This window comes from Pelophylax lessonae, assembly GCF_965119305.1.
Source record: "Pelophylax lessonae genome assembly, contig: HAP1_SCAFFOLD_735, whole genome shotgun sequence".
NCBI lineage: Eukaryota > Metazoa > Chordata > Amphibia > Anura > Ranidae > Pelophylax > Pelophylax lessonae.
Window position 1 is genome coordinate 1 of NW_028119613.1, and position 56,000 is coordinate 56,000.

At 44.3% G+C, this 56,000-nt stretch overlaps 2 protein-coding genes across 2 annotated transcripts; both read left to right on the forward strand.

The window, feature by feature from the left end:
* Positions 1 to 2,510: 2,510 nt before the first annotated feature.
* LOC309543866 (uncharacterized protein) lies at positions 2,511 to 29,747 on the forward strand (the record flags this gene model as incomplete). Its single annotated transcript, XM_082276286.1, has 4 exons — positions 2,511 to 2,520; positions 5,989 to 6,028; positions 8,435 to 9,442; positions 29,278 to 29,747. Coding segments are annotated over 4 exons (1,528 nt in total), but the record flags the coding sequence as incomplete, so codon positions are not given.
* Positions 29,748 to 30,013: 266 nt separating this feature from the next.
* Positions 30,014 to 42,164, forward strand: LOC309543865 (uncharacterized protein; the record flags this gene model as incomplete). The annotated part of the gene is made up of 7 exons (XM_082276285.1): positions 30,014 to 30,205; positions 35,985 to 36,131; positions 36,239 to 36,362; positions 36,479 to 36,576; positions 36,666 to 36,893; positions 37,024 to 37,165; positions 41,254 to 42,164. 7 exons carry the CDS (start codon positions 30,014 to 30,016, stop codon positions 42,162 to 42,164), a joined length of 1,842 nt encoding a protein of 613 aa, XP_082132411.1.
* Positions 42,165 to 56,000: the final 13,836 nt, after the last annotated feature.

Consider the following 56,000-nt stretch of genomic DNA (forward strand, 5'->3'; position numbering starts at 1 on the left):
TGTCTGGGGTATTATACCATCTAGAGATGAATTTATAATTCATTTCTGCCGTACTCGTGTCTATCACGGAGTTATGTACTAATTTTATACTTTTTCCCCATTGTAATTCCTCCGTTCGGGCACCCAGTTCACTTTCCCATTTTTCTAAGAATGGGGGCGCTGTCGACTTCTCCCCTGCAATTAATATTTTATAAATAGTTGAAATATTATTTTTTATTTTCTCAGATACACACATCTGCTCATAGGGAGACAAATCGTTCGCTTCTCTTATTGGGTGGGGCAACGAAGCAACAAAATGTCTCAGTTGACAGTACCTTCACTCAGTTATGTCCCAGTTTACCCTCTTTTCTTTTAAATCGGGTAACGTAATAATTTTCCCCTTCTCTATTATGTTTTTTTAATCTAATATCTTCTTCTCCCATCCATTTACCATATTCCCTCCCTTCCCCTGGTGCAAACATTTTTTTATCCTGTAGTGGTATAAGAGGTGAGTTGTATTCCCATTTCTCTCTGGTATATATCATATCCCAAGTTTTTAGTGTTTGTCGTGTAATTGTATGTGTATTGATATTTAACTTTCTGTACTTTGGTGGAATCCAAATAATTGTACCTAAGTTTGTGTCACTCATTGCATTTTCTATTTTAACCCAATTTTTTCCACTCACTTTTTCCCCCCATTCCATCACCCGTGTAAGGATTGAGGCTTGATAATATGTCCTAAAATCTGGTAGTGCTAACCCCCCATTGTTTTTACTTTTACTTAGTGTTGTGTATTTTATTCGTAATTTTTTATTTTTCCATACAAACTTAGTTACTAATGTTCTTAAAGTTTTTAAAAAAGCGTAAGGGATCTGTATTGGATCCATTTGAAATGTATACGATATCTTTGGAAGGGCTGTCATCTTTATAATGTTAATTCTTCCTATCCATGATATAGGCCTTGCTATTAATCTATTAATCTCCATTTTTATTTAATTTAATAGTGGGAGGAAGTTAGCCCTATATAATCTTTCTGGAGTAGGCGTTAGTTGGATACCTAGGTATTTTAACTCCTCTCTCCTCCATACAAAGGGAAATTCACTTTTTAAACCAGGCATGTCCAACCTGCGGCCCGGAACCACAGGCAATGCGACCCACTGCCCCCTGACAATTTATTTTGTTGCTAGGGAGGAAGGAAATTGGGTTGGGGGCATGGCCACAGCAGCTCCCAACTAACGGTAGGCAGAGGCTGCCTCGGGGGGGGGGGGGGGGGGCAGGGAGGTGACCATGTGCAGTGTTTCTGACTCCTACCACCATTATCACTTCAAATCACTGAAGTGGTCATGGTGGTTTGAGTGTTTATTGTCTCTCAGAAGAATTAAACCTCTGTATACTGATTCCATTTCATTTGATCATCCTCTAGTTGTGTTAAATTAGTGCGGGGGGGGGGGGGCACGCCGGCATTTTATTACTTATATACCTTAACTATAGTATATATTTTATATGCGGCCCGAGAAAATTTCTCTACACTCAATGTGGCCCAGAGAAGCCAAAAGGTTGGACACCCATGTTTTAAACTATTACTCTCTTGTATACTCATTTTAATGCTTAGTATTTCAGATTTCGTTTGGTTAATTTTTAAATTTGAAAATTCTCCATATTGCTTTAGGACTTTAATTATATTAGGTAGGGAAATCCTTGGGTTGGAGACATAGAGCAACAAGTCGTCAGCAAATGCTGCGACTCTATGCTCTACCCCCCCCCCCCCCCCCAACTTCCACTCCCTTAATATCTGTGCATTCTCTTATTGTAGCTAACAAGGGTTCCAAAGAGATAACAAAAAGCATTGGAGATAGGGGACATCCCTGTCTTGTTCCATTATACATATCGAATGGTTCAGACAGTGTCCCGTTAATTTTTATTCTCGCTGATGGTCGACTATACAATGTACTTATCCAAGCCATCATTCTGGGTCCTATACCTAATTCCTCCAGAGTTCTCATAAACTCCCAGTTGACTCTGTCAAATGCTTTCTCCGCATCAATTGACAGTATCACACTGGGTGTTTTGTTTTTAAGCATTTGTTTCATCAGGAGTATTGTTCTAATCCCATTATCTCTCCCTTGCCTTCCTGGTATGAACCCTACTTGATCGTTATGGATCCACTCCACCATCAACCCTTTCATTCTTGTCGCTAAGATTTTTATAAAACAACTTAGTATCTGCATTTAAGAGAGAAATAGGTCTATAGCTAGAGCATAGCGTTGGGTCCTTCTCTTCCTTTAAGATGACTGTGATCGAGGCTAAGAGGGCTTCTTTACTCATATTGAACTGGGTACCTAGTCCATTCATATATCCTTTCAACCTTGGGACAAGTAAATCTTTATACTGTTTGTAATAAGTAATAGTAAACCCATCTGGGCCAGGGCTTTTTCCTACTGTGGTGTCTTTTATTGCTCTTATTATCTCCTGTTCTGTAATTGGCGTCTCTAAATGTATTCGTTTTTCCTTTTCTATTTTTTTCATTTTAGCCTTTTCCAGGTAAGTTTTAATCCTCTCGCCTCTGTCAAACTTGTTTTCTTGTTTACCATCACCTCTTACAGCATAAAGGTCCTCGTAATAATTTTGAAATTCTCTTGCTATTTCAGTAGTTGAGTGCACTATTTCCCCATTTTATCAATAAAGTTCATTGCTTTTTTTTTTTTAAGGATCCTTGCTAAATTTTTCCCGATTTTGTTCCCCTCCACATATTTCTCTCTAGCCACCCTATTAAATTCCTGTCTGGTTTCCTGTTCCAATAAGTCCTTTAATTCCTCTTTTTTTTGCAGTAGGAGAGTCAAATCTTCCTTTATTATTTTTTTATGCTTTTGCTCCATGTCATATATTTCTTTCATTAATCCAGTTTTTTTATTAGATCTTTCTTTTTTCCTCTGTACTCCTTTTGAGATTAATATACCTTGCATATAGGCCTTTTGTGCTTCCCATATTATATTTTTAGGTGTCTCCTCAATGTCATTTTTTTGAAAATAGAATTCCAACTCATTCTCTATTTCCCTTCCCCATTTTTTATCCCTAATCAAATCTTCATTCATTTTCCATGTGGTCATTTTAGGTTGGTCTCTGCCCATCTTCATTTTCACTGTAATGGGGGAGTGATCTGACAGGGTCCTAATCCCAACTCTCGCCTCAAGTACTTTCTCAATCCAACGATGTTCTACAAGAAGATAATCAATTCTTGAATATGTCGCATGTACATTTGAGTAGTAGGTATAATCCTTTTCTTTTGGATGGAGTATTCTCCATATATCTGCTAATTGGTTCTGATATAACTTTCTTCTCACCTCCTTAATCAGGTGGTTCGAAAACCTATGGTTCTGCGATGTACTATCCATCTTTGGGTTGAGGCTCAAGTTGAGGTCCCCCGCCAAGATCACTCCTCCTTTTTTTAAAATGTGTTAATTTCCCCAGGATCTTCCCCAGCAAAGCTACCTGTCCTTCATTTGGGCTATAAATATTTGCTAATGTGACCTCTTCCTCGTTTAACTTCCCTTTCAAAAAGAGGAATCTACCCTCTGGGTCTACCAGCCTGTCTTCCAGAACAAATCTCATGCCTCTGGCAAATCCTATTGCTAGAAAAAAATATTTTTGGCGCAAACCAAAAAAGGGAACTGCGCAAAGGAGTGATATTTGACAAATTAATCGTTAATAAGTGCCAAACCAACAAAATTTGTGAATAATACAATTGTGGGAATTTCTTCCACACTACAAGCTGCAATAAAAACGTAAATACGTGATAACTGTAAACAAAAAGTGGTGGATATTGTGCTCAGCAATCAAAACTCACAATAAAGTGCTTATGCTGAGACATCACTCTGCATTTAGCACTTTAAGGACTGTTTATCTATTTATTCACTCACGATAATCACCTTAAGAAGGACTTTATTTATTTATTATATGTATTTATCTATTTACTCAAATACTAGCTGATTTGTGTTTTCTACCTAATATTGCAGTTGTTGCTAAATATGGTTACAATATCGGCTTGATTATGCACATAAGCACTTTATTGTGAGTTTTAATTGCTGAGCGCAATATCCACCCCTTTTTGTTTACCAAAATCCTATTGCTACCCCACTTGATTTTATCTTAAGAGTATCTGCATAGTACCATAAAGGATGGTTTCGGGAATATAGTCTGATGTTTGAGACATGCGTAATGTGGGTCTCTTGAAGAAAAACCACATCGGCATCCAGAAACTTAATTTCCTCCATGATTTTTTGTCTCTTCACTGGCAAGCTAAAACCTTGCACATTATAAGACATATAATTAACCGCTCCCATCACTTTATTTTACTATTTTCCCTAGCTTTACTCCTAATTTTTTCCCCCTTGGTACTTATAGGATTAATAGGCTGGCATCTCCTGAGGGCTGATTCCAAAAATAGAAATTTATATTCAATATGGAAACTACTTATTCTTAGGTGTCCCCAAAGGACTGATCCCTGATTGGAAAATAAGAATCTATTTTTACTATAGCGACTGAGTACACTTATACTATTAATTTCCCCTAACCCACCCCACTCCACACCATCCCTCCTCCCCCTCCCTCCCCATCTCCCTCTCCCCTCCCCATGGGTACCTAGCTTTACCCCCACCCTTGGCTAGGATAGTCGATTTACTTCCTCTCCACTTTAATCGACATATCTCCGGGGTTGAACTCTGTCTTTGCTCGCCAACTCCTCCCTTCTTCCCTATATTGGGTTGTAGGTTTGTGCGTACATCTTCCCTCGTGGAGCCGTCCAGACTGTAATATTTCTATTTTAGCTTCCTTCCTCCTCCCCTCCCGACCTCCACCCCCCCCCACCTGTTTTTTTCCCATTTCCTGTCCTTAATTCCTCTTTTACTGCTTTCATATTGGACTCTTCTGGGATTATCCTTGCCGCTGATCTTTTTCCTCCATTTCCCCGTCTAGGGCTACCTGATCTGTCTACCCCGGTATTTTTATTACTGGGATTTTTAAAGTATTACAAAAAACTTGAATGTCCTCAGGAAATCTTAAGAAAGTAGTCTTCCCCCTCTCTCCAAACTCCTAGTCCAGCTGGGTAGCTCCAAAAATACTGTATATTATGCTTCTTTAAGGTTTCCACTATTGGTCTTTAAAATGCGTTTTCTATTAATTGTTTCCTTTGAAAGGTCCGGGAACACCTGTACCTCTACTCCTTCATATCTTAGTACAGGTCTATCTCTCATTTTTTCCCAGATCTGGGCTCGGGTTTCATATTTGTGGAACCTTACTATGACATTTCTCGTTTTCTCTCTTGGTATATTTGGTGGTTTTCGTATTCTATGGAGTCTTTCGATTTCCATTTTATCTGTAATTGCTTTTCCCAGAAGGGGATTAAACACACTTTCCAGCATTTCCTCTAGTTTTTCCTCTTTTTCTTTCTCCGGCAACCCTCTGATCCTCAAGTTCTTCCTTCTGTTTCTATTCTCCTGATCCTCCATTTTATATATCATATTCCTTTGTTCTAACTGTATTTTTTTCATCTGCTCCTTTAATTCTTTCATCTCTCTTCCCTGTTCGTCTGTTCTTTTTTCTGTTTCCTCCACTCTGGTCAGGATATGTTCCATTTCTCTATGGAAAGTGGCCATTTCAGTTTTGATTGATTTCTCTAGATTAGCAAACATTTCCATTATCTCTCTTTTTGTGGGTGGTTGGTCCTTAATCCTCATTTCCTCCTCTCTTCCCGATTCACTATTCCCCATTAGCTGTGAGCTTTCACACTATATTCCTCATTTACTCCTGTAAGTTTTTGCTTTTTTGTTTTTTTATTTCCTTCAGTAGTTTGTTTTGGTTTTACCACCAATTGCTTTTCAGGTGTTGGATTTTGCCCTTTTCCATCTGGGGTTATATACATTTTAATTGTCCCTGGACTAGCCGTTAACTTTGTTGTTTTCCCCGCCCCTTCTTTTGTCTGTTTGTTCTTCATAGTTGTTTTTGTCCTTGTAGTTCTTTGGGAAACTCTTTATCCAACCCAAAACAGGGGAGGGTGAGCAGTGGAAAGTAAATGGGGGAAGGGGGGAGTCATACACATGTCCCCTTATGGGGCAAGGATAGGAGGATCAAAGGGACTTCCTTCAAACACTGTCCAGTATCTGTTCGGGGTTTGCTTAGAACTTATCTTGTTAATTCCTCAATGATATACAGTAATCCCCCGCTCCATCGCGGTTCAGTTTTTGCGGTCCCGGTAATTCGCGTTTTTTTTTGTAATGTTATTTTACTATATAAATCATTAAAAATGAAATATTTTTGTGTTTTCCATAGCTCTTGCTATGTCTCATAGTATCTTTTATGTGTTTAAATGAGTTTCTATTGTTTTAAAAGTGTGTTTAAAGACCTTAAAATGCTTCTACACGTACAGTGACAGTAAAATAAACATGCCTACAATGCATTTTAATAGGGTTTTTCTATTTCGCGGAATTTCACTTTTCGCGGCTGGGTCCGGAACGTAACCCCCGCAATGGAGGGGGGTTTACTGTAGAGGTAATTCTAATTGTTTGTCTCATTAATATCTCAAGGGGTTATTCCGGAGGGAGATCCCAGCTAATAACCCCCCTTAATGCAGGAGGATAGAGTCAGAGAGCTCCTTATCTATTTAATTCCATTAATTTTTCATACAGTTTTTCCAATTTTAATTTTAACTGGACCCCTTCTTCTCTCTGTACTATCTTCTCCGTAAATTTATCTGAGATCAGGCTATAAATATGGTATCTTCGCTGAGTATAGATCTTTACTGTGGGGCTGTGGTATAGTCTATCTTGTAGGTACAGAGTTTTTAGTGAAGCAGATTCATGAGGGTAATGCTAACAGTATGTAGCTTTTAAATGTGATGTAATAGGAGGGGGTCTTTTTTTCCCTCTCACCGCTCCGGCGGGGGCTGATCTGCTCGCCCCGTATCTTCCACTGGTATACTGGTTTAATATTAATTTACATTCCTGACTGCCGCCTGCACTGTTAGTGTATTGTAGACTGTCTGTCTGTTAATGGAGGTGTAGTGTGGACTATCCTCAGGGATGTGACTGTTATTATGTAACTTTCAAGTACAGTATGTTAGAGCGGGGGGGGGGGGGGGCTTTCGCCCTCTCACCAATCCAGTACGGTCACCGATCCCTGTGTCCTCTTCCTCTGCACCTGCACCTCCGTTCTCTGCTTGCCGACTCTCTCAGCTCCCGCCAGGTGCGGTCCCCTCCGAGTGTCACGGGACTCTGGCCGCTCGGCGGTGTCTCACATTCCGACTGGTCTAGTGCCCGCCTCTCTCCCGCGGCCAGCAGCAGTCTTCGGCTCTGGCGGATCAGCCTCGTAGTTCAGCCCCCCCACTGTCTTCCCGCAGCGAGACCGGCTGCATCAGCAGTGTCCGGTGCGTACCAGCGGACAAGGGCTCCTCAGATAAGTCTCATGGGGGGTTTTCGGATGGGTGAATGGGTGGGTTTAGCCGGTCGGTGCTGGTGGATGGCTGCGGGCTCCTCCTATCATTTTGCTGGACATAGCTTCACGGTGCCTCAGCTCGCACTCAGCGTTGGCACCATTGACAGGCTCCTCCCCCAACTCCATGAAGTCTGTTTCTGATTGTTTGGTCAGAGACATTCACACCAGTGTCCTGCTGGAGGTCATTTTGTAGGGCTCTGGCAGCGCTCATCCTGGTCCTCCTTGCACAAAGGAGCAGATACCGGTCCTGCTGATGGGTTAAGGACCTTCTACGGCTGTGTCTCCCAGCACAGTCTCAGGAGCATGGAGGAGATTCCAGGAGACAGGAGGTTACTCTAGGAGAGCTGGACAGGCAAACCTTCTGGCAATGGGACGTATTGATGAGCCATCCTGGAGGAGTTGGGCTGCCTGTGCAACCTCTATAGGGTCCAGGTATGGCCTCATGCTACCAGTAGTGACACTGACCCCAGCCAAATGCAAAACTAGTGACAAACACTCAAATAGGTGAGTAGGGAAAATGTCAGTGGCCTCCACCTGTAAAACCATTCCTGTTTTGGAGGTCGTCTCATTGTTGCCCATCTAGTGCACCTGTTGGTAACAACCCCCTCTGCTACTTGACTGACCAGATGAATATCCCAGGGGTTTCCCTGACTTGATGCTATACTCTGATTATAAAGTGTTGAGCAGTGTATATGAGTGTGGAAAACTCTTGGTAATTTTTCTTGTCTTCTGACAGACGGACTCTGTGGTGGGAATAGAAGGACATCGGAGGAAGATGTGACTACAGAAGATAATGACATGGCATCTTCTCCAGAAGTAAATCCCGTTCCTCATAATATACATGACAGACCTCACCATTGGAGGAGATCATTGGAATCTCCTGATACTTCACATAGTCCTCTAATATCTGACAGTGCCGACGGGTGCGGGAAACCATCTCATCTCAGGGAATCTTCTTTATACCATACAGGAGAGAATTCATTCTCATGTTCAGAGTGTGGGAAATGTTTTAAAAAGAAAAGATACCTTCTTCAGCACCAGACAATTCACACAGGGGAGTGTCCCTATTCATGTTCAGAGTGCGGGAAATGTTTTAGTCAAAAAAGAAGCCTTCTTCGGCACCAGAGAACTCATACAGGGGAGCGACCCTATTCATGTTCAGAGTGTGGGAAAAGTTTTAATAATAAAGGACACCTTCTTATCCATCAGAGAATACACACAGGTGAGCGTTCCTATTCATGTTCAGAGTGCGGGAAAAGTTTTAATAATAAAGGACACCTTCTTACCCATCAGAGAATACACACAGGTGAGCGTCCCTATTCATGTTCAGAGTGCGGGAAATGTTTTAATCTTAAAGGTAGCCTTCTTACCCATCAGAGAATACACACAGCTGAGTGTCCCTATTCATGTTCAGAGTGCGGGAAAAGTTTGAAACACAAAAAAAGCCTTATTAGCCATCAGAGAATACACACAGGTGAGCATCCCTATTCATGTTCAGAGTGCGGGAAATGTTTCAATAATAAAGGACACCTTCTTAGGCATCAGAGAATACACACAGGTGTGCGTCTCTATTCATGTTCAGAGTGCGGGAAAAGTTTTAATGATAAAGGACACCTTCTTAGGCATCAGAGAATACACACAGGTGAGCGTCCCTATTCATGTTCAGAGTGCGGGAAAAGTTTTAATGATAAAGGAAACCTTCTTAGTCATCAGAGAATACACACAGGTGAGCGTCCCTATTCATGTTCAGAGTGCGGGAAAAGTTTTAAAGATAAAGGACACCTTCTTAGTCATCAGAGAATACATACAGCTGAGCATCCCTATTCATGTTCAGAGTGCGGGAAATGTTTTAGTCACAAAAAAAGCCTTCTTCGCCATCAGAGAATACACACAGGTGAGCGTCCCTATTCATGTTTAGAGTGCAGGAAATGTTTTAATGAGAAAGGAAACCTTCTTCGCCATCAGAGAATTCACAGAGGTGAGCTTCCCTGTTAATGTTCAGAGTGCTGGAAATGTTTTATTAGTAAAAGAAACCTTCTTAGCCTTTAGAGAATACAAACAGTTGAGCGTCTCTATTCATGTTCAGAGTGCGGGAAATGTTTTTGCGCAAATGTTTACTTGTTAGACACCAGAAAATTCATACAGACGAGCATCTCTAATCTTGTGCCGAGTGCGGGAAATGTTTAACTAAGAAAGAACACCTACTTACACACAGCTGAGCGCCCTTTTTAATGTTACAAGTGCGGGAAATGTTTTCCAAACAAAGGTTTATTTCTTAGAAACCAGAAAGTTCATACGGGCGAGCGTCCTATTTCATGTTCAGAGTGCGGGAAATGTTTCACTCATTATGTACGTTTCAAACGGCAAAGAATTCACACTTATATTAGAGGCTCCGTTTTCATGTTCACAGTGCGGGAAATGTTTAAAAATAAAGGAAATATAATGAAACATCAGAGTGCACCCCCTGCTGGTACTACGGGAAATGGACGCTGCATTGTAACGGGTGGAACTGTTTAGTCCATAAACAAATGTGAAACCACCACAGTCCACTCTGGATTGGTTTACACCCGCATCGCCCTCTGACCCGCTGTGGGGTTGGCAGGCAGCTGGGAGCCCTTATGTTAACCCTGTAAAGCACACGCCAGTACGCTGCAATCGTATGCATCGGGGCTGTTGCGGCACAACCCCATTCAGATGAATAGCATTGCCCAATGTGACGGTGGGGGTGTGAGGTTTGCAGCAGCCGCAAATTGCAGTGGCATGTGTACCGCCCTATCCGGCTGCCATTTAAGCTTAAGGGGGGGTGGTAAAATCATGACTCAACTGTCTACCTTTACCGATCCCTCCCCACATGAGACAACAGGCAGGAAATCATTACAATACATGGGGCAACAAGTGGGCAATCATGACATTATAGGGGGCAAGAGATGGACAATTATGGCAATGCATGAGGCAACAGGTGAACATTCATGATAATACATGGGGCAATCAGTGGGCAATCATCAGAATACATGGGGCAACAGATGGACATTCATAAAAATGGAATGCGTAACAAGTGGGCAATCATCAGAGAACATGGGGCAACAGATGGATAATCATGACAATACATGGGACAATAAGCGAGCAATCAGGACAATACATGGCCTATCATGCAACTGTATGAGGACCTAACGGGAAATGCTTTATTCTTTTTGTGTTCTATTTATAAATATGTATATAGATCTAACCTACTGGATGGAAAAAGATCACTGTAACATGCATTAACCCACAGCAGCCAATCAGGACTTATCTTTCACTGGTGAACCCTTTCTTTTGGTTGCTTCGTGTTGATCCTTTTTGATTCATTGAAGTAGCCGGCTTCTTATTGGTCCAACCAATGTCTGATTATTAATACATTTGACACATTTGTTAATTCTATTATAAAAGATTTAAGCTTTATTTTATTCATATCATTACTGTGTGGTAATCGCTTATTCTGATCTTGTACAATAAAAACTCTTCGTACAATATTCTGTGCCGAGTCTTCTCATCTTTTCGTACATCACGGGACACAGAGCCATAAATCTTAACATATTGGATATATAGCCATCTACAGGTGAAGGACACTGGCAACCAATCAGAAAGGATGTCCCCCCTATATAACCCCTCCCACACAGGAAGTACCTCCTATTTTTTTCGCCAGTGTCTAAAGGTGATGGTCACAGTGGAGAGTCTCTCCACATTTGTCTTCAAAGAAGATTATTCTACAGCCCCCAATCAAAGATCTCTGAATCTAAGGGGTTAGCTATCGGATCCATCCTAAACAGTCAATGGACTAAAAAGATGGTACCCGAGCCTCGGGGAGAAGATACAAGGTTTTACCTGTAATGTTGTCCTTTTTAGGTGCTGGACCCTGGGATCCGGACCCTTGGAATACCAAACCCCAAAGGTGCTCCGTGCAGGGCGCTCTACAGGTCCAAGTCCGTGGCCCCTCTTATATAGGGTACCCAGTCCTTGAAGGTCACCAAGACCAAGCTCACCGTGATGGGTGAAGATTGGATTCCTATTTTCAAACAGAATCCTGCGGCAGGACTGGTGAGTCTAATTTATAATATTTACACAATACAGCAAAAGTAAATATTTTATGCACTGTTCCCTTTAAAAGATAACAGAGAGCGAGTGCCATGTGGGTCTCTGCATGAGACGGGGATGGTAAGCTGCAAAATCCATCTTGTTAAAGCTCTGGCCTTTCCTCGGGGATTAAATGTGTCAATTCTATCAATGTGTGATTATATGAGATTGTGCAGTTGTGGGATTGAGGAAAATCACTTCTGGACCGCACCTTTTTCTGACACTTGTTTACAAGTTAAAGTCAGTATTTTTTTTTTTGCTAGAAAATAACTTGCTGACCCCCCAAACATTGTATATATATATATATATATATATATATATATATATATATATATATATATATATATATTATTTTTTTTTTTAAACTCCAACTTTATTAAAGTACCGGGTATACAAAAGTAAAACACATCACTCTCAGAAAAGAGGGTTACAAACCCAGTCACTACACCAAAAACAGGTATAAACAATAAGGAAAAGTAAGGTGAGTGTTACAAAGATCATTGCAATACACATTAACAGGGAAATATATTTATTTTTAGCAGAGACCCAAGAGAATAAAATAGAGATCGTTGCAAATTTTTTTTATCACACAGTATTACAAACTCAATTTCTTTTGGAAAAAAATACACTTTTTCTACTTAAAAAAAATAAAAATTTCAATTGTTACCTGTTTTTATTACCTCAATAAAGCACTTTTTTTGTGAAAAAAAAACATTAAAATTAGCCCAATTTCTTTCTACAATGTGAAATATAATGTTAAGTCGACTAAATAGATACCCAACATGTCATGCTTCAAAATGGCGCACGCTCGTGGAATGGTGACAAACTTTGGTATTTTACAAATTTCTATAGGTTACCAGCTTAGAATTGCAGAGAAGTTCTAGGGCTAAAATTATTGCTCTCGCTCTAATGATCGCGGCGATACCTCACATGTGTGGTTTGAACACTTTTTACATGTGTGGGCGGGGCTTGCATATGCATTCGCTTCTGCGCACGAGGTAACAGGACGGGCACTTTAATTTTTTTTTTCTATATATTTTATCTTTTTTTTATTTTTACACGGTCCTTTTAAAAATGTTGTTTTTTTTTTATCACTTTTATTACTATTACAAGGAAGGTAAACATCCCTTGTAATAGAAATAGGCAGGACAGGTCCTCTTTAATGTGAGATCTGGGGTCAAAAAGACCTCACACCTCACATGTATTCTAAAAAAGAAAAAACAAAAAACAAAAAAAAAAACATTTTTTTTTTTCATGATTAAAAAAATGGACTCTTTAAATCCAGAAAACGTCACTGGTCTTTGGTTATGGGGGTACAATAAAGGAATGCATGGGACCAACTGCGACTGCTGTCCTCAGAGTTGTGACTGGCTCTGTATAGACCAAGAAGAAAGGCCTGTAGAAGGAGCCAAATACTCTAAGCACGTAGCCTTGCTTTCCTTCTCGTCTGGTACCTCCTATCCTTCCGGGGATGTCACTGGTTAGCGTGGCTTCTTGGGGCTCCTCCAGGCTCCAGAGCCAGCATCTCTCTGCCCAGCAGCCGGAACAGAGGACAGCGGTCCTGAAGGATGGTTCTAGGAGGATCCACAGACTTTGACACCAGTTGAGCACTTGTATATTTTACCTCAAGTGAGTGATTTTAATCCTTCACTATTAAAACCCTTTAAACAGGATACTATACCTAGCTGGTGCTTCCTGTAGGGTTGCCCCCTATCTAGGATTCACCTGGACAGTTCGGATTTTGAATCATATGTCTGGGTTTCAGGCCACCTGAAACCCAGACACAATATTCGGAATGGACTGTGGCTCCCCAAGTACCACAACCCCTGAGTGCATATATGTGCACACCCCGGCTCCACCCCCATACACAGACAGGAGAGAAGAAAGGGCTTGATTTACTCCTCTTTCTCCCACCCCTACCCCTCTGTCTGCCCACCCACACTCCAATCCCTGGCGTTCCGTGCCTCAGGAAAGGGATGTGTGGGCTGGAAGTTTGAAGCTCAGCAACTGGCAGATACATCGTGGATGAAAGGCTTCGATGCCTGAGCCTCCATCCTCAGTAAAGTGAGCTCACTATCCAATGTCTGTGTTTCTGAATTCCCTCCCTTCTCTCTCGTGCCTCCAAGTGAGTGAGTACACTAAGGTAAGATTTAAGGGGTGCTCTGTGGACTCTGATGTAAGGGGGGCTTTGGGAACCCTAATTGAAGGGGGAGCACTGGCAACTCTGATGCAAGTGGGAGGTTTGGTGAGCAGAAACCCCCTTACTTTAGCGTCCCCCTTTACATCAGAGTCTACAGCGTAGACTTAAAAATAAAATGTTGCCTAACAGCTTTACCCGGCCCTCGGGGGAATTCTCTCCCTATCCTGTTCTTTGCCCCGCTGCATTAATCATTTACTATTATCGTTACGATACAAAGGTTTACATTGTTGTATAAATTTTAATCTATGTCTCATCTTTATTCTTCCTGTATTACCTGAACATTAATAGCTCCTGTGTGGGCGATATTTGTGTTGTATTGAATTCTCTACTCTCCTCGAAAAACAAACATATTGAAACAGAAAAATAAAATGTTGCCGTGCGTGGCTATAGTGTTTGGGTTTGGCTTAAAGAAAAGGTGGCAACCCGAGCTTCCTGTGTGTTTCTGAGCAGGAACACAGATCTCTGCCTTCCCACAGTTAAAGTGCCTCCTCCACAGTGAGTAAGCACTCCCTAGGAACGCATTTAACCCTTTGATCGCCCCCTGATATTAACCCCCTCCCTGCCAATGTCATTAGTACAGTGACAGTGCATACTTTTTTAGCACTTATCACTGTATTGGTGCCACTGGTCCCCAAAAAAGTTGCAGTTAGCTGTGAAATTTGTCCACCGCAATGTCACAGTCTCGCTATAAGTCGCTGATCGCCGCCATTACTAGAAAAAATTAAAATTCTATAAAAATATCCCACCGTTTGTAGACGCGATAACTTTTGCGCAAACTGATCAATATACACGTATTGGGATTTTTTTATCAAAAATATGTAGCAGAATACATATTGGCCTAAACTGATGAAGAAATTAGATTTTTTAATTGGATGTTTTAAAGCAAAAAATAAAAGAATATATATATATATTTTTTTGTCAAAATCATCTGTCTTTTTTATTTGTTTATAGCACAAAACCGTAGAGGTGACCAAATACCACCAAAAGAACGTTCTATTTGTGGGAAAAAAGGAAATATATATTTTTTGGGGTACAGCGTTGCACGACCGTGCAATTCTCAGTTAATGTAACACAGTGCTGTATCGTTGGTGTCAGTGGGAGGGATTGTGCCCCATTGTTAGTGTCAGTGGGTCTCATTGTTGATGTCATTGGGAGGAGTTGTTCCCCATCGTTGGTGCCAATGGGAGGAATTCTGCCCCATCACTGGTGTCATTGGGAGGAATTCTGCCCCACCATTGATGTCATTGGGAGAAACTCTGCACCATCATTGATGTCAGTGGGAGAAATTGTGCCCCAAGGGCCAGATAAAAGCAAGCAAAGGGAATCTGGTCCCTGGGCCACAGTTTGGAGACCACTGTTCTAGACAGCTCCATTTGCCCAGTTCCATTCCAGTCCCCAACAACACAACATCGTGTCATTGTGGGACAATGCGGTCCATTCTGTGGACAGTCCAAGTCACCTGGCACGGAAAACCAGGTTGTCCCTGACCTGTCCCTCTCCACCAATAAGAGAGGACATACCCAACCTTTTACTATACATGCATCCTTCCATTTTTTCAACTCTTTTTCAAAATTCCGGGAGGCATTATGTTGAGCATGAGTATATGCCTCAAACATTCGTTTATCCATTTCCCGGATCCAGTCTCCGAGGGCAGGAGGACTGGGTGAAACCCAACATGAGGCTTACTGTATAAAAAGTGATCTTGTAATAGCCACTACCTGGTCATGATCCATTGTGGAGAATCTATGCACCCCAGAAGAAATAGAACGGGATCCAGAGACCGCACAATATCATATAAAGAATTTTGCTTATCTAACAATTCCTGCCAATACCTGTATAATCAATGAGACTTTCTAAACTCTGAGGACATCAAGGATGGATACTTTAATATTCATGTTTTTTTGGCACACCAGCAATTCCTCCCCTTTGCTGTGGGTCTTCCATCTTCTCTTCTGCACTTTGAATGTTGACCGAGGCGCTGGCCCCCAGGACTAGCCTTGCTGTGCTCCAAGGGCATTACCATTGTGGGATATCTGGAACACCTCCATTAGCTTAGGTTCTGGCTGACAGCATAGCTAGAACTGTCCTGATATTGCAAAGGTTCAACTGGGTCCTGAACCTTCAAGCTCAGTACTGGAACCAACTCATCACTTAGAATATCTGAGTCTCATCCTAAACACAGCTCAAGCAAGAGTTTTTCTTCCCCAAGAGAAACTTCAAACTCTGTTCCCAGGCTCAGGCTCTTCAGTCCAAGGTTCACCCAACTTTTTGCTTCTGCATTAGAGTTCTGAAGCTCATAGTAGTATTCTTCTAGATCAGACGGTCTCAAAATGGTCTAAACAATGAGCCAGCTTACTGTCCTTCAGACTTTAGGGCAGGGACGTACTGTGGCCATTGGAAGGAGAAACCGTCCCGTCAGTGGGAAAAAAATGAGGCCATCTATGATTCAAGTTCAAGCGCAGTTTGCTATCTCATCCGTCGCAGCAGCGCTGAGCTCAGAGCTTCTACAAAAAGGAAGTTGGATCACACAGTTGCAGGGTTTGCATCGTAGAGACCTCACTCCTTTAATAGTGAGGGTAAACAGTAATTGAAGGGATTATCTTAGCAGCAACCTAGCAACAAGGCAGGATGGGGAGGACGCCACCTCGGAGGGTTTTTTGGGCTAGGCTCTTGGAGGTACAGAAATGGCCTACTCCTATAGGATGGGCATTATTCAACTTTATTCAAATCTGCAGTGTTTTCATCTACAGGCGCCCCCTAACCTGAATACGCATTTTGTGGGAACGACGAACTGACACTTGCTGACTGCAATACGTATGTGTACATTGTGGTTTACCGGGGTTATGGCCGAAGCTATATGCTATAACCCCGGAATATTTTTTTCCAGCCAGCGGCTGGCTTTCTCATGAAACCATTTTGAGTGGCTCATGAACTTTCCGAAGCAGCGGGAAGGGACATTTTCCTGCCGCTCATCTGTGATTTTTGGGCTTACCATTTTCGCCAGTTCACCTAAGGAACAATCCGATGGTGTGGCTGGCTGTTCCCATATATGATCAAAGTGCAGATACTCTTTGATTGTCCCTATGGCCTTGGAGGATCATAGCGACATCATGACATCCCTTCTGATCCAGGCTGGAAGTAAATCATTTTTATTTTTTTTATCTTTTGCTTTTAAAGTTAAAGAAGAGATTTGGGGTCTTTTGGACACCCAGATGTCTCCATAAAGAGGACTTTGTGACGGTACTCACCATCACTGGGAGTGAAAGATAGATACTTAATGGACACTGAGAATATGGTTTGGATTGCTTCAAATGGGTTCTGTGTTTACACTTATGATAATGCCTATTGTACTTCAATGTCAGAGACAGACAGTCTGTCACTGGCGGACTTTTCCTATTGTCTGTGTATTGAGGTGTGATATGTATTCTGTTAAGCCTGTCTGTCCCATTGTTAATGAACTCACATATTGTTTCTGTCCAGATGGCTAGATAATTAGTTCAGGTTAATTATATTTCTGTACAATTTCATCTGCATATGATAATATAATCAGGCAACCCCTGACCTGTGTGTGGTAATCTGATCAGGAGGGCGATGTCCATGCTTTATATAAACAGTGTGACTGTTCAATAAAGAGAAGGCTCCAAAACTTATACAAGCTAAGTTGTCAGCTAGCTTTGTATGGGGGCGCTGGAAAATCTGATATCTATGTTTACGACTGGGAGGAAGCCATATACTGATGGCAGTCCACAAGCACAGTGTGGGTCACAGTTCTGTTATATTGGTGGCAAGTAGGGATGATCGAACTTTTGAAAAGTTCGGTTCGACCAGAACACCCGAACTTCACGAAAGTTCGGTTCGGATTTCAGAACCCCATTGAAATCAATGGGACCCGAACTTCGGTAATCAAAAAACACCATTTTGAAGCCCCAAAACCCAATAAATGCCCCTAAAAAGTGCCTAGGGTTCTGGGTCATGCCCCATTAACTATTAATCACACAAAAAAAAGTTCTTAAAAATTGTCATTTTTGATAAAAAAAGCCAATTATTGAAAAATTAAAAAAAAAAAAAAAAAAAAGAGATTTTTTGATTTTTACTTTGGATTTAGTATCTGGGGGGGTCTAAAAGGTGTACATGTGAAGTTTCAGCTCTGTAGCATGTCCAGAACCATAAAAAAAAGATCGTTTGTATTAGAAAACTTTAAGCACAGGAATATGGCTTCTCTGCTGTAACACCTTGCCGGTTTAATAGAAGGCATTTTTTTGGGTTCTTTGCAGTCAGGAAAAACATCTGAACTTGTGTATAGTAGTACTGTGCACAAGTTCTGATGTTTTGCCTGCCTCCAAAACCCCCCAAAAAATGCCAGCAAAAACACACCTGGGCATTTTTTTTTTGACGCTAGCGTTTTTTTTGGCATTTTTTGGGGTTCTTTTGAGGCAGGCAAAACATCTGAACATGTGTATAGGGGGTATATATAGACATATATGTCTGAATATATACCCCTAGACATATATAGGTGTGATAGTAGCAGAAATAAATGCTTGCGCTAATGAAATCATTTACAGTAATATATTTCTGCTACTATCACACCTATATATGTCTAGGGGTATATATTCAGACATATATGTCTATATATACCCCCCTATACACATGTTCAGATGTCATGTCTGACATCAAACATGTCCTCGAAAAAACACTGGCAGTGGCAGCCCCTGCAGCATAAAAAATGCTTGCTGGTGAGAAGCCACATACCTGTCCCGAAGCAACTCAGAGAAATGATCATTTCTCTATAGCGGTCACCCTGCTATGGAAGGGTTTTGTCACCCTGCCATAGCAGTCACTGTCAGTTAACCCTACACTACACTACGGTCCCCTGACACTTAACACTTTCCCTACAGAAACTAAATTTTTGAAGCTACTTTAAGTGTAAAGGAGCACTCTAACTACACTAGATATCCCTTTCCTCACACTAAAAATAGCTAAATGACACTTTTAAAGTAAAATTAACAGAACTGCTTCCACTCTCTTCCATGTCCAGTATAACAATGCTGGGAATATGGCGGGGGCGATCTTATATACTGGGGGGCGTATTCACTAATGATTGGTCTAGGGACCCCCTAGTCACTCCAATCACATTCCTAGCATTCTCCTGCCCCCTCAATTGGCTTTTGCTAATGGTTCTGGTCCAATCACGGGCTTTTAAAGCCCATTTCCTGAAGCATTGCATTTTGGGCGGTTCTGGTTGCCGAATTCCGAACTTTTTGGGCAAAAAGTTCTAAATTCGTCCGAACCTCGAACACCCAATGTTCGGGCCGAACCGATGGTGGACCCGAACCGTTCGATCATCCCTAGTGGCAAGCGATGGGATGCTTCCTGCATCCAAACCTCCACTGAGATCCAAGGTTCGGGGAGCAGAAGAGGAGAAGTACAGATATCAGCCGCCATGAAAGAGGAATTCGGAAGGAGGTTGCGAAAGATGCAGATACATCACAGGGGACCAGTGTCAGAGAAGGTCCTGCTAGGATGGCATGATTCAATCCACTTGGAACTCTGGGAGGAAGCACTAGCCCGTGAGCAGCGACACTACAGAAAAATCCTCCCCTCCTTCCAGTTAAGGTACTGGTCGCAGTACAAAGTGAGAATGGTGTTTTGGGGAGACAACCGCACAAGGAGTGGAAAGCTGAGTTGGTCCAGGTGGAGATGTGGTTGGGCGAGAGCTACAGAGCCCTTCGCTGGTATGTAACCCAAGTGTGCCCATGGACAGCAGATGACAGCCCAACGGAAGGCTTTTGCTACGGCAGCCCGGGGCTGTTTATTAGAGAGGCTGTCCAAGGACCCCCACTTTGAAGTCGATTTGGAGTGGGGGTTAGAGGAAATTTAGGATTACACAGAAGAGATCCTGAACATCTCGGAAGTGTTCTGGGCACTGGAAGATTTGAAATTTCTAGCCAATCAGAAATGGGAGCTGGAGATCGCCTACAGATGGCTGCTAGACTCTGCTCAGCGCCGGGCCTGGGCTCCCCTGCCTGGGAATATCCAGAAGTACCAGCTGACAGTCCAGAAATCCTGACTGAAGAATCGACATTGTGGCACAGTAATAGTGTGCTTTGCTCACCTGCACCCACTGTTTGGGATGAGGAGGTCTTATGGCGGATTAGAGATCAACCGATTATCGGGGGCCGATATGCACTTTTCCCGATATATCGGAATCGGCCACCAACGTGACTGATATTACCGATATTTTGGGAAAGTGCTTGTACCAGAGTGATGCCTGCAGCTAGAGGCATCACCTCGGTACCGGCGTCCATAGCCTGAGAAGCCGCTCGGCTGTCATTACAAAGAGTCGGAGGGGACGTGCCCCCCTCCCGCCGCCTTCCAAGGCTCACCCGGGTCTCCCGTCCTACCGGGAAACCCGGGCAACCAGCCTGCACGGCCGTCGAAGACCTGATCAAAGCCGCATTCGGCTCTAATCGGGTCTCCGTGTAAAAACCCGGAAGTCATGACATCACTTCCAGGTACTCTGCGCCAAATCCAAAAAAATTACAGAATTAAAAACAGCCAAACTTGGCGTTCTGAATGCTTTTAAGTGCAGAGGAGGGGTTTGGGGTCTTTTAGATCCCCAGATCCCTCCACAAGAGTACTGTGACAGGAGTCACTTTGGGCATGGGGGTTGTGGACCCCAAATTCCTTTAAAGAGGTTGGGAGGCACTATGTCCAGCCTTGTGTGACTTTCTTATGTTTAAGTCACCCTGCATCTGTTATGGATGCAGGGTGACCAGGAGGGTGGTGAACACTGACACTATGGTTTGGACTACTACAAATGGGACAGTCCTATTCAAGAATAATGTCTCCCTTGTAATATGAAGATTTTTGTTCCCATTTGCCATGAGCTCTCTGAACAGGCAGTCAACTCCTAATATGGTCATTACAGGAAGTTCTGAGGAGACGGGCTGTCTGAGGTGGCTCTCCATTCACCTATTGTCAGGTGTGCTAATGACCTCACCTGTTGTCTGCTAAGGGATGTATTGACACTCAGAGTAATGTGTATTGAGGGCTCGTGAGGGAACCATTGTTCTGTGTCTGACTATTGTGTACATTGATTGCCCCCTGGGGCTTCTGTCTCCTTGCATTGGTCAAGCTATCTGACCAATCCCTGTTGACTCACTTTCAAGTCCTCATTTGCATGGCTAAAAGAGGACCTGAATGGGAACTGCAGGTACTTTGAAATTGACCAATGGGAAAGCGGTTGTTGGGGGAAGGATGTTCCAAATTCTGTATAAACGTGTGCTGTGTTCTTCCAATAAATGTTGTTGTTGTTCATGTTTTACCCTCAACTCGGAGCTTTGTCTCGTTCTTGGGGGGATTCACTGTATGCTGTTGGAGACTGATTGCTAGGAGTGTAAGCTGATGTATGCTTTTCCTGTTCGTCTGCTAGCAGCTATTCGTGAGGTTCCAGGTTGGAGTGCTATTTTGTATCCAGTTCGGGAGTTTGGTGTCCTGCAAGTAGCTGTGCCTGTAGCTCTGGAAGGGGAAGATCTCCTAAACGGTTTTAACCCTTTTTACGCTGAGGTTCGTAACAAGTACCTGTTAAGAAAACACACAACATTTTTTTTTTAATGTACGAAAATATATATGCAATGACCAAAATATCGGTATCGGTATCGGCAATAAAAAAATGATATCTGTCGATAAGTATGGCGGATGCAGCAAGTGTTGACTCACCTTGATGAACCTGTTTCTGCTCAGGATGAGCTTGGTGGAGGAATGCCGCTGGATAAAGGTATGGGAGAAGAGGAAGCCATCTTCATTCCCCAACCATGGATTACAAATTTAATTGACTTTTCATCAGAGGATGATATGGATGATAAATTACCCGCCCAAGTGTTGTCACTGGGCTCGAGTGCCACCAGCCTGTGCCCTGGACTTTCAGCAATTCCAGAGGCTGGGGATTTAATAGACTTTTTTGCTGAGAAGGAACATCCCAGTGAGCCAACAGCAGAAGAGCGGGCATCCAGGCAAAGCGCTGCTGACCTCTGCCTGCTGCAATTGGTGACCCAGGAAGATGTGTGCAAGGTCACTGACTTTTCAGTTTACTTTCCTGCAGAACAGCTGGGATCAGGACTTAACATCACTGAGCACTGCCCAACAGCAGCTTAAGCCTTCCTGAGAGAAGAGGCAGATGACCTTTCTCCTACGCCACTGACAGGGACATGGGATTTCCTGCCAGCATCTGTGGAGTTACAAGAAAGTGCTGACAACTGGACAGAGGGTCCAAGACCTCTGCCCCAGTTCCAAAGGCCCAGGGTGAGAAGGTGGTGATTACTCCCCAACAGCGGCTACACAGTTCGGAGAAGAAGGTGGTCATCTGATCCACAGTCTGGGAGCGGAGGAAGCCAGTCTCCCTCCCCAACAGTTAGCCGGAGCGGATTATGTGGAGTCCCCAGCAAAAGTGCTGGCAACAGGGCAGAGTGGTACCAACGTCTGCCCAACACCCTCAACAGCTACAGAGTTCCAGGAAGCTGGGGAAATCGGCCCCTCGCCCCTGCGACAAGCTAATGAAGTGAAACTTCTACACCCAGCTGAAGCGCTGGCAGCCGGGCAGAGAGTCAACAACCTCTGCCCCACACCTGTGGCAGTTCCGGAGGCCAAGGGTGAGAAGGGAGAGGAGATTGTTGTCCTCCCTCCCCAACACTCAGTCAGAGCGGAGGAAACTGTGTTCCCTCCCTAGGCAGGATCTGTGCATCTGGGAGACAGTACCAGAGAAAGGTTGTCCCAACTGCCAGATGAGGGTAAGAAAGATGTAGCAGCTGACTCCCCTTCCCAGCAGCAGACGGTGCTCCAGAATGATGACACCAACCCAGCAGAAGAGCTGGCAACAGAGCAGAGTGCGGCTTGCCTCTGCCCTCAACGTACAAAAGATGGAGTTTCTGTGCTAGTGGATGGGACTGCGATCTTCACCTCTATATCCCAGGGATGCTGGGCAGGCGGCCCAGGTCCCCAACAGCATGAGGGAGTGAGCCCAGCCACCCTGTCTTCTCTCCATCAGCTGAAAGGACTCCAGGGAGAAGGGCCAGTCCACGCTTCTTCCTCGCAGCGTGTATGTTCTACGAGAGAGGCAGAGGTTGGCTGGGTGAGTAATGCTCTGTTCGGAACAATTTGTTTGGGGTACTGGATGGGTGCAGACATTGGGGGACTGGAAAGACTACCTTCAAAATCAACCCGTTGTGGTCCCCTCCTGTGTTAGTCTCCTTCTGAAAGGGGAGAGATGTGATGGGAGTAACTTTTGTTGGGGGGCCCGTGTCACACAGCCTACATTAGAGAGGTTGGGAAATCCCTCTCTCAGCCCCTTAGGCCCCTCTTATGTGTAAGTCACCCTGTGTCTATAGGGACACAGGGTGACCAAGAAGCCCAGTCTGGCCTGCCCAAACCAGACTTCCACAGACTGATCGGCTATGAGAGCTCCATGCGCCCTACCGGGACAAACTTACAGACTATGTGGGACATTGTCAAGGAAGCTGGCATGATGGATTCACCCTTTGGGAATTGTTACCCGACTAACTCAGGCACAGACCGATTGGAGGTCTGGTACTTGGTTAGTCTACCTTTGGGGGGGAAGATATGTGACAGTACTTAACGTCACTAGGAGTGAAAGACAGATAATTATTGGTTTGGATTGCTTCAAATGGGTTCGGTGTTTACACTTATGATAATGTGTATTGTGCTTCAGTGTCAGAGACAGACAGTCTGTCACTGGCAGACTTTTCCTATTGTCTGTGTATTGCGGTGTGATGTGTATTCTGTTAAGCCTGTCTGTCCCATTGTTAATGAACTTATATACTGTATTGTTTCTGTCCAGATGGCTAGATAATTAGTTCAGGTTAATTCTATTTCTGTATACAATTTCATCTGCATATGATAATATAATCAGGCAACCCCTGACCTGTGTGTGGTAATCTGATCAGTAGGTGGATGTCCATGCTGTATAAAAACTGTGTGCGTTCTTCAATAAAGAGAAGGCTCCAAAACGTAAACAAGCTAAGTTGTTTACTAGCTTTGTATGGGGGGCGGCTGGAAAATCTGATAACTATGTTCACGACTGGGAAGTCCACAAGCACAGTGTGGGTCGCGGTTCCGTTACAGACCTGTCATCCCTATTTCTATTACAAGGGATGTTTACATTCCTTGTATTAGGAATGAAAGTGATAATAAAAAAGGGACAGTGTAAATACAAAAAGTAAAAAAAAAAATAAGAAAAAAAAATGTAAAGAGCCCCCGTCTCTCCATGTTCGCCCGTAGAAGCGAACGCATACATAAGTCGCGGACGCATATGTAAACCGTATTCGCACCACACATGTGAGGTGAACATTAGAGCGAGAGCAATAAAGCTAGCACTAGATCTTCTGTGTAACTCTAAACAGGTCACCTGTGAAGGCTTTTAAAAGGTCACCTATGGAGAATTTGAGTGTGACGGTACTAACCGTCACTATGGGTGACGGATCACCCTGTCCCTGGATTGTAAACCCCTTTGTGTCATTTTCTTATGAGTTTGGGACATTGCATTTTATTTTCACTTTATTCATCCTCTGAACAACTGACTCATGGCATTGAGTTCATCTCTCCGCAGGGGGTGTGTATTAAGACTGCCTGCTTCATTGTACAAATGTTCAGTTCTCCTTGGTTGGTCCTGGTCTCATCCCCCCCCCCCCCCGCAAGGCTAAAGGGAGTTTCCCTAACTGTGTGTAAAACTGTGTCTTGGAATGTAATAAACAGTTTAAGCTCTGCATGGTTAACCCTCAACACCTGTGTGGAGTGTCTCGTGATTGAGGGGTTACGGGCTGGGTATGGCTTCTCCGCAGGCTGTGGGTGGGTTTGGAGGACAGGAGACAGAGTTTCGGTGGATGTGCCCAGCTGGGGTACAAAGATCCGTTACATTGGTTGGCAGCGGTGGGATGTCTCCTGCAGTCCAGGACATCCAAACCACCACCAGGATTCAAGATCTGGGCAGCTGCCGAGGAGTGATACGGGGACCAGCCAGCATGAGAGCGGAGTTCGGGAGGAGGCTGCAAGGCATGCGGAAGCACCATCGGGGACCAGCGACAGAGCACACCAGGCTCGGCTGGGAGGATGTGATCCGCCGGCAACTCTGGCATGAGGCACTAAGCCACGAGCGGCACCATCAGGGGAAGATCCTTCCCTCCTCCACAGAGATGTACCGGACGCAGTACTGTGCGCGAGAGGTGTTCCTGAGGGAACAACCGCGAGATGAAGGGAAGATGGAGCTCGGAAGATTGGTCCAGGAGGAAATGAGGCTGGACGCCAGCTACAGAGCCCTCCGGTGGTTCGCGGCTCAACTGTGGCCAGGTACAGCAGATGGCAGCCCAACAGAAGGCGTTGGCTATGGCGGCGTGGGGCTGCTCCATCAAAAAATGTACGGAGACCCAGACTTTGGGAGCAATGAGGAGTGGCGGCTGGAACACATTCTGGATTTCCGAGATGAGGTGCTGGACCTCCCCGACGAGGTGTGTGACCTGGAGGAATTGGAGTTCCTGGTTGAGCAGGAATGGGAGCTCGAGATTGTCTACAAGCGGCTGTTTGACGGTGATCAGCAGCCTGGCATGGCTCCCGTTACCTGGGACTGTCCGAGAGAAATAGCAGACAGTCACGAAGATGAGAAGCAAATGGGGCCAGGGGTGACCCTGCGTTTTCCCGTACTAACTGCAATGGAAGAAGCAGCGATGATACAGAGGGCACTGCGAGCGATAGAATGCCGGAACGCACCGGAGGTCCCCCAGGCAGCGAGACAAGCTGATAGCATGAAGGTCTCAGAAGGGGGAGTTGAGACAGGCGCTGGAAGGCTGGGAAATGGTGATCAGCAGCAAGTCCAGAGTATCTCATCTGGTGCCCCAACAGAAGCGCTGGCTACAGGGCAGAGTGCCCCTGGCATCTGCCCAGCATCAGAAAAAGAGTTGGATCCGGAGAGTCTGAGAGAGGATCTGCGTGAGCTGTTTTCCCAACAGCAGATATCCCCACTGGGAGTAGAGGAAGCAATTCTCCCTCCCCAACAATTGGACACTACCCCAATGTTCATCCCCCCAGCAGAAGCGCTGGCTACGGGGCAGAGTGCCGCTGGCCTCTGCCCACCCTCAGAGTCAGATCCAGGGAGTCCAAAGGATGACCGCAGTGAGCCGTTTCCCCAGCACTTGGACACTACCCCAGTGTTTATCCCCCCAGCAGAAGTGCTGGCTACGGGGCAGAGTGCCGCTGGCCTCTGCCCACCCTTAGAGGTAGATCCAGGGAGTCCGAGGGATGACCTCAGTGAGCCGTTTCCCCAGCACTTGGACACTACCCCAGTGTTTATCCCCCCGGCAGAAGCGCTGGCTACAGGACAGAGCGCTGATGGTCTCTACCCAGCATCAGAACCAGAGATGAAGAATCCGGGAGACAGTCCCTGCAAGATACCTTCTCAACGGCTGGTAACTACACCAGGAGAAAAGCAAGTATCTTTTTCTCCCCAAATGCATAGCCCTACCAGCCTACATTCCCTACCAGCGGAAGCGCTGGCATCAGGGCAGAGGATTGTTCAGCTCCCCCCAATATCTGCAACCCAGCCCTGGATCAGAGGAGTGCAGACAGTTGTTCCCACTCTGCAGCGGCTGTTTTTATTCATGGGAGACCCTATGTGCAATTTTGCTCCCCAGCGCCAGAGTCGTACTTTTACTTTTCCTGGTTGCCTGGGGTGTAAGTTTGTGACTAACGCAGGTCCAGACCAGTTGAGGGTCAGGAACCTCGTTAGTCTGTTTTTAAAAGGGGAGAAATGTGACAGAACCCACTGTCACTGTGTGTTTTGGAGGGGACTGTGCGCAAGCCTCCTACCAACAGACTATGGGCCAGAAGCTACTGGAGTTTGGCACTGCAGCCTTTTGACTTTACCATCCACTACTGCTCTGGGAAGCAAAACGGCAACGCCGATGAATTATCCAGGCAAAAAGACATTGACTCTTTGGGACCTGTTGCCCGACTAACTCAGGCACAGACCAGTTGGAGGTCTAGTACCTGGATTAGTCTACCTTTGGGGGGAAGAGACGTGACGGTACTAACCGTCACTATGGGTGACGGATCACCCTGTCCCTGGATTGTAAACCCCTTTGTGTCATTTTCTTATGAGTTTGGGACATTGCATTTTATTTTCCCTTTATTCATCCTCTGAACAACTGACTCATGGCATTGAGTTCATGTAATGTAATGTAATGTTACATTGAGAACCGTACTTTGTCGCCATTCTATGAGCGTGTGCCATTTTAAAGCATGACATGTTAGGTACCTATTTACTCAGCATAACATCATCTTTCACATTATACAAAAAAATTGAGCTTTAGGGGTATTGTGTTTTTTTTATAAATGAAAGTGTATTTTTCCCTAAAACAGATTTGCAAAATCCCTACTCAAATACCGTGTGACATAAAAAATTACAACTATCCCTATTTTTTTCTCTTGGGTGTCTGCTAAAAAAATTTATAATGTTTGGGGGTTCTAAGTATTTTTATAGCAAAAAAACTGATACTGTTCGGAAAAAGATGAAGGGAGGACACCCTGAAGGCCAGTCCTGAAAAGTTACCTGTTAGAGCAAATTACCAAAACATCACCAAGAGTACTCAACTGTTTTGTTATGAGGAACATACGCCTGCAATCACCGTAAGTACGCTAAGTACAAAAATCCCAATTTGGTCCACAAGGTGGTGACCTTACTTCTCTCAGATGGAACGCACAGACAGGAAGTAATATGAGGTGTAGACAGGAAGTGATGTAAGATACTGACAGGAAGTGATGTAAGATACTGACAGGAAGTGATGTAGGTCCACAGAGGAAGTGATGTCAGATATAAATAGGAGTTTCAGAGGCGAGTCAGGAGGAAGAAGAGAGGAGACGTAGCTGGAAGTGGCAGCAGAGGAGGTAATAATAAGATATTATTTTCTATATGTAATCTTAAATTACATAAAGAAAATGTCCTCCTTCCGTTTTCATGCCGGGAGGACAGAAACAGAGGAACACTGAGAATCAGATTGCAGTCCCCCGGTGAAATCACATAAGTAGGATGAGCAGCAAAACTTCCTCCAGCTCTCCTGTAGCACCCTCACCAGGCAGAGCCGAGGTACTCATAATCTATCTGGGGAAGAGGCAGAGCTCGGGGTGACCCCGACACTCACCTCTGTCTTTCAGCAGCTTTCCTCCCTCGTCACTACTAACATTAATCCCGTCCTCTGACCAAACACCATCTGGGCCCCCAGATCTGTATATACTGGATGACCGGGAAACCCACTGTGTCTGTGCCTTCTATACTCTGCATGTGTCAGAAGACACCAGACATGGCTACCTGCCCCATCTAACACCACTGTCCCCTGCTCCTCACCCCCCCCCCCCATATAATACCGCTATCCCCACTCCTCACCCCCCATCTAACACCGCTGTCCCCCACTCCTTACTCTCTATCTAACAACACTGTCCCCCACTCCTCACCCTCCATCTAACACTGCTGTCCCCCATTCCTCACCCCCCCCTATCTAACACCGATGTCCCCCATCCCCCCCTCCTCCATCTAACACCGCTGTCCCCCGCTCCCCACCCCCCATCTAACACCGCTGCCCTTACTCCTCCACCATCTAACACCTCTGTCCCCGCCCCACACCCTCCATCTAACAACGCTGTCCCCCACTCCTCACCCCTCATCTAACAGCGCTATCCCCTCCTCACCCCAATCTAACACTGTTGTCCCCCACTCCTCATTCCCTTATTAAACATTGAAGATCTCAACTCCTAGATTGGCACCTACTGGGGAAGATCTCATTTGCGGTCATAAAAGATATAACTTGGTCAGATCATGCAGTAGTGGAGGTGACCATAGATGAAGGAATCCCTAGGGGAGCCAATTCTGTATGGAGGTGTAACACTAGGAATCTACAATTGGACGATTGTAGGAAACATATCTCCCAGCATCTAACTGAATATTTCGATAAAAATGCCAATTCTGTATCAGACCCCTGGTGTATTTGGGGAGCTCACAAAGCCTATATGAGAGGTATATGCATCCAACTAAATTCCAAAATTTAAAAAGCAATATAACCTCAAATTGTCCCAGATTCTAGCCCAAATCCATGACCTCGAAACTAGAAATAAAATCAAACCAGACCCCAAAACCACCGACGCCCTCACCAACCTCAGAACAGAACTATGCTCTGCCCTAATGGAACAAAATGACATCCAATTCAGAAGACTGAAACTACACTGTTATGCTCACTTTAACAAAACTGGTAAGGCACTTGCAAATAGACTAAAAACCCGACAAACCAAATCATGAATCTCCTCACTCAGACAAGCTCGGACTAATGATAAAATCACACACCCCCAAGACATAGCAAACAAGTTTGCGGAATATTACCATTCACTATATAACTTGCATACAGACCCCACGACTTTCCAACCGTTAAACACAGATATAACTAATTTCTTAGACAATCTTAATCTGCCCCGACTTACCAACTCACAACTTGAATCTCTAAATCAGCCCATATCAATTGACGAAATCAGGAAAATTATACTCTCTCTACCTCAAGGAAAATCACCAGGCCCAGATGGTTTTCCTAGTGAATACTACAAATTATTTCACCAAACTCTATCACCCTTTCTCCTTGAAACATTCAATAAAGCCATTAGAACATCCTTATTTCCTAAAGAGATGCTGGGAGCGTATGTGACCACAATCCCCAAACAAGTTAAAGATCCTCTACTACCAGAAAGCTACAGACCTATCTCCTTACTGAACACAGATCTAAAAATTTTCGCCAAGCTTCTTGCCAAACGTCTGCAAAAAATGATTCCCTTATTAGTTCAACAAGACCAGCTAGGGTTTATCCCTGGTAGACAAATGTCAGCTGCCACCAGGAGAGTTGTCAACATTGTCAACATGGCTGAAAAACGTTGAACGCCTTTCTACTGCTAACGTTGGACTCAGAGAAGGCGTTTGACAGGATTAACTGGAAATATATGACGTCAGTACTGAACAAATTTGGTTTAGAGGGTAACATCTACTCAGCCATCCTTGCACTTTATTCCCAACCCTCAGCCAGGGTCTACACCTCTGGGACCTTATCCAAACCCTTTCAAATCTCAAATGGCACTAGACAGGGATGCCCCCTTTCCCCCACGATTTTCAATCTGGCTATTGAACCTCTAGCAGAAGCGATAAGAATGTCTCCCATTATTAAAGGTTTTAATATAGGAAACACTGACCATCGTATTACATTATTCGCTGATGACATCATCTTAATGATGACTGACCCCGAAAGATCCCTGCCAGAAGCACATAATATTCTAGCTAACTTTAGTAAAATCTCCTACTATAAAGTGAATAACTCCAAATCCCAAGTCCTTAACCTACATGTAACACACGACACCAAAATACATTTACAACAAATTTGCCCCTTCTCATGGACAGAGGAAAAAATCTCCTACCTTGGCATTCTAATCACCCCCCGCATTTCCGACCTTCTACATGAAAACCTGAAATCCCTAAAACAAAAAATTTCTGATGATTTCAAATCTATGTCCAACATAATTCTGACATGGGGAGCAAAAATGGCAGTAATAAAAATGATTATCCTACCCCAAATCCTTTATATATTCAGAGCCCTACCCGTCTCAATGCCCAAATCTCAATTTAAATCTCTCACCACCCTTATCACAAAATTTATATGGTCAGGAAAAAAAGCACGAATAGCTTACGAAACACTTACAGCCCACAAATCTATGGGAGGTGCAGGACTACCTAACCTCCAAGCATATTGGTGGGCGTCAAGATTAGACCAAATCAAACATTGGTTCATAGATCATGGAAAACCTAAGTGGGCCTTATTAGAGGAACATCTAGTCCCAACTAAAAACCTGATACATTTACTTTTGAGTTATCTTTGGATCCCCTGGAAATGGACGAACTTACCGATCACTATTAAAGCCTAACTCCAAGCCTGGAGAGCTATCTCTAACATATCACCAAAAACAAAACCCTCTCCAAGCACAACATCCCTATTCAACTACTCGACCATAAGATTAAAAAATTGAACACAATAGAGTTGGGGAACTATGGATTGTCCTCAGTGGCGGCCCATGCATAGGGGGCGCCAGGGCGCCGCCCCCCCCCCCCCTAAAAAAAGGGAAAAAAAATTACAAAAAGAACAATAACGTTTTTTTTTAAAAAATTGCGTTCGCCGGCCTATGTGATGGCTATGGGGGGGGGGGGGCCCAGAAGAGGCGCCGATTGGCTGCCTTCTGGGGGCGTAACCTGGGCACAGGTCATTGCGCTAGGACACCCCCACTTTCGTGATATCCTGGCTGTGATTGGTCCAGTCTCCAGCCTTGTGACCCCGCTGACGTCGCAATGGGGGCGGTGCCGGTGCATGCGTCAGTCACGCACCGTCACCGCCCGATCTCCTTCCCGCCGGACAGATCAGAAGACAGAAGAGGCAAGAGGAGCACCGCCGGACCGGTTACGCAAATCCCACCACCGTCAGAAGAAGACTCGAGAAGAGGAGCAGCGCCGTGGAGGTCTCGCAGGCAGCCCAGGAGAGTAGGTAAGGGATTGAAGCCGACCTCTGACCTGACCTGACCATGACCTGTGCCATGCATATACCGTCACCTGTGCCATGCCTGTACCGTCACCTGTGCCATGCCTATACCGTCACCTGTGCCATGCCTACACCGTCACCTGTGCCATGACTATACCATCACATGTGCCATGCCTGTACCATCACCTGTGCCATGCCTGTACCATGACCTCAAAGTCACGCAATTTTTTTACCGCATTTTTTGCCGCGAAGCAATACCTATTACATTTTTCTTTTTGCGCCCCCCCCCAAAAAAATTTTGAGCACCAGCCGCCACTGATTGTCCTCAACCTCACAATTCTACGCTGAGGAAAAACTCAAAAAAGCAGAAGAAATTCTAGAAGAATTTTCCCTCCCCAGGATCTGTCCATTACCATCTCTAAACTAACACTGTTATTGGCAAAACACCCGATCATAGATCTACCCACCAATACCCAAGCATGGAAATTTCTCACTACGTTCCCCCTCCAAACCAAAGGAATATCCGTCTTCTACTCCATTCTAACTGCCAATACCCTCACCACAAAATCTTCACACATGGAAAAATGGGAAAATTCACTTAACCTATCTTTCACTCTTAAACAGTGGCAAAAAGCACTCATCTCCACTCATAAATTGTCACATTGCACTAACCACTGGGAGATGATGACTAAAATTACTAACAGGTGGTATTTTACACCACATTGTCTAAAATGAACCCAGCTATATCTCCACTTTGTTGGAGAGAGTGCGGAAAAATTGGCACACTTCAACATATCCTTTGGGAATGCCCCTCTTTAACAAGCTTTTGGAATGCCATATTTAAATGTATAGCGTCCACCGCGGGTATGTTATCCCCACCTAGACCAGAATTGGCCCTGTTGAACCTCAACTTAGAATACTATCCGCCCAATTTCCGACAAATAATTCTTCACCTCCTCCTAGCTGCCAGAACTTTAACAGTGCGTAAATGGAGAACCATTGAAACACCAAACATTTCTGAAACTATACGTTTAGTGAATGAGAATTATAAACTAGAAAAAGCTCTTTCTCTGAATAACTTATCCTACCACAAATTGAAAAAAGCCTGGATGGCGTGGCCCTATAGACCACAGTAATTATTTAGCAATTTATTTTAGCAATAAATGACGAAGCTTTGTACAATGCTGCCCGTGCGGGGGGACGGGGGGTGGCTTCGCCACCCGACTCGGTGACATTGTTCCCCCTTGGGGCTCTGGGCCGGGTAGGCGGGGGCTACCTCTTCCCTTTTCTTCCCATTTGGAAGTCTAAACCATAATTCCACCATTAAATATATATTTTCTCTTATGTATGTTTTCTCTTGCTTATTTCTATCTTGTTTTCTACATCCAGTTGATGTAACTTCATTGTTATTGTCTTTTTTGATGAAACCAATAAAAATCTATTGATTGAAAAAAAAAAAAAGGAACTAATTACCAAACTGTTAATCCGAGCATGTAGTTCCTCTGAGCTCCACAAGGTGGTGATCTCACTTCTACCCAGACAGGAAGTCTCTATGGAAGACAGGAAGTGATGTCAGTTATAGACAGGAAGTTATGTCACAGGAAGTGATGTCAGGTATAAAAGGGACATTTTCGGGTGAAAGGTGAGTTGGGAGGAATTAGAGAGTAGATATTGCTGGACGAGGCAGCAGACGAGGTAATAACAGTAGTGGGATGCAAAAATTTTAGTAACCAGTTCCGACTTTCAAGCATGGTGTAATTTTTTTTATCTAATGTCAATTAGGGGTCCGATCTGTCCGCCGCAATGTCGCAGTCCCTCTAAAATTTGCAGATCGCCGCCATTACAAGTAAAAAAAAAATAAATAGAAATGACATCAATCTTTCCCCTAGTTTGCAGACATGAAAACTTTTGCGCAAACCAATCAGAATACGCTTATTGGGATTTTTTTTACCAAAAATATGTAGCAGAATACAAATTGGCCTAAAATTATTAAAAAATTTGATTTTTAATTTTTTTTTAAAGGGAATGTTATATAGCAGAATGTGAAAAATATTGTTTTTTTTTTCTTTATAGCACAAAAAATAAAAATCACACAGGTGATCAAATACCACCAAAAGGAAGCTCTATTTGTGGGAAAAAAAGACGTCAATTTATTTGGGTACAGCATCGAAAGACTGCGCAATTGTCCGTTAAAGTAACTCAGTGCCGAATTGCAAAAAATGGCCTGGTCATTAAGGGGGAAAATCTTCCGGTCCAGAAGTGGTTAAGTGCAGTCACTTTTTAAAGGTCGAGGGGCCTAGGTATTTAAAATGCTTTGTAATACAATTACCATGACTCCCATACAATGTGTGTTACACTTCCCAGGTGTCAGGAACAAATCCTCCTGAAGAGCGAACATATTAGCAGTGTTCGCTCTGTAGGAGGATTTGTTCTTGACACCTGGGAAGTGTGACACATATGGTATAGGAATCTTTGTTTCAAATAATAGCAGCAGCTGTGCCAGAACAAAGGGTTGGCATTTTACTATTACATGCAAAGTGATATTTTACTTTATTTTATGTCTTATTTCACTCCTTTTAAATAAAAACATTTGCCATATTGTCAGACAGTAACTCATACCTGAAGGCTGAAGACATTTATTTGGGCCCCTCCAGAATCCTCTTAATGTTTCCAGCCACCATGCTGCTACCTCACGTGCTGCAGCCCGCAGTGCTAAACCGCGCTGAATGAACTTGGGTGGAGGCGGAGCCAAATTCGAGTAGGCGGCGCTGCGGCGTGGAGGAGAAAGAAGTGACGTCATTGGTTGCTAGACGCCAAGCGGCTCTAGCAACTAGTGCTGTGTGTGTGGACTCCTGCCCGCCTCCCCGCAGCAGAGCGAGAAAGCAGCCAAAGGCAGAGCAGAGTCGGATCGGGTCTGCTGAACACTGAACTGTAAGTCTGACTACACAGGCTCAGTGACATAATCAGAGTCAGCTTTCAGCTTCGGTTCTGCGAACTTGTAAATTTTTAGTAACAGGTTCGCACGAACCGGTGCGAACCGGCTGAATCCCACCACTGGGTAATAAGATGTTATTTTCTATTTACACCCAGCAACCCCCCCCTGTCATGTCCGTCCTCTTTTTCCATAGTAACTGTGACCTCTTTTATCTCCAGCAGATGATGATACACACATATATAGTGTGTAAAACCTAGAGTAACCCCTTCAGGTTCAGAACATTTCCCCACTTACGGGGTCGGAACATTCTCTTCATTCTGGTGATTTGTCACCTTTACCACCAATCATCTTCTCACCTTAGCAGTCTCTTGTAAGGAGGGATGAGATTGGGGTTCGGCTTCTCCTGAAATTTGCCCTTTCACACCCTTCTTCTGAAATGTCTGACAAATATCCCCATGCCTCACTATATTAACCATGTGCCTGCCCCTCCTGTAGGCCCAGGATCGGCATGGTGGATGGAGTGGAGGGTGATCAGTTCTCAGATCTCCTCTCTGGGGAATGAATCCAGAAGAGACGAGCATTTCATCACTTCCAGGTTCAGTGCCATCATTCCCTGGTCACTGTAGTCAGTGACGAAGCTGGTTGATCCTGATCTGTATTTCATCAGCTTCACTGGTGTCCATCGGTGACGGTGGAGGTCTAATAGACCCCTAATGTCTCCTTAAAGAATACCAGTCATTTATATTACGCTGTCACAAAGGGGGTTATTGGCCGCACACTAGAGTGAGAGCAATGATTCCGGGGCCGTTATTACCGGGTTTCTCTGAACGATTGACCTGTAGGCGATTTTATAGCGTTGTCTTTGCACCATGTTGGGTAGTGAATTTAGACACTATTTCATGGGGAGACACAATTTTAAGAGTTGACATAATTGTGTGTATGTGTGTGTGTGTGGGGGGGGGGGGCGCTTTGTTTTTACAAGCATAACATGCAGATTTTATCGTGTGTGAAAATGTAATTTTGTTTAAAGCCTCTCTCTGGGGAAACAAAAAATGACCAAAACCCAAATGAGCATTTAACCCTTGTATAATGGGGGCAGCCCCACTTCAAGGGTTACATGGTAAAAGCACTTTTACTTATCCGATCCGCTGATCTCTCAATACCGGCACTCTCCTCTTCTCCCCTACACTCTGGCAGTGTACTGTCCCTCCTCCTGTCCAATCAAGGGCTTTGGGCTCTGCATTGGTCTTGATGGTCTGAGAGAACCTGTGACCACTCTTTATAAAAAGATCCCCTTAATTAACCCAATCTACATGTTCCAATTCCCACCGGGGGCAACCCGCCTATAACCAATTATATCCCCATCCTAGAATTGTCCAACCAATGCAATCCAGATAATTCTTCATTATCCATCTACAGAGAAACCCGCATAGATCACATGACCACACAAATGAGGATGGAGGAGGATCAGAGTCACATGACTGAGAGGTTATTAAGCCACACCCTGGAGATCATCTACCTGCTGATCGGAGAGGTGAGGAGGATTCTGGGAGGTCACATGACATCACTCTTATCTAGTCTGGTCAATAGACCATGTTCTTATTATAGACATGTAGATGATGTCAGGTGATTGATATCGGTTTATCTTTCTCCTGATTTGTAGGATTGTGTTGTAGTGAAGGAGTCTAGTGGAGAGCCAATCTCGGGGGGATTGAGCAGGACCCAGAGCCCCGCCATGGTGCCTCCACCTCGTTCTCCGATACCTGAGAGGAACAGAGAGCAGAAGATCCTAGAACTGACCACCATGATGGTCCATCTGCTGACAGGAGAGGTGAGCGGTGCTGGGAATTCTGGGACATTATCCAGTAACAGACCTGGGATGTGTCTGGATGGTGACTGTATCATTGTGTGTGTCAGGTTCCTATAAGGTGTCAGGATGTCACTGTCTATTTCTCCATGGAGGAGTGGGAGTATTTAGAAGGACACAAGGATCTCTACAAGGACGTCATGATTGAGAATCAGCCGCCCCTCACATCACCGGGTAAGAGGAGACTTTATTGTAAAGGAGAGAGCAGTACGGAGGCTCCACCTAGATCCCCCATCATCTGATAAACCCATAGAAACAATGTATTCAGTCAGTGTGTGTGTTTCCTACAGATGGATCCAGTAATGGGAACCCACCAGAGAGATGTCCCCGTCCTCTGTATTCCCGGGATTCCACACAGGAAGGTCACACCATCCCTCACCATCATCAGGTAGATGAGGAACAATCACTGATAATATCATTAGGATCTGTACATTATCTGCATTGTTACCATTGATGTCATTTTTATTATATATTCAGAGTGGAGACCTGAGAGATTCTAAAGTTGAGGTTAAAGAAGAGATAAAAGAGGAGGATGATGAGGATGGGATGATGAAGGAGTCAGAGTTTCTAAAGGAACACAAAGATCTGTACCAGGACACCATGGTGGAGTCATCCAGCTACAGAAACCCACCAGAGAGATGTCCCCGTCCTCTGTATTCCCGGGATTCCACACAGGAAGGTCACACCATCCCTCAATGTTACAAGGTTGGTGGATTGGAGCATCTAGAACATGGACTTCTGGGAAGGATGTGGTTTTTTTTTCTTTAATAAATAATATCACAATAATAAAGCTTATATCTTCCAGATGATATTCTCTCTCATTTTCTTGGTTTAGAGTGGAGATCCAATCGATATAGAATTTGAGGTTAAAGCAGAAGAAGAAGAGATGTATGTGAGGGATGATCAGCAGTCTATGGAGGAGGATGGAATAACGGGGACATTTATAGAGGAGGAAACTCCTACAGAGATCAGCACAGGTGGGTCATTAACACTAAATACATACATGACATAAATACATGTAATCCACCACTGATTACTGAATACCAATATTATGAGTCCTGACCCCTGCACTATATACTCTATGTTGTACATTACAGACTTCTGCTCTCTCCCCTCTACCCACTGCTATATAAAGCATGTCACAAAAGTAAGTACATCCCTCCCATTTTTGTAAATATTTTATTCTATCTTTTCATGTGACAACACTGAAGAAATGACACTTTGCTACAATGTAAAGTAGTGAGTGTACAGCTTGTATAACAGTGTAAATTTACTGTCCCCTCAAAATAACTCAACACACAGCCATTAATGTCTAAACTCCTGGCAACAAACGTGAGTACACCCCTAGGTGACAATGTCCAAATTTGGCCCAAAGTGTCAATATTTTGTGTGGCCACCATTATTTTCCCCTCTTGGGCATGGAGTTCACCAGAGCTTCACAGGTTGCCACTGGAGTCCTCTTCCACTCCTCCACGACAACATTGCGGAGCTGGTGGATGTTAGAGACCTTGCGCTCCTCCATCTTCCATTTGAGGATGCCCCACAGATGCTCAATAGGGTTTAGGTCTGGAGACATGCTTGGTCAGTCCATCACCTTTACCCTCAGCTTCTTTAGCAAGGCAGTGGTTGTCTTGGAGGTGTGTTTGGGGTCATTATCATGTTGGAATACTGCCCTGCAGCCCAGTCTCTGAAGGGAGGGGATCATGCTCTGCTTCAGTATGTCACAGTACATGTTGGCATTCATGGTTCCCTCAATGAACTGTAGATCCCCAGTGCCGGCAGCACTCATGCAGCCCCAGACCATGACACTCCCACCACCATGCTTGACTGTAGGCAAGACACACTTGTCTTTGTACTCCTCACCTGGTTGCCGACACACACGTTTGACACTATCTGAACCAAATAAGTTTATCTTGGTCTCATCAGACCACAGGACAAGTTTCCAGTAATCCATGTCCTTAGTCTGCTTGTCTTCAGCAAACTGCTTGTGGGCTTTCTTGTGCATCATCTTTAGAAGAGGCTTCCTTCTGGGATGACAGCCATGCAAACCAAATTGATGCAGTGTGCGGCATATGGACTGAGCACTTCAACCTCTGCAGCAATGTGGCAGCACTCATATGTCCATTTGCTGAAGACAACCTCTGGATATGACGCTGAGCATAAAGCACTCAACTTCTTCGGTTGACCATGGCAAGTCCTGTTCTGAGTGGAACCTCTCCTGTTAAACTGCTGTATGGTCTTGGCCACTGTGCTGCAGCTCAGTTTCAGGGTCTTGGCAATCTTTTTATATCCTAGGCCATATTTATGTAGAGCAACAAATCTTTTTTTCAGATCCTGAGAGAGTTCTTTGCCATGAGGGGCCATGTTGAACTTCCAGTGACCAGTATGAGAGAGTGAGAGCGATAACACCAAATTTAACACACCTGCTCCCCATTCACACCTTAGACCTTGTAACACTTAACGAGTCACATGACCCCGGGGAGGGAAAATGGCTAGTTGGGCCCAATTTGGACATTTTCACTTAGGGGTGTACTCACTTTTGCTGCCAGCGGTTTAGACATTAATGGCTGTGTGTTGAGTTATTTTGAGGGGACAGCAAATTTACACTGTTATACAAGCTGTACACTCACTACTTTACATTGCAACAAAGTGTCATTTCTTCAGTGTTGTCACATGAAAAGATAGAATAAAATATTTACAAAAACTGTGAGGGGTGTACTTACTTTTGTCAGATACTGTATATACATAATATGGATTCTCTTTGTTACACCCATTTCCTACCAGCTGGACATTTTATATCTGATGAAAAAATCAAATGAAAATGAAAATAAATTTCTTCAACCAAATCTGTAGACAATAAGTGGGAAATAATAATCCAATCTGTGCGATATCACCGCGCCGTGTAACAATCAGACTTACAATTCAAAAATATGAAATCTATTAAACAGTGTCAGGAAATGAATAAATAGTAATGTGATCATCCAATAAGAGGATAGAAATGTGTGTCATGTGACACGGCCAATATAAATGATAAAGTGCGAGTGCAGAAATTGCAGATGAGAAAGGTGCTGGTGGTCACTTCCACTCACCTTACCATCTGACTCCCTTCCCCCTCTAGGGATATCGCTCACTCCTCTCCTCCTTCCTCTTCCCCCACGGTATATATGGGGGGGAGGGTAGAAAATAACACCCCCTCTAGGGCTCTCCGTCTATCTGCTTTATTCAACATTAAAATCCAAGATGATAGAATTACAAAGCCGGCACTTGAGCAGTGCGGACTAAACAAGCTTCACAATGTGATCCTTCACTCCGATACCCCTTCCCTGGGATGGCCGAGATGGGACGTCCCTGTGCAGGCTCCGCCCATATTTTCTATCCCCCCCCATATATACCGTGGAGGAAGAGGAAGGAGAGGAGGGAAATTATTTCCCACTTATTGTCTACAGATTTGGGTGAAGAAATTTATTTTAATTTTGTTGGTGCTGCATTTTATTTGATTTTTTATTTGTTTTTGTGTTTAGTGAAAGAAACTTTCTGAATGTAAGCTGCCATTGGGTGAATGTTTCTGTGAATATTTATACACCATTCTTTACACTACATGATTGTACCGATTTATTATTTATTTTATATCACATTTTATATCTGATGATTTGATTGGAGGACAGACTTTTACATGGTGATAATGTCATAACAAATTTTGGGACAGAAAGAGACGGGGCTTTGCGGGCCTGTGGGAGTAGAAGGATCAAAAAGTAGAACCAATAGTAAAATCAAAAATACATTTTATTGGTTTATCAAATAAAAAATAAGCATGGATAACCATGCATGTATAATAACAAACAAGTACAACATACAATTGTTAAAATATATAGTGTCACTGTAATTATAGAAACATATCCCGCAAGGGGTTAGAAGCGGAAAAAACAAAGCCTGTGTAGGTGGACGATGGGTCTCAAGCTGGATTCGGTCACGGTAGGTCCCCAGCAAGCCGACGCGTTTCGCTTAAGGCTTCCTCAGGGCCTGAGAGACCATAACAGACCGATGTTTCCTTTTTAACAGTGACTTGTGTTAGGCAGGAAGGCTGTAGTGGTACATAGACTGTTCGGAAGATAATATCTCCGTATTCACCATACAGAATTTATATAAGTATCAAGTAAAACACTTTTGTATTACATCCGATGTGTTGGGTTGCGGCTGCATCATCAAGGTCAAGGCTGCTATAAATAGCTCCAATCTTGGCCTCTTGGGGTATAATCACCCCTCAGCAAATAATTGTCCTCTTCCTGGATTATTTATCCATATATGCAATCACCCTCAGGTACAAACAATTTAGTGTCAATATTGGACTCGTTTAAGCCAGGTTTTAAAGACCTCTATGCAGTTTGTAGGAAATATATCCCCAATCTACTTGTCCTAAATGGCAGCAGGGTTGACCTCTCCTCAAACTGAAAGGTGCTCCAGGCAGGGAAATAGGACTTATACAGGTGTATATTTCAGTTAAATGGACCCAAGGTCCTGGGCTATCCAAGCCCTCTGTATCAACGTACGTTCACCACCTGTGATAATAATGTGATAACATCCTCAGACTTTGGAACCTTAAACAGAAAGTGATAATGAGGGAGGAGTCAGTAACCCAATGATGGTGGTCTTCAGGATCAGTCCAGTCTTCATCTTGGTTGTTCTCCCCCATCCTCACTCTCTGACCTCTGGTGGGACTCAGCCCCGCTGTTATTCATGACTAAATCATGGACTAAATAAGGAAGTGCAGGACTTCTTGTATTGGGAAGATGGCAATGAGTGATAGAGGGGGAGGGGACACTCATCCTATAATCCCCTCATCACTGTCACTCCTATAAAAGACAATTCTCGTTGTTTCCTCACTCTCTGACTAAGGTCCATGAATAAAGAAATTAACTGGTAGGAGATCAGAGGAGCCATTTACTAGTTACCTTGAGGGGGGAATTGAAGGATCCTCAGAGACAAAGCTGCCTGATGTGGGCGGAGTCCTAGTTTAGGGGAACCAATCTGCTGATGTCTAGTAATAATCTTTGTATTTCTATTTTAGTAGATGGACGGGAGAGGAGGAAAACCTCAGAGGATTGTGTCACTTTGTCTCCAGACTGTAAAGTAGAAGATGAGGACATCACACAGTATAGTCCAGGAGAAAACCCGGCTACCTCAAATGTCCACCCGGCACCACACAGTGTAGATGGACCATCCTATTCCTCTTATCCTGAGGAACCTCAGACTGTGAGGAACGGTGTCGCCCTTCCACCAGATAAGAGGTTCTCCTGTACTGAGTGCGGGAAGTGTTTCAGTTTTAAATCCAAACTTAATGTGCATAAAAGATCTCACACTGGTGAGAAGCCGTATTCCTGTCCTGAGTGCGGGAAATGTTTTTCAGAGAAGTCCACTCTTTCCAGACATCAGAGATTTCACACTGGTGAGAAGCCGTATTCCTGTCCTGAGTGTGGGAAATCTTTTTCAGTGAAGTCCACTCTTTCCAGACATCAGAGATTTCACACTGGTGAGAAGCTGTATTCCTGTCCTGAGTGCGGGAAATCTTTTTCACAAAAGTCATATCTTTCCAGACATCAGAGATTTCATGAGGGGGAAAAGCCATATTCCTGTTATGAGTGTGGGAAATGTTTTTCACAGAAGTCTGATCTTTCCAAACATCAGAGATTGCACACTGGTGAGAAGCCGTATTCCTGTCCTGAGTGTGGGAAATGTTTTTCACAAAAGTCATATCTTTCCACACATCAGAGATTGCATGCTGATGACAAGACGTATTCCTGTCCTGAGTGCGGGAAATGTTTTTCAGAGAAGTCCACTCTTTCCAGACATCAGAGATTTCACACTGGGGAGAAGTCGTATTCCTGTCCTGAGTGCGGGAAATGTTTTGCACAGAAGTCCTCTCTTTCCAGACATCAGAGATCTCACACGGGGGAGAAGCCAATTTCCTGTCCTGAGTGAGGGAATTGTTCCTCACTGAAGTCCTGTCTTCCTGTACATCAGGGGGCCCACACAACCCTGGAGGTGTATTAGTGCCTTGAGTGCGGGAAATGGCTTCTATATGAATGTTGGTGGTGGTCATGTGGGGAAGAAGCACACCCTGATATACACCTCAGATATACTCCATGGCTGATCTTCATCATGTAAGAAACACTTCATAAGGAGATCAGAGATCAGCAAAGACATGGATGAAGTGTTGTTCCGTGTTGGCCATTGATAGCAGGAGAAAAATAAAAATGGAGTCATTACCTTTCATTGGCTGAGTACATTTTGTGCGGGAAGATTTCACAAACACTTACAGATCTGGTTGTTATAAATGTGTTGATGAAATGTGACCCGCATTCGACCAGTCATGGTGAATTGGGATTTCCTATAATGGTCAGTTCCATCTAGTGGCCATAATGTGCTTTCCTGAAAGATGTCCATGGCAGCATACGTTTGGGTAGCCCCGCCCTCGTTCCTCCCCCATAAGCCCCCACCCCCATAAATGTTCAGGATAAGCCAAAGACTGCGTTCCTTTTTTGTCCTCCTCACTTATAGGACCATTTTTGTATGAGGTTTTCCTACTTATTGGAAGTATTGGTGGGCGGATCTGGTGCTGGGCAGCTGTGCGGGATGTCAGGAGCTTCCTTTGGTATCCAGAAGTCTTCCAGGATGTCCCGAGTGGTCATTGAGTCCCCAGCTATCAGCAGGGTGGTGTTATGGCACACATATGTAGAGCATCCATGCCTGGAGAGTGGGCCCTGCCATCGGCGGCCATTTGCATTGGCTGGGAGCCCAGCTGTTAGCGGGTGGCCATTAAATGTTAGACGTGAAATTAGTTGTGGTGCGAATACAAATTCCGACAAATTTCTGGTTATTCCTAGATTCGGATGTATCCAAATCTCCAAATGAAATTGTAATCAATTTAGTTGAAATCTGTTAAAATTTGTTTAGTCTATTCATTTTCTAATGAATTCCAACTTCTCGGAGCGATTTGAATTCGGATCAGTCAAAAAAATGATCGACCGATGCAAATTCTGTGTGAAGAAATAGCTGGTTGTTAAGCAGCTAGCCGGGAAGCTGGCCACCTGCATCCTTACCAACCATGACTCATCAGCTGTCAGCGGGCTTCCTCACTGACAGATGAATGGAAAGAAAAGAATGCCGGCATTGCTCGGCAATAGAAGAAAAAAGGCGTGATCCCCCCCTTCCCCCAGTCCATACCAGGCTCTTTGGGGCCAATATTTAAAAAAAAAAACATAAAACAGTGTGGGTTCTAAAATCCATACCAGACCCTTTATCCCGGCATGCAGCCCGGCAGGTCAGGAAATTAGGAGGTGACTAGTGAGGGCCCCCTCCTTTCCTAACAATACCAGGCCACATGTCTTCAGCATGAAAAGGATATTTCAAAAATTGTGTGTGTGTTGTTTTTATTATTTATTTTGACACTTTTCTGGTGAATAGGTACAGGTACTATGATCCCGATACCCATTCACATGGGGGGGGGCGGGATCTGGGGTCCCCTTGGTAAAAAGGGGCATTCAGATTACGACAAGTCCCCTGCCTGCAGACCCCCACAACCACAGGCCACAGTTGTGGGGAAGAGGCCCTTGTCCCCATCAACATGGTGAAGAGGTGCTTTGGGGGGGGGGGGGGGGAGAGGTGCCCCAAAGCACCCACCCCCACATGTTGAGGGCATGTGGTCTGGTATGGGTCAGGAGGGGGTCGCTTGCTCGTCCCCCCTTTCCTGATCTTCCGAACTGCATGCTCAGGTAAGGGTCTGGTATGGATTTTGGGGGGACCCCACGCCAGTAATTTTTTACATTTTGGCGTGGTCTTGGTATGGACTGGAGGGGGGAGGGGACCCCATGCCATTTTTCTAAACATTTTTCTATTGCCGGGCAATGCCGGCATTCTTTCCATTCATCTGTCAGTGGGAAGTCTGCTGACAGCTGATGAATCATCGTTTAAGGATGCCGGCTGCCGGCTTCCCAGCCCCCTGCTTAACAACCAGCTATTTCTTCACACAGAATTCAAATCATTCGATCGTTTTTGACCGATCGGAATCCCGATCGTTCTGAAAAGTTGAATTTGGTTAGAAAATGAATAAACTAAACAAATTTTACCAAAAACAAAAAGAAATTTAACGAAAACTAAACAAAAGTAAACAAATACCGAAACCAAACGAAACAAATTCCATAATGAACCGAAATTAGTAACATAACAAATCTATCCAAAACAAAACAAATTTTCCCATTCTGCACGTCTCCTAAGCGTGCCCAACCCAGATATAGCAGTTATGTTCCTGCCTCAGGGATCCGGGTCGCCCTGCGGATGCATCGATTGCCCTGAGGAAGAGGTCCGGGACACGTGAGTATGTTTGTCTTGAGGTCAGCAGAAGGGAGCAGATGCCATGTGGGCTGCTAGGGAGTAACCAAAAGGAAAACCTATGGAGAGGACTCTGCTCTCTGGGTGATCGATGTGCATTGCAGCATCTTATCAAAGTTTGGTGCAGTCGCCTACCTTTATCTTCTTTTCTGTCCTGAGGAGAGAACTGTTTGTTGAAGCAAGGTTTGCTTTCTGCGTAGCGGTACCCCCACAGGAGCCGCTTGGATATTGGTTTACCCGAGCCTCCCACTGATTACTCCACAGCCAGATAAAGGGTATTTTCACACAGCCAGGTGCACACACTCTTCCGCTCGTTGTTTCCAATGACCAGTCTAGGGGATGTGTTTTTATGTTTTATTTGGAGAACTTGGATAGGAGAAGAAAAAACAGAGTTAACTTGAGAGTCCCAACATCCTATCTGTTCAGAGAAATGGGAACCTACAGATGTTCACAAGGAACCACTGTCATATGTGTGGACTTTAAGGGCACAACATGAGACAGATAACAACTACATGGATTTAGCCTAAAATAACATTTATTGATTTATCTAAAACCAGATCTCAATAAAATGAGGAAACTGGCCCCAAACTGATCTCAGCTCGTACACAGGAGATCAATGTCTCCTACTAATTTCACTCATGTACATCATACATATATAAGGATAAGTTGGTATATATCATAAGGTTCCTGTAGGTATAGATATTTCCTCTCTTCACTTAGATGTAACATTTAGTGACGACCATGTACTTTATTACTGAATATATCTTATTACTATTATAACAATCTCCTTACTATATGGATTTCTTTGTGTCAGCTTTTTTTGTATACATTTCTGCATCTTATTTGTTACTGATGTCAACATTTGTATCAATTACTGTATGTATAATAAATGACTACGCTCAGATTCTATTTTTGTATATCTTAGTTGGTGACCGGCCTCATTTAAAGTCCCACGACCTCTGTTTTCTGTTTGCATTAACCATTAGGGATGGAGGCACGTCACTGTGTTTGCTTCGGATCATATTCCTCTCTCTTCGTCTGTTCACTGGTCAACGCGTTTCGCACAAGGCTTTTTCAGGACTATGAAGATGTGCAGACAGTTTTCTCTTAAAATGAACAGACTTGATATTAGTGTTTCATAGACATAGAACATAATCTGTATTTCTGTACATCATAATAAATACAAACATGACTTCCTAGCACACAGCCTTCCTTCCAACCCCCAACAAATTAACCCGACGTGGGGCAGACACAGGGGGGAAATATGACCGAAATGTGTTGTATATACAGGTATCTGTCCTGATGATCCTAGGTACAAGATAAAATATACAGTATCTCACAAAAGTGAGTACACCCCTCACATTTCTGTAAATATTTTATTCTATCTTTTCATGTGACAACACTGAAGAAATGAGACTTTGCTACAATGTAAAGTAGTGAGTGTACAGCTTGTATAACAGTGTAAATTTGCTGTCCCCTCAAAATAACTCAACACACAGCCATTAATGTCTAAACTGCTGGCAACAAAAGTGAGTACACCCCTAAGTGAAAATGTCCAAATGAGGCCCAATTAGCCATTTTCCCTCCCCGGTGTCATGTGACTCGTTAGTGTTACAAGGTCTCAGGTGTGAATGGGGAGGAGGTGTGGTAAATTTGGTGTTATCGCTCTCACTCTCTCATACTGGTCACTGGAAGTTCAACATGGCACCTCATGGCAAAGAACTCTGAGGATCTGCAAAAAAGAATTGTTGCTCTACATAAAGATGGCCTATAAAATATAAACCCGCGCTCACTAAAATATATATATAAAAAAATATATATAGAAAAAACCTATGTAATGCAGCTGCTGTTACACTAAGTGAAAACTTAGACAATATATATATACCCAATTTAACACAGCGCTAGCAAGAGATCAAAATACAAAGTGTCTTAAAAAAAAATTACTGTATATAAAATTGAGTAACAAAATGTGCACAATGTGAGTATTCATAAAACCACATGAATTTTAAATAAATATTAATTAATGTGATGAAAAAAGTCTAATATATAAAATTAACCCATAAAGTGCAAGGTGCTCCAGTGCAAACGAAAAGGTGAAGGTGCTCCAGGTGACTGTGACCCCTCCAGGTACCCCACTCACCAGAACAAAAGGGTCAAGAAAGCCTGTAAACACTGGGATAGGGTAATGCACCAGGACTTCTCCTATATAATGCCAGGTTGTTCAAGATGATTCTTTGTCAAAAGTAGTCGGAGATTCCTCCGTAACCCAATACCAGAGACAATAGACCATAGATAGTGAAGTACGTTTTTGATAATTTATTAATAAAGCCAAAGAAACATACTCACAAACAAAATAGAGAACAATGGCAGTAAAATCTGTACAAGCTGCTGCGAACACCGCTGCTGGCGTACGTTCCACAGCGGTGTTCGCGGCAGCTTGTACAGATTATCTGGAGAAGTCCTGGTGCATTACCCTATCCCAGTGTTTACAGGCTTTCTTGACCCTTTTGTTCTGGTGAGTGGGGTACCTGGAGGGGTCACAGTCACCTGGAGCACCTTCACCTTTTTCGTTTGCACTGGAGCACCTTGCACTTTATGGGTTAATTTTATATATTAGACTTTTTTTATCACATTAATTAATATTTATTTAAAATTCATGTGGTTTTATGAATATTCACATTGTGCACATTTTGTTACTCAATTTTATATAATTTTTTTTGAAGACACTTTGTATTTTGATTTCTTGCTGGAGTTCTCCCTTGCACTGTGTCTGTTTAGCATGGATTTATTTTTTACTGTGACAGGTCCTTGTGCCGCTGCAGCCTAATCCCTCTATGCTGTGGCTGCTCTATGCAGGTTATAACTGGAGGGGGGCAGCGTCTTCCTTACTGATACTGTTCCTGGAGTGTCAGCTCTTCTGCAGGCCTCATAAAGCTGGTGTATGGGAAGCTGACTAATGGACACTTTCTATTAAGCCTCTCCAGATCTCCATGTATTATGCACACCGTAGACTGGGCCTTTGGTGCTTGACAGGCAAAACCCGGTATAAATTTCCTGCTTTGTTCAGGCATCCAGGGAGGAAGATGACCCCTACCAACAGGTTGCCACAGGTAGCCAAAACATTCTAAATGAGTCTGTTACAACTCTCCCTGTGCAAGGAGTCTCAACTCTGACCATGTCAAGCTTTTCCCTTGTAGGATCAGTCAACTGTCCAATTTAATCCTCTTCAAACAATTCCTAAAGGTAAGATGAGGATGGTCTATAAGCAGGTTTTTGTACCTCCCTTCCTGCAGAGGTAAGACCAATGCAAGTATTTTTAGCACTTCCAAAGGAGTGTGTTGCCTTTTTCCCTATGACGTTTAAGCTAAAAGCTCATGCTAGAAGAGTGGTGCAAATTGAACAGAAGGACAGAGCATCAGAATGTCTTAGTGGTCATCACCTTGCAGCACTGGGTTGTTCAGTTCAAACAACCCAGGGGCACACTGACCACCAGTATACAGGGGTACACTGACCTCCATCATACAGGGGGCACACTGACTGCCAGCATACAGGGGGTACACTGACCGCCAGCATACAGGGGGTACACTGACCACCAGCATACAGGGGGTACACTGACCTCCATCATACAGGGGGCACACTGACTGCCAGCATACAGGGGGAACACTGACCTCCAGCATACAGGGGGCACACTGACCTCCAGCATACAGGGGGCACACTGACCACCAGAATACAGGGGGTACACCGACCTCCAGCATACAGGGGGCACACTGACCTCCAGCATACAGGGGGCACACTGACCACCAGAATACAGGGGGTACACTGACCTCCAGCATACAGGGGCTCACTGACCACCAGCATACGGGGGGCACACTGACCTCCAGCATACAGGGGCACACTGACCTCCAGCATACAGGGGGCACACTGACCACCAGCATACAGGGGATACACTGACCTCCAGCATACAGGGGCTCACTGACCACCAGCATACGGGGGGCACACTGACCGCCAGCATACAGGGGGCACACTGACCTCCAGCATACAGGGGGCACACTGACCTCCAGCATACAGGGGGCACACTGACCTCCAGCATACAGGGGGCACACTGACCACCAGCATACAGGGGCACACTGACCACCAGCATACAGGGGCTCACTGACCGCCAGCATACGGGGGGCACACTGACCGCCAGCATACAGGGGGCACACTGACCTCCAGCATACAGGGGGCACACTGACCTCCAGCATACAGGGGGCACACTGACCTCCAGCATACAGGGGGCACACTGACCACCAGCATACAGGTGGAACACTGACAACCAGCATACAGGGGTACACTGACCACCAGCATACAGGGGGTACACTGACCTCCAGCATACAGGGGGAACACTGTCTGCCAGCATACAGGGGGCACACTGACCTCCAGCATACAGGGGGAACACTGACTGCCAGCATACAGGGGGCACACTGACCGCCAGCATACAGGGGTACACTGACCGCCAGCATACAGGGGTACACTGACCTCAAGCATACAGGGGGCACACTGACCACCAGCATACAGGGGTACACTGACCGCCAACATACAGGGGTACACTGACCGCCAACATACAGGGGTACACTGACCTCCAGCATAGAGGGGGCACACTGACCACCAGCATACAGGGGTACACTGACCACCAGCATACAGGGGTACACTGACCTCCAATATGCAGGGCCACTGGTTACCAATACACAGAGGACATAACAAATCAAGTAAAACATCTACAATGCAACTAAAAAAATCTGAAAAGCAATAAGAGAATCTTGTTAGCTGGTTCCCTCATCTAACCTACAACAATAAAAAGCCATAAATGCAGCACTGCCCTACACTTCATCTATAATATTCTACAAATGGACTTATAAGTGCAATGGTAACACCTATACATGAATATCCAGTGCAAATCCACCAATGTATTGTAACATAGCAGTGATGGTGTCACACTGGATATCATCCTATCCTGGGCAGAGAAGTTTGTGCATGCCTGACAGCAGTTTTTATTCTTAGGATAGAGAACTGGCAGGCAATTTTTTTTGAGCTGTCAACAGATGTTTCTGGGGGAATGGTCCTTACATTCCAAGATTTTTTAATCAATCTGCCTATGCTGGGGGGTCCCCTCTTGCTGGATTCCTCGTCTGTTGTGCAAGATCCAGCTAGAGGGGAAACCAGTAATTCTGGCAGCTCTGGCATAGCCGAGGGGGGTTTGGTATGCACAAATCCAAGGGTTGGCAGTAACAGGGCCTTAGACTCTTCCACTGCGTCCGGACCTATTCTCTCAAGGACTTTTGACGCCTTAATTTTGAAGCCTTAATCTTGAAGGAGCGGGGTCTATCTGGCCCTGCAGTGCATACACTGATAACCGCCAGGAAATGGCTTCCCTGAAAATATATAATTGGGAGAATTCTAGCTTCCTTCAAGCAGGGGTGGATATGAAATTAGCCTTGAGCACTGTTTTAGGGGCAAATTTCAGCCTTATCGGTTTTCTTCCAAGAACCGATCACTTCCAATTCATTGAATATTGTGGTTGATGATTAATATCTATCAAACACACACCCAGCGCTAGTGGTCCCTACAAAATACTAGATAATTCCGCAAAGTATTAACATGCAGCACAATACTGGTGTATCTCAAAGTATTAGCATGTAACACTAAAATGGTACAACAATAAATATATAAATAAATCAATAAATATATATCTCGGATTAGCAGCCACTGTAAATAAACAGTACTATAAATAAAGTGCAGTTAATATCATGTCAGTACACAAAATCAATCACACTCAGCAGCGCTATACTCGAAGTCATCCGCTCTGAGTATCAAAAGCTCAAATATAAAATGAAATGCACAGGACCATCATATGAATGTAAGTGTCCAATACATAGAGCAGTCTCTGTAGCTCCCCAGTGAGGTCTTCTACTGACAGAGTGACATGGAGTCCATAATCCCAGATCGAATAAATTGTGGTACTTCAATCAGGATAAAGTGAAATGGGTTCACCACAACACCTCCAATGCTCCCCTCTAGATTAAACACTCACCAGACCAATAAGGATCAAAAGCCTCTATGTTATTGCCTTTCAGTTGTCTCTCCACATCTCTGGTTATTAGATACAGATCACTGCACGCTGTGGCTTCCTGTTTCCTGTGCTCAGAATCTCCAGTACCATGTCAATCAATCCACCCCCCCCTGTTAAACATGCTTACATTCAAGTGTAGAATATTCAGCATATAAGTTAATGGAATACCGCCAGTATGCAGCCCAATCCAGCCGATCAGTCAGCTCCCCGCAGATCTCCCACCTCTGCTATGGAAGCCACGGCTTCTCGGCAAGGACATCCGACTCCAGGCGTCTCCACGATAGCGGTGTGCTGGCGTTCTGACGCATTTCGTCGTAAAATGACTTCTCATGTGAAACTATTTCTACAGAGTCACACATATCTGAACAAACAAGATGTTATGACTATGAATCAAGGCTAGCTACATCAAAAATTGTGAGGAATATACAGCATGATTAACCATTCAGTGACCACTATTCATGAAAGGGTTCTAGGAATCCTTTGCCCTCCCCCCAGCTCACCAGCACCAGCGTCCACCCCCACTAACCCTTTAGTTATATTGAAGTAAATCCCCCCGGATGATTCTGTGATTCTTTTCATATTGAGGTTTTGTATGTAATAAATGGTGAGAGAACTGATGCAAAAATCCAGAGGCTCCTCCAAATTGGCAATTATATTTTTTACATTTCTTCCATCCTCCATGTCTGGACCGACACTTATTTAATGCATCCATTTATTTTCTTCTGTGACTTAACTTTCCTGCGGTATTATGTAGAATTTGAAAGCGTTTTGAGAGTTGTGAGGTAAGTACCGTGAATTGACATTTTCAGCATCGCATGTGATATCTGGGGAAAATGGAGTGAATGGAGCCCAGGGTGTTCAGTGTCTTTTGCTTGTGCAGGAGGAATCTTCATGTCATGAACAGGAATTTCCCAGTTTGCTGGTCTCATTAATAGTGGCAGTTTTAGGGTGAAGATTCAAAAATCACATTTTTATTTGAAGTAAAGAATACATTAAGTAATAGCAATACAATATAATATGGAGGAATCAGAGGATGGATGGATTATCGCTTAGATCATTCCAGAATAACGCTCAGTAGGTATCAGTCAGAGAGGAACCAATCATCATCTGGATGTGAAGAAAAGGAAAATGATGAATAATTAGTGTCATAAAAAGGATACTCTGATATGATTCCATTCTGGACATTCTCTTTATATCAAGGATCCATGTATTACCTTCAAGGGGGGGTGGGGAGTTCCCACAGACCATTCTCTAATCTTCTTCTGTGTATAGATACAGACCATCCTCCGGGCCTTCATATGAGAATAAAATGAGAGTGTTAGAGGAAGAAATGTTGCTGTGATGATGGAAAAGGGGGGCTCGTACTGTGCTCTGTGAGAAATATTGGAAAAGGGGGGCTCATACTGTGCTCTGTGAAAAATGATGGAAAAGGGGGGGTTCGTACTGTGCTCTGTAAGAAATGATGGAAAAGGGGGGGTTCGTACTGTGCTCTGTAAAAAATTATGGAAAAGGGGGGCTCGTACTGTGCTCTGTGGGAAATGATGGAAAAGAGGGCGCTCCTACTGTGCCCTGTAAGAAATGATGGAAAAGGGGAGCTTATACTGTGGTCTGTAAGAAATGATGGAAAAGGGGGAGCTCATACTGTGCTCTGTAGGAAATGATGGAAAAGGGGGAGTTTGTACTGTGCTCTGTAGGAAATGATGGAAAAAAGGGAGCTCATACTGTGCTCTATAAGACCATCCTCTGGGCCTTCATATGAGAATAAAATGAGAGTGTTAGAGGAAGAAATGTTGCTGTGATGATGGAAAAGGGGGGAGCTTGTACTGTGCTCTGTGAGAAATGATGGAAAAGGGGGGCTCGTACTGTGCTCTGTGAGAAATATTGGAAAAGGGGGGCTCGTACTGTGCTCTGTGAGAAATATTGGAAAAGGGGGGCTCATACTGTGCTCTGTGAAAAATGATGGAAAAGGGGGGGTTCGTACTGTGCTCTGTAAGAAATGATGGAAAAGGGGGGGCTCGTACTGTGCTCTGTAAAAAATTATGGAAAAGGGGGGCTCGTACTGTGCTCTGTGAAAAATGATGGAAAAGGGGGGCTCGTACTGTGCTCTGTAAGAAATGATGGAAAAGGGGGGGGTTCGTACTGTGCTCTGTAAAAAATTATGGAAAAGGGGGGCTCGTACTGTGCTCTGTGAAAAATGATGGAAAAGGGGGGCTCGTACTGTGCTCTGTAAGAAATGATGGAAAAGGGGGGGTTCGTACTGTGCTCTGTAAAAAATTATGGAAAAGGGGGGCTCGTACTGTGCTCTGTGGGAAATGATGGAAAGGGGGGAGCTTATACTGTGGTCTGTAAGAAATGATGGAAAAGGGGGAGCTCATACTGTGCTCTGTAGGAAATGATGGAAAAGGGGGAGCTTGTACTGTGCTCTGTAGGAAATGATGGAAAAAAGGGAGCTCATACTGTGCTCTATAAGAAATGATGGAAAAGGGGGCCCTTGTACTGTGCTCTCTAAGAAATGATGGGAAAGGGGGGGGGGGGGCTCTTACTGTGCTGTGTAAGAAATGATGGAAAAGTGGGCGCTCGTACTGTGCCCTGTAAGAAATGATGGAAAAAAGGGAGCTCATACTGTGCTCTATAAGAAATGATGGAAAAGGGAGCCCTTGTACTGTGCTCTCTAAGAAATGATGGGAAGGGGGGGGGGGGGGGGCTCGTACTGTGCTCTGTAGGAAATGCTGGAAAAGAGGGAGATCATACTGTGCTCTGTAAGAAATGATGGAAAAGGGGGGTTCGTACTGTGCTCTGTAAGAAATGATGGAAAAGGGGGGGGCTCATACTGTGCTCTGTAATAAATTCTGGAAAAGAGGGAGACCGTACTGTGCTCTGTAAGAAATGATGAAAAACGGGGGCTCGTACTGTGCTCTATAAGAAATTATGAAAAAGGGGTGCTTGTACTGTGCTCTGCAAGAGATGATGGAAAAAGGGAGCTCATACTTTGCCCTGTAAGAAATGATGGAAAAGGGGGAGCTTGTACTGTGCTCTGTAGGAAATGATGGAAAAGGGGGGGCTCATACTGTGCTCTGTAAGAAATGATGGAAAAGGGGGGGGGGCTCCTACTGTGCTCTGTAGGAAATGCTGGAGAAGAGGGAGATCATACTGTGCTCTGTAAGAAATTATGGAAAAGGGGGGCTTGTACTGTGCCCTGTAAGAAATGATGGAAAAGGGGGAGCCTGTACTGTGCTCTGTAGGAAATGATGGAAAAGGGGGAGGTTGTACTGTGCTCTGTAGGAAATGATGGAAAAGGGGGGGGGGGCTCATACTGTGCTGTGTAAGAAATTATGGAAAAGGGGGTGCTCGTACTGTGCTCTGTAGGAAATGCTGGAAAAGAGGGAGATCATACTGTGCTCTGTAAGAAATGATGGAAAAGGGGGGGTTCGTACTGTGCTCTGTAAAAAATGATGGAAAAGGGGGGCTCGTACTGTGCTCTGTGAGAAATGATGGAAAAGAGGGCGCTCCTACTGTGCTTTGTAAGAAATGATGAAAAAAGGGGTGCTCGTACTGTGTTCTGCAAGAGATGATGGAAAAGGGGGGCTCATACTGTGCTCTATAAGCAATGATGTAAAAGGGGGCGCTTGTACTGTACTTTGTAAGAAATTATGGAAAAGGGGAGCTCATACTGTGCCCTGTAAGAAATGATGGAAAAGGGGAGCTTGTACTGTGGTCTGTAAGAAATGATGGAAAAGGGGGAGCTTGTAATGTGCTCTGTAGGAAATGATGGAAAAGGGGGGGGGCTCATATTGTGCTGTGTAAGAAATTATGTAAAAGGGGGCGCTCGTACTGTGTCCTGTAAGAAATGATGGAAAAAAGGGAGCCCATACTGTGCTCTGTAAGAAATGATGGAAAAGGGGAGGCTCGTACTGTGCTCTGTAGGAAATGATGGAAAAGGGGGAGCTTGTACTGTGCTCTGTAGGAAATGCTGGAAAAGAGGGCGCTCCTACTGTGCCCTGTAAGAAATGATGGAAAAGGGGAGCTTATATTGTGGTCTGTAAGAAATGATGGAAAAGGGGGAGCTTGTACTGTGCTCTGTAGGAAATGATGGAAAAGGGGTGGGGGGGGGGGCTCATACTGTGCGGTGTAAGAAATGATGAAAAAGGGGGCTCTCATACTGTGCCCTGTAAGAAATGATGGAAAAAAGGGAGCTCATACTGTGCTCTCTAAGAAATGATGGAAAAGGGGGGCTCGTACTGTGCTCTCTAAGAAATGATGGAAAAGGGGGGGTTCGCACTGTGCTCTGTAAGAAATGATGGAAAAGGGGGGGTTCGTACTGTGGTCTGTAAAAATGATGGAAAAGGGGGGCTCGTACTGTGCTCTGTTAGAAATGATGGAAAAGAGGGCGCTCATACTGTGCTCTGTAAGAAATGATGAAAAAGGGGTGCTCGTACTGTGTTCTGCAAGAGAGGATGGAAAAGGGGGGCTCATACTGTGCTCTATAAGCAATGATGTAAAAGGGGGCGCTTGTACTGTACTTTGTAAGAAATTATGGAAAAGGGGAGCTCATACTGTGCCCTGTAAGAAATGATGGAAAAGGGGAGCTTGTACTGTGGTCTGTAAGAAATGATGGAAAAGGGGGAGCTTGTAATGTGCTCTGTAGGAAATGATGGAAAGGGGGGGGGGGCTCATACTGTGCTCTGTAAGAAATGATGGAAAAGGGGGGTTCATACTGTGCTCTGTAAGAAATGATGGAAAAGGGGGGGGGGGGGGCTCATACTGTGCTCTGTAGGAAATGCTGGAAAAGAGAGATCATACTGTGCTCTGTAAGAAATGATGGAAAAGGGGGGGGTTCGTACAGTGCTCTGTGAGAAATGATGGAAAAGAGGGCGCTCATACTGTGTTCTGTTAGAAATGATGAAAAAGGGGGCGCGTGTACTGTGTTCTGCAAGAGAGGATGGAAAAGGGGGGCTCATACTGTGCTCTATAAGCAATGATGTAAAAGGGGGCGCTTGTACTGTACTTTGTAAGAAATTATGGAAACGGGGAGCTCATACTGTGCCCTGTAAGAAATGATGGAAAACGGGAGCTTGTAATGTGCTCTGTAGGAAATGATGGAAAGGGGGGGGGGCTCATACTGTGCTCTGTAAGAAATTATGGAAAAGGGGGAGCTCTTACTGTGCTCTCTAAGAAATGATGGAAAAGGGGGGGGGGCTCATAGTGTGCTGTGTAAGAAATGATGGAAAAGGGGGCGCTTGTACTGTGCTCTCTAAGAAATGATAGAAAAGGGGGAGCTTATACTGTGCTCTGTAAGAAATTATGGAAAAGGGGAGGCT